Source organism: Leopardus geoffroyi, chromosome B4 (genome assembly GCF_018350155.1).
Source record: "Leopardus geoffroyi isolate Oge1 chromosome B4, O.geoffroyi_Oge1_pat1.0, whole genome shotgun sequence".
Lineage (NCBI taxonomy): Eukaryota > Metazoa > Chordata > Mammalia > Carnivora > Felidae > Leopardus > Leopardus geoffroyi.
Window position 1 is genome coordinate 33,533,100 of NC_059341.1, and position 72,089 is coordinate 33,605,188.

The following is a 72,089-nucleotide window of genomic DNA, read 5'->3' on the forward strand; positions in this document are numbered from 1 at the left end:
ATAACATTGGAGTCCATGAAAATTACTTATTTTAATCCCTAATACATGTAATCATTTTCAATACACCAGAAGCAGGGGGTGGGTGGGGGGGGAACCTTCATTCAATACACTTTTGAGTGAATTGTGAGGGAAGAAATGAGAAGGAAGATTAGAAAGAAAGTGTTTATATCCCCATCTATTTTATCTCTATATTATGTTTGACTCCTTGGTTAAAATATAATTAGTTTAAGTCATTACAAATTAAGTTATATTCTAAAGAAAGAAATGGTATTGATCTTTTTTTATCATAATATACATGTACATTTATTTTTTCTTTTAAACCAGATTTATTTGACACATTTATTTTTCAAGAAAAAATAATACCTTTTTATTAATTCATAGCCATGAAAACTCAATCTGGAATTTTTAATTTCCTTATTCTAACTTAATTTTTAAATCTCTGATATTGGTGAATCATAATAATTTAGTTAATACAAATGGAAATATTTTCTCATATTTTCTAATATTTTGATATTTTTAAAAATGAGTTTATCTTTTAAAAATATTTTATACTTTGTAAAAGTCTTAACTATTTTATTTTTGTATTTTATTTTATTTTACTTTATTTTATCTTATTATTTTATTTTATTATTTTATAGTTCAGGGATAGGTGATGGCCCAGTAGGCAACATAATAACTATTTACCTCTGACTAGCTATCCTCAAATACTATTGGTCACTACAGAAAGTGAGTGTAATGACCTTTTCTAGATATTATTTTATCACATCACACACTTGAAGTTCTGCCTTCTGCAATCAAGCTTGTTAGAATAAATGTTACCAAGTGTCAGAATCAAGGCTTATTTTAAAGGGCTACTGATTGCAACATCTAATGAATTACATTTAGAGGAAGGCAGGAACAACACTTTGTGAAGAGTAATTGAACATAAAACTGGACGAAACCCTACACACCTGAACAGGTGCCTCTGCCAGCTCATAAGAGAGAGCCAGAACCAGAGCTGTAATGTATATCTTGATCTTACTAGAAACTATTCACTAGAAACTATATATTTATAAAAATTATCAAATATCTATCTGTGCTGGGCAATGTTCTTGGCACTGGTAATGCAAACAAATGAAAACAAATAATCTCTAAGAAACACCAAGAAAATGAGATATATACAAAAGCCAAGAGAGAAGAAATTAACAAGGATAAGGGATTAGTCATTTCCATGAGCAAAGTGGAGACATTGAGTGAGATAAGCTTCAAGAAGTATATGTGGGATTTGAAAATAAGAAGGTGACCTCGACAAGCGGATTTAGTATAGTACGTAGAAGGGAACTTAGATTGTAGGTAGGTTGAAAAATGTATAATTAGCTCCTAAAAATAAAAGCATGAGGAAGAGGGACCAACATGGTAGGGAAGTAGGGGGACCCAAACTTCCCTCGTCTCTCAAACAAAGAAGTGTTGAAGCCAAAAAACTTTGAACCCCAAGAGTCCAGGAGGAAAAGAGACAGTCATTCTTCCAGGGACCCACCTGGACACCCTGAAGGGCCATAGGTGCCTGATTGCTAACTGGGAGAGATAAAACGAATGGATGGGGAGAGATCCTCTTATGCAGGCAAAGGGAAGAGAAAGAGCTAATGGGGAAGCATAGGACTGTATCTGCACAGAAGAAAAACCTCAGACCAGGACAGAGAAAGATCCAATCTGTAACTGAGGGGCGTTTTCTGGACTGGGGTTGGCTGCCTGAATTGCACAGCTGGGGAGGAAGGGAGCCCCAGGCTTGGTGGCTAGGTCAAGGGTGCAGTCCACAGTAAGAGAAACTGATCCCCTCCATGAAGTGCTGTGGGACATGACAAAGCCTGCCTGTGTTCACCAGCCAGAGATCACGTATCAGGTGGAAGGGAGTGGTGATTTCCCTATACTGGGGCACACAGAGTGAGAGTCTGTATCCCAGGCAAGTGCTAGGCATGGGAGTCAGTGGAGTGAGAAAAACCACCTCATTTGCTCCCAAGGCATAGTGAGGATGGCTTAAACAGAGTGGTTTGGGAGCCTGGGTCTGTAAAGGAGAAACTAGTGGGGGGGAGTCGCCATTTTTCTCCCTACCACCACCAAGCATTGGACAGCAGGGTCCACAGTGGAGGCAGGACCCACCTACACCAAACCACACCCCTCTGTGCCTGGTAATTGCATATCTACAGGAACCAGATTGATGCTGATGAACCAGACTCCAGACCAGCACTACTGCATTGCCTGATTTAATTCTCAGATAGTTCTTATTATATAGTTATAGTCTTCCTTCTTTTTTTCCTTCTTATCTCTTCCCTCCTCTATTCTGGTTACCCTGGTTGTTGGTTTGTTTAAGCAGACGCATTTAATCCATTCTCTTGATACATGTTCCACACCTCCTTTATTCTCCATTCTTTCTCTCTGGATTAAGCTGTATAGTTTCTCTGTATGGATAACTTTATTTTCTTTTTCCCCTGCCGCCTTCTTTATTTTCCTTTCTCTCTCTCTGGATTAGTTTCTCTGGTCAATTTTTATCCTTCTTTTTCCCCATGCCTGTCATTTCTCTCTTTGTATGTGATAAGGCCTCTTCCATCAGCACCACCTCCACCCTGTTGTTTACATGCAGCTGGTGGTCCTGGTTTTTTTGTTTTGGTTTTGGTTTGTGTGTGTGTGTTTGCATGTTTTTGTTTTTGCTTGTTTTTTTGTCCGTCGTCTGTTTGTTTTCCTTTCCGGGGTTATGTCAAGGAACATTCAAAACACACCTCGTGGAGGGTCCAAACCATCATTATGAGTAGGGAGATAAAGTAACCAAAGTCACAACAATGGAGAACAAGTAATACTCTCCAAAAAACACTTCCAGAAGGGCCAGGCCCCGGACAGTGTATGACCTCTCTTTAATAAAGTAGTGCTCGTAGCTGCAGGGCACATAACAAGCTTTAAAAACACATAAGGAACAGAAAACTAGCCAAAATGATTAAACGGAAGAATTCTCCTCAAAAAAAAATCTAGAAAGAAATGAAAGGTAAGGAATTGATCAAAACAGATATAAATAATATAGCTGAACAAGAATTTAGAATAATAGTCATAAGATTAATCTCTGAGCTTGAAAAAAGCGTGGAAGACAGCAGGGAATTTATTGTTGCAGAGATCAAGGATCTAACACATATTAATGATGAATTTAAAAATGCTATAAATGAGGTGCAAAATAAGCTAGATGTGGTCACAGCAGGGATTGAAGGAACAGAGGGAAAATAAGTGAAATAGAAGATAAAATTATGGAAAAAGAGGAAGCTGAGATCTTCTGCACAACATATCATAGTGAAACTGGCAAAATACAAAGAATTCTGAAAGCAGCTAAGGATAAAGGGGACTTAACATACAAGGGTAGACGCAGAAGGGTAGTAGCAGATCTATCTACTGAAACCTGGCAGGCCAGAAAGAAGTGACAGGAAATTTTCAATGTGATGAACAGGAAAAATATGCAGCCAAGAATCCTTTATTCAGCAAGCTTGCCATTAAGAATAGGAGAGATAAAGGTTTTCCCAAACAAACAGAAATTGAAGGAATTCATCACCAATAAACCAGCCCTACAAGAGATCCTATGGGGGATTCTGTGAGTGAAATGTTGCAAAGACCACAAAAGACAAGAGACATCACTGCAAGCATCAAACCTACAGATAACACAATGACTCTAAACCCATACCTTTCAATAATAACACTGAATGTAAATGGACTAAACGTTGTAATGAAACGACATAGGGTATCAGAAGGGATTAAAAAACAAGACCGATCTATTTGTTGTCTACAAGAGACCCATTTTAGACCTGAGGACACCTTCAGATTTTTTTAAATTTTTTTAACATTTATTTATTTTTGAGAGACAGAACACAGCATGAATGGGGAAGGGGCAGAGAGAGAGAAGGAGACAGAATCTGAAGCAGGCAGCAGGCTCTGAGCAAGCTGTCAGCACAAAGCCTGATGCGGGGTTTGAACCCACAAACTGTGAGATCATGACCTGAGCCGAAGTTGGAGCTCAACCGACTGAGCCACCCAGGTGCCCCAGGACACCTTCAGATTTAAAGTGAGGGGATGGAGAACTATCTGTAATGCTACTGGAAGTCAAAATAAAGCTGGAGTAGCCATACTTATTTTAGACAAACTAGATTTTAAACTAAAGGTTGTAACAAGAGATGAAGAAGAGATGAAGAATATAATAATTACAGGGTCTATCCATCAAGAAGAGGTAACAATTAGAAATATCTATGCACCAAATTCAGAATCAAACAAATACATAAAACAATTAATCACAAACATAAGCAACCTTATTCATAAGAATGTGGTAATTGCAGGGGACTTTGGTCCATATAGAGCAATGGACAGATCATCTAGACAGAAAAGCAATAAACAATGGCTTTGAATGATACACTTGACCAGATGGACTTGACAGACATATTTAGAACTTTTCATCCAAAAGCAACACAATATACATTCTTCTTTATGTATAAGTGCACACAGAACATTCTCCAAGATAGATCACATACTGAGTCACAAAACAACCCTCAATAAATATAAAAGAATTGAGATTATAGCATGCACACTTTCAGATCACAATGCTATGAAACTTGAAATCAACCACAGGAAAAAGTTTGGAAAACTTCCAAATGCATGGAGGTTAAAGAACATCTTACTAAAGAATGAATGGGTCAACCAGGCAATTAGAGACGAAATTGAAAAATATATGGAAACAAATGGAAATGAAAACACAAAAATCAAAAACTTTTGGGATGAAGCAAAGGCAGTCCTGAGAGGAAAATACATTGCAATCCAGGTCTATCTCAAGAAACAAGAAAAATCCCAAATATAAAATCTAACAGCACACCTAAAGGAACTAGAAGCAGAACAGCAAAGACACCCCAAACCCACCAGAAGAAGAGAAATAGTGATCAGAGCAGAATTAAACAATATAGAATCCAAAAAAAAAAAAAAAAAAAAAAACAGTAGAGGAGATAACTGAAACCAAGAGTTGTTTTTTTTTTTTTTAATTGATAGACCTCTAGCCAGGCTTCTCAAAAAGAAAAGGGAGAGGACCCAAATAGATAAAATCACGAATGAAATTGGACATATCACAAGTAACCCTCATAAATATAAGCAATTATCAGGGAATACTATGAAAAATTATATGCCAACAAACTGGACAACATGGAAGAAATAGACAAATTCCTAAACACCCACACACTACCATAACTCAAATGGTAAAAAATAGAAAATTTTAACTGAACCATAACTAGTAAAGAAATTGAATCAGTTATGAAAACTCTCCCAACAAATAAGGGCCCTGGATCAGATGGCTTCCCTGAGGAATTCTACCAGACATTTAAAGCAGAGTTAATACTTATCCTTCTGAAGCTGTTTCAAAAAATAGAAATGGAAGGAAAACTCTGGACTCAATCTATGAAGCCAGCATTACTTTGATTTCCAAACCAGAAAGACACCCAGAAAAGAGCAGAACTATAGGCCAATATACCTGGTGAACATGGATGGAAAAATTCTCAACAAGGCACTAGCAAATCGAATTCAACAACGTAAAAAAAAGAATTATTCACCATGATCACTGGGATTCATTCCTGGACTTCAGGGCTCGGTCAATATTTGCAGATAAACCAATGTGATACATCACATTAATAAAAGAAAGGATAAGAACTATATGATCCTGCCAATAGATGAAGAAAAAGCATTTGACAAAATACAGCATCCTTTCTTAATAAAAACCCTCCAGAAAGACGGGATAAAAGGAATATACTTAAACATCATAAAAGCCATTTATGAAAAGCCCACAGCTAATATCATCCTCAATGGGGAAAAACAGAGCTTTCCGCCTGAGATCAGGAACATGACAGGGATGTCCACTCTCACCACTGTTGTTTAACACAGTGTGGAATGTCCTAGCTTCAGCAATCAGACAACAAAATGAAATAAAAGGCATCAAAATTGGCAAAGAAGAAGTTTAACTTTCACTTTTCCAGACGGCATGATACTCTACAGAGAAAACCCAAATGACTCCACCAAAGACTGCTAGAACTGATAACATTAATTCAGCAAAGTCACAGGGTATAAAATCAGTGTACATAAATCAGTTGCATTTCTATACACCAATAAAGAAGCAGCAGAAAGAGAAATAAAGAAACTTATCCCATTTAAAATTGCATCAAAAACCATAAAATACCTAGGAATGAACCTAACCAAAGATGTAAAAGAACTGTATGCTGAAAACTATAGAAAGCTTATGAAGGAAATTGAAGAAGATACAAAGAAATGGAAAAACATTCTATGCTCATGGACTGGGAGAATAAATATTGTTAAAATGTCAAAACTACCCAAAGCTATCTACACATTCAATGCAATCCCAATCAAAATTGCACCAGCACTCTTCTCGAAGCTAGAACAAGCAATCCTAAAATTTGTATGGAACCACAAAAGACCCCGAATAGCCAAAGTAATATTGAAGAAGACCAAAGCGTGAGGCATCACAATCCCAGACTTCAGCCTCTACTACAAAACTATAATCATTAAGATAGCATGGTATTGGCACAAAAACAGACACATAGACCAATGGAATAGAATAGAGACTCCAGAATTGGACCAACAAAAGTATGGCCAACTGATCTTTGACAAAGCAGGAAAGAATATCCAATGGAAAAAAAGACAGTGTCTTTAACAAATGGTGCTGGCAGAATGGACAGCAACATGCAGAATGAAACTAGATTCTTACACCATACACAAAAATAAACTCAAAATGGATAAAGGACCTGAATGTGAGAGAGGAAACCATCAAAACCCTAGAGGAGAAAGCAGGAAAAAAACCTCTTTGACCTTGGCCTCAGCAATATCTTATTTGACACATCTCCAAAGGCAAGGGAATTAAAAGTAAAAATTAACTATTGGGACCTCATCAAGATAAAAATCTTCTGCACTGCAAAGAAACAATCAACAAAACTAAAAGGCAACTGATGGAATGGGAAAAGATATTTGCAAATGACATATCAGATAAAGGGCTAGTATCTAAAACCTATAAAGAACTCACCAAACTCCACACCTGAAAAACAAATAATCCAGTGAAGAATTGGGCAAAAGACATGAATAGACACTTCTCCAAAGAAGACATCCAGATGGCCAACAGACACATCAAAAGATGTGCAACGTCACTCATCATCAGGGAAATACAAATCAAAACCACAGTGATATATCACCTCACGCTGGGCAGAGTGGCTAAAATGAACAACTCAGGAGGCTATCGATGCTGGCAAGGATGTAGAGAAACGGGAACCCTCTCGCACTGTTGGTGGGAATGCAAACTGGTGCAGCTGCTCTGGAAAACAGTGTGGAGGTTCCTCAAAACATTAAAAATAGAACTACCCTATGACCCAGCAATAGCACTGGTAGGAATTTATCCAAGGGATACAGGAGTGCTGATGTATAGGGGCACATGTACCCCAATGTTTATAGCAGCACTTTCAACAATAGCCAAATTATGGAAAGAGCCTAAATGTCCATCAACTGACGATTGGATGAAGAAGAATGGAATACTGCATGGCAATGAGAAAGAATGAAATCCAGACATTTGCAGCAACATGGATGGAACTGGAGGTTATTATGCTAAGCGAAATAAGTCAGTCAGACAAAGTCAGATATCATATATTTTCACTCATATGTGGGTCTTGAGAAACTTAACAGAAGACCATGGGGGATGGGGAAGGGGAAAAAATTACAGAGAGGGAAAAAGGCAAACCGTAAGAGACTCTTAAACTGAGGGCTGATGGGGGGTGTGGGAGAGGGGAAAGTGTGTGATGGGTATGGAGGAGGACACTTGTTGGGATGAGCACTGGGCATTGTATGTAAGCCAATTTGACAATAAATTATATTTTTAAAAAGTTAAAAAATTAAAAACATGAAACAAACCAATAGAAAAATTAACAATACATATAACTAGGCAATTTTACAAATGAAGCCCAAAATACCTATTTAAAAATGAAACATGGTTCATCCTCAGTTATTAATGACACACAAATGAAAAGAATGAAATACCACATTATTTCCATTAGCTGTAGTAGTTGGGAGCAGGGAGGGCAGTATCTGACAACTGATATTGGGAGAACATGGAGAAATAAAAAATTCTCCTAAATGTAGTAGGAGGAGGGGCGCCTGGGTGGCTTGGTCGGTTAAGCATCCGACTTCGGCTCAGGTCATGATCTCACGGTCCGTGAGTTCGAGCCCCGTGTCGGGCTCTGTGCTGACAGCTCAGAGCCTGGAGCCTGTTTCAGATTGTGTCTCCCTCTCTCTCTGCCCCTCCCCTGTTCATGCTCTGTCTCTCTCTGTCTCAAAAATAAATAAACGTTAAAAAAATTTTTTTTAATTAAATAAAATAAATGCAGTAGGAGGAGCGTAAATTGCTACAATTTTAAAACCAATGTGACAATGCCTAGAAAAATGTGTCTTGTCCCCACAACCCAGCAATTTTTCTGCTAGCTATATTCTCTACAGAAATTCTTGCACAAATGCACCTGGATGCATGTATAAAGATGTTTGCTGAAGCACTGTAATAACACACATTAAACAACAATCTTTGGGATAACAGATATTTATAGTGTCACTGCCTGATTCTGGTCCAAAACTCAGGAAGGCAGACACTTCAGCGCTTTAACCAGTTTTTTGCTTTGGATTAATTTCTTTGCAATGGAGATATTTGTCTTTCATTGGAGTGTGCTTATATCCTTTCCATTCTCTATTTCTATATTGTATTCAATGTTGCTAGTTTTTATCTCTATTTTGAAGCACCAAAACTCTATTTTAAATATATATTTCCAGGGGCACCTGGGTGGCTCAATCGGTTAAGCATCCGACTTCAGCTCAGTTCATGATCTCATGGTTCATGGGTTCGAGCCCCAGGCTGGGGTCTGTGCTGACAGCTCAGAGCCTGGAGTCTGCTTCATATTCTGTCTCCCTCTCTCTCTGCCCCTCCTCTGCTCATGCTGTGTCTCTCTGTCTCTAAAAAATAAATAAACATTAAAACATTTTAATAAATATATAAATATATAAATAAATAAATAAATAAATAAATAGTTCCATTCGAAAACTGGGTAAGCATCTCTGTGGACTAGAAACGGAATTGAAAAACCCAGCAGAAAGGAGGTTGAAGATACAGATACTATACTGCAGGCCTAGAAATAGGAACACATGGCCTGGAACTCAGTTTTTGTGGGAATGTATGACTGTGTATACCTCACATATCCTGTATGTTTAAAACCTGGCTCGCTGTGTGAAATTGGAGTTTAAAGAAAAAGCACCCCAACAATAAATGGAGTTTAAAAATTTTGCTCAGGCTGGGACCAGCAAAGACCTTGTCCCTGGTAAAATAAAAAGAAACATAAACATGTACATACATGTACACATGAATGAATAGTTAGAATTTAGTCTAATGTGACAAGACTGTGTTCAGAGATTCAGAAGTGAAGAAAAGAATATCACTTTTCAGAAATTTCAAAGTCTTTGCTGGACGCAAATATAGAGTTTATAATGGGCATAAATTGATGGCTTTAAATTAAAATGGGTCTTAAATATAACTTATTTTTCTCTTAGTGACCTAGTTAGCTTGAGCTGCCATAACAGAATATCATAAGCTGAGTGGCTTAAACAACAGAAATTTATTTTTCATAGTGTGGAAGCTGGGAGGCTCTGGGGAAAACTCTTTGTGGCTTGTAAATCATGCCCTTCTCACTGTGTTCTCACACAGGGGAGAGAGAGTGTAGATTCTTTGGTGTCTTTTTATAAACACACCAATCACATCATATCAGGGACCTACTATTATAATTCATATAACCCTAATCACTTCCCAAAGGCCCTATCTCCAAATATCATCACAGTGGCGGTTAGAACATCAACATACAAATATTAGAGGGACACAAATATTCACTTCATAACACCGAGTTTGATTTTATTTTATATCTCAATTCTGTAAGATAGTGGGAGTTTAATTTCAATCAATTTTAGGTAATTTCTGCCTACTCATGGTACATACCCCTTGTTCTCTATGATGGGTCTAAATACCAAGGACTAACAGAACACCAGGGCATTAGAGAGGTGAGCAGATCTCTCTCTATATATATATTCCTCCTCCCTCCCTCTCACCCCTATTCTGCTCAGTAACATCTACTTCCTCTTTACTATACATCATCATCTGGCTACTTTCCATTCAATGTTAGATATAAAGAACAGTAACACCCTCCCAGGCCTTTCTGCCTGGACACTCCCTGCAGTCATCTCTGCACTACCACTCTCAATGTTTTGGGCTTCTTGTAATTTTCTGAAGTTTGCCTCCATCTGGAGACCATCTCAGGAATCAAGTTCCCTGACTCATATTTTTTAGAACCGGCTGCACAATTTGTAAAAGCCCAGCTCAAAATGAAAATGCAGTCTTGCTTTTTAAAAATTATTAGAAATTTCAAGACAGCAAAAACAATTCACTAAATTAACTGTGGAGTCCTGAAAGCATGGCCCTGTGCTACTGCATGCCTGTAAAGACAGGAAGATGCCAAAAAAATCAGAGAAACAAGAACAGAACAAACAGAAAACAAAAATTAAAATGTGAAATTTGAGCATTAAAATATCACTAATCACATAATTACATAAATGTAAATAAATGTAAATGGTCTAAATATAGCAATTAAAATATATAATTTGTCATAGTAGTTAAAAGTATGAGTGAACTAAAACAAAAGTGACTGAACTGTTTACTGCTTAAAAGAAACATTTTTTTCAAAAGTAATGGTAAAGGCAGATAGAAAATAAAAGAATAAAAAAAGACTTATGCAAAAATTAATAAAAAATTCAAGGTAGTTACATTCATATCATATAAGATATTAATAAACCTACTACGGTAAATAAACTTACTAGAGACAGAGGAGATTATATAAAGATAAAATGGTCAATATGCAAGGAAGACATAGCAATCTTAAACATGTATGCACCAAATAAAAATATATATGAAATATATGAAGAAAAAAACTGATAGACAAAAAGGAAAAATACCCTATTTCCAACAATTGCCAAAATAGCTACACAGAAAGTCATCAAGAATATAACAAAAGTCAACAACTCCATCAATAAACAGGATCTAATCAAAGTTTATTGAACACATCAACTAACAACAAAAACACTCATGAAATAGTAGTAAGATAAACCAGAATATTTACAAAGGTGTGCATTTATCACCATAATCAATGTTAGAATATTTTTATTACTACCCAAAAAACCTGCACCCCTCAACCATTAACCAACACTCCCAAATCCTCATCTCCTCTGTCTCTATGTATTTACTTTTAACATTTCATGTAAATGTAATCATACAATATATTGTCTTTTGTGACTATATATGAGTCACTTAGCATATTGTATTCAAGTCTCATCTATTTAGTAGTATAACTTAATATTTCATTTTTATGGCTTAATAATATTTAATTGTATAAATATATCACAACTTTTTCCAATTGTATTGAGAAAAAATTTACAAGCATGATTGTGTAAGTTTAAGGCATGCAGCATGGTGCATGCTTACATGCTTACACAAGCATGATTGTGTAAGTTTAAGGCATGCAGTATATTTCATATACTATGAAATGATACCACGATGGATTTACCCAGTATTCATCTTCTTTAGATACAATAAAAAAAAAAACGAAGCAAAGAAGAAAAAGAAATCTCCTTGTGATGAAAGCTCCTAGGATTTACTGTCTTAACAATTTTCCAGTATGTTACACAGCAGTGTCAGCTATAGTTATCATGTTGTACATAGCATCCCTACTACTTATTTACCTTGAAGTCTGTATGTTTTGAGTAGCTTCCTTTAATTCTTTCTACCATCCATCTCTGATAGTCACAGGTCTGATCTCTTTTTGTATGAGTTTGTGGGTTTCTTTGATTATATTTGTTTATTTTTAGATGCCACATATAAAGTGAGGTAAAATAGTATTTTTCTTTCTCTGTCTTATTTCACTTATAATGCATCTAGGATTCATCCATAGTCACAAATGGTAGGATTTCCTAAGTTTTTATTGCTAGATAAGATCCCATTCTTTATGCATACTACAACTTCTTTATCCATTCACCCATTAATAGACAAATAGGTTTTTCCATATTTTGGGCATTGTAAATAATGCTGCTATAAACATGGGTGTGCAGATATCGTCTCAAATTAGTGGTTCCTTTTCCTTTGGATATATTCCCAAAAGTCTAATTCCTGGATAGGTGTTACTTCTATTTTTTTTTTTGAGGGTCCTCCATTTTATTTTCCATAGTGGTTTTACCAATTAACAATCCCACCAACAATGCAGACAGGTTTCCTTTTCTTGACATCCAGCCAGCATTTGCTGTCTTAATTTTTTGGTGATGGCAATTCTAATGGTGTGAGATATATCTCATTGCAGTTTGAATTTTCATTTCCCTAATGGCTAGTAATATTGAACATTTATCATATACTTATTGGCCTTTTGTATATCTTCTTTGGAGAAATATCAGCCACTTTTAAATTGGGTTATTTGGAAAATTTTTGCTAATAAGTTGTATGAGCTCTTTGTACATTTTGGATATTAACCATTATCAGATATGGGGTTTGCAATATTTTTTCTAATTATTTAGGTTGTCTTTTCACTTTTTTGATTCTTCCATTTGCTATACAGAAGCTTTTTTATTTTTATTTATTAAAATGCTCATTTATTTTATGGAGGGGAGGGGCAGATAGAGGGAGAGAGAGAATCCCAAGCAGTCTCTGTGCTGTCAGCACAGAGCCCTATGTGGGGCTCGATCTAAGGAACCTGAGCTGAAATCAAGAGTTGGATGCTTAACTGACTGAGCCACGCAGGCACCCCTGGAAGCATTTTAATTTGATAGTTCCACCTGATTATTTTGTATTATGTTGTTTGTGCTTTAGGAGTCATCCAAAAAAAATCATGACCAAGGCACATGCTAAAGTTAGTTCTTATGTTTTCTTTCAGATGTTTCACATTTTCATTTCAAATGTCTTACATTTAAGTCTTTAAATCCACTTTGAATTAATTTTCATGAGTGGAGTAAGATACAGGCTCATTTCATTTATTTGCATGTAAATATCCAAAACTATACATTCAGAGATCATTTCTATAGTTCGTTACATGTACATATCCAATTATCCCAGCACCATTTATTAAAGAGACTATCTTTTCTCCATTGAATGTACAAGTACTTGTATGTGCACTCTCTCTCTCTCTCTCTCTAAAATAATAATAATAGTAATAAAGAATTAGAAATGAAGAAGATGAGGCAGAGGGAGAGAAAGAATCTTAAGCAGACCCCACACTCAGCATGAAGTCCAATGCAGGGCTCAGTCCCAGGACCCTGGGATCATGACCTGAGTCAAAATCAAGTCAGTCACTCAACCAACCGAGTTACCCAGGTGCCTCAACATAGTTGAAACCCCCTTCCTTTCCAATTCTGATATTTTTAAATTATTTTTCTTATGTAATTGCTCTAGCTAGGACTTCTAGTACTATGTGGGAATCCTTGTCTTGTTCCTGATCTTAGAGGAAATGCTTTCAATCTTTACCATTGAGAGTAATATTAGCTGTGGGTTTGTCTTACATGGCCTTTATTATGTTTTTGTCATGAATAGATGTAGAATACTGTCAAAAGTGTTTTTTTACATTTATTGAGAAAATAATGATTCTTCTCTTTCATTCTATTAATGTGATATGTCACATTGATTTGCATATGTTGAACCATCCCTGAATACTTGGGATAAATCCCACTTGATCATAGTGAATGATCCTGTTCTGCTTGCTTTGCTGCCAAATTTGTTTTGTCAGCATTTTTTTGAGAATTTTTGCATCTATATTCAACAGAGATATTGGCTGTAGTTTGTTTTTGTTTTGTTTGTTTGTTTTTCCTTTAGTAGTATCCTCTTTGAATATCAGGATAATGCTAGCCTGGTAAATTAAGACTGGGAGGGTTTCTTAGCCTTCAAAAATTTTTAGAAGAGTTTGAAAAAGATTATTGTTAATTCTTCCTTAAGTGTTTGGTTAAATCCACCAGTGAAGCCATCAAGTCTCATGCTTTGTGTCATTGGGATATTTTTGTTAACTGATTCAGACTCCTTACTAATAATCAGCCTATTCAGATTTTCTATTTCTTCCTGATTCAGTCTTGGTGACTTGTAGGTTTCCAAGATTTTTTCCATTTCTTCTCAGTTGTCTAATTTGTTGGTGTACATTTGTTCATAATAGCCTCTTATGATCCTTCAAATTTCTGTGGTATTTGTTGTAATGTGTCTTTTTCATTTATAGTTTTGTTGATTTGAGTCTTTTCTTGGTTGATCTCCATAAGGGTTTGCCAATTTTGTTTATCTTTTCATAGAATCAACTCCTACATTAGTTAAGATTTTTCTTTGTTTTTCTGTTCTTTATTTCACTTATTTCTGTTCTTTTATTATTTACTTTCTTCTTCTAACTTGGGGATTAGTTTGTTTCTCTTTTTGTAGGTCCTTAAGGCATAGAGTTAAGATTGCTAATTTGGGATCTGTTTTTGCTTTTTAATGTAGGCTTTTATTGCTATAAACATTCCTCTTAAAACTTTTTACTTCATCTCATAAGTTCTGGTAATATTGCGTTTCTACTTTTTTTAATAAAAAAATTTCCTTTAATTTTCCTTTGATTTATTGATTATTCAGGAAAGTATTGTTTAATTTCATGTACTTGTAATTTTTTTTAAGTTTGCTCTTAATTATTTCTAGTTTCATGTGATTGTGAGCAGAGAACATATTTGGTATGGTTTCAATCTTCTGAATTTACTGATTTGATTTGTGGTATAAACATATGATGTATCCTAGAAAATGTTCCATGTGAGCTTGAGAAAAACTGAATTCTACTCTCACTGGACAGAATGTTTTGCATATGTTGAGGCACCTGGGTGGCTCAGTCATTTGGGCATCTATCGATTTTGGCTCAGGTCATGATCTCACAGTTTGTGAGATTGAGCCCCATGTCGGAGTCTGTGTTGACAGTGTGGAGCCTGCTTGGGATCCTCTCTCTCCCTCTCTCAATTCTCCTACTCCATTCACTCTCTTTGTCTCTCTCTCTCAAAATAAATAAGTAAACATTAAAAAAAAAAAGGATGTTCTACATATGTCTACAGGTCCATTTTGTCTACAGTGCTGTCCAAATTTCTGTTTTCATATTGATTATCTGACTGAATGATCTATCCATTGCTGAGAGTTCTCCTTTCAGTTGTAATTTTTTGCTCTATATATTTAACTGCTCCAATGTTGGTTGCAAAAATATTTATAAATGCTATATTTTCTTGATATTTTGTCTCTTTTGTTATTACATCATGACTTTTTTTGTTCCTCTTTTTTTTTTCCATTTTTTGTTTACAGTCTATTTTGTCTGACATAGGTATAACTATCCCTGTTTTTTCGGTGTGTTTTTGTTTTTGTTGTTACCATTTGTTTGAAATATCCTTTTCAGTCCCTTTATTCTCAGTCTATGTGTGTTTTTAAGGCTAAGTAAATCTCTTGTAGATAGCATATTGTCAGATCTTTTTTTTTTAATCTGTTAAGCCATTCTTTGCCTTTCCATAGCAAAGTTAATCCATTTATGTTTAAAGCTATTATTGATAAAGACCTACTACTGTTATTTTGTTAATTGTTTCTTAGTTGTGTTGTAGATCATTAATCCTTGTTTCTTTTCCTGCTGAGTTATTATGTATGTTTTGATGTCTTTAGTATTAGTATGCTTTGATTCCTTTATCATTTTTTCTTTTTTTGTAATTAGTATAGGATTTTCCTTTTGTTGACCATGAAGCTTTCATAAAATATCTTAAAATTATCCTATTTTTTATTGATAAAAACTTTACTTCAATAGAATTTGTAAACTTTACACCTTACTCTCCACATTTTAGACTATTGCTTTTACAATTTATATGTTTTTTTGTATTGTGTAACTTAATAGATCATTGTAGTTATGACTCTTTTCATTATGTTTTTTTTCCTTTTTTTTTTTGTTTTTACTTTTGAACTAATTTTAAGTGAATTACACATCTTATTACAATGTTGTAGAATCTAACCATGCCTATATATTTACCATTACCAGTTTGATTGGTGCTACCTCTTTATGTTTTTATGTTAATTAGTGTTCTTTTACTTCCAAAGAACTCTGTTTAGCACTTATTATAAGGCAGACCTGGTGGCAATAAACTCCTTCAGTTTTTTTTTTTATGGGAAGATTTATCCCTTCTTTTGTTTCTCAAAGACAGCTTCAGCAGGTGTAGAACACTTGGGTGAGTTATTTTCTTTCAATGTTTTGATTATGTCATTCCATTCTTTCTTAATCTGAAAAGATTCTGTTGAGAAATCCACCAATAGTCTTATGACAGTTCTTTTGTATGTAATGTCTCTTTTTTCTCTTGTTGCTCTTCAAATTATTTTTAATTTTTATTTTTTTTACATTTACAGTCTTTAATTGAACACATAAAACTGTACTATTTAATATATTTTTCCAGAACTTTTTGTGAAATTCAGATCACAGTGTATCATTTACAAATACCTTGTCTTTTTTTTTTTTTTTATCATCTACAACTTGTGCACAGTTCTTGAAAATAACATCTTCATCCTACCTTATTTTACCTTTGAAGTTGGCCTGAGGCGATTAAGGAGAGGGTTTCCATTCAAAATGGTCTCCATATGTATTCTTCCTTCTTCAGGTTTCTGTTCTTGTTCCTCTGTAGACTGCTTTTCAGCTCTTTCTTCTATAACGTTTTCTAGTTTTGCAAGAAGTACTGCAGAATCATCATCATCACTCTCCCCTTCAAAATCTTCATCTTCATCTTTCTCATCAGTTAGAGAATCATCTGCATCAAGGTTGGCAGCAGGAATCTGGTCTAACCAAGGCTTCTTTGATACTGAGAAGGAGGTGGTATGTTCTCGTATTGGACAATCTCTATTTTTTTTTTTCTGTCTCGCAGCAGCTCACTCTCTTTTTCAGCTCTCTCCTGAAGTCATGGTTCCACACTTCTTCAGGGGCATCCTGAATAGTTTGTCTATATTTTCTCCTTGGATGAAAAAGTAGGTCTCTACTTGAATATTGTCTTGAGAGTTGGCTCAAATCACCTCTCCTTTTCATCTCTCACTTCTCACAAGTTAAAGAGTTGGCCTAGCAGTTGCTGCCATGTATTATGCTCCCAGAAACTTCTGTGCCTGTTTTTATTTTTTTTAATTTTTTTTCAACGTTTCTTTATTTTTGGGACAGAGAGAGACAGAACATGAATGGGGGAGGGGCAGAGAGAGAGGGAGACACAGAATCGGAAACAGGTTCCAGGCTCTGAGCCATCAGCCCAGAGCCTGACACAGGGCTCGAACTCACGGACCGTGAGATCGTGACCTGGCTGAAGTCGGACGCTTAACTGACTGCGCCACCCAGGCGCCCCTTGTGCCTGTTTTTAACTTTTGACAATTTAATTATAATGTGCCTTTGGGTATCCTTGTTCAAGTGCCACCTATTTGAGGTCTTTTGGGTCTCATCAATCTAGATGACCATGTCACTCCCCATGATTTGAGAAGTTTTCAACTCTTATTGCTTTAAATATATTTTCTTTTACTTTCTCTTTCTCTTCTCCTTCTGAAATTCCTATAATGTGAATATTGTTTCTTTACATTGTGTCTCATAATTCCCATAGGCTTTCTTCACTCTTTAATACTTTCTTCTTTTTTCTCTTCTGATTGGGTAATTTCCAATGTTCTATCCTCAATGGCACTGGCTCTTTATCTTCTGTATGGTCAAGTCTATTTTGAAACTCTGCTGAATTCTTCTGTTCAGCTATTGTATTTTTCAACTATGGGATTCTATGTTTGTTTGTTTAATGGTTGCTATTTCCTTTTTGAACTTCTCATTTTGTTCATGCATTATTTTCTTAGTTTTTTTTAGTTGTCTATGTTTTCTTATAGTTCACTAGACTTTTTAAAGATTATTATTCTGAATACTTTGTCTGACTTTTCATATATATCCACTTTTTATGGTCAGGTATTAGCACTTTTAAATTTTCCTTTGGTGGTGTAATATTCCCTTGATTTTTCATAATATTTAATTCCTTGAATTGGTATCTTCTCATTTGAATAATCAGACTCATCTTCTAGAGTTTACAGGTTTGTTTTGACAGAAAGGCTCTTTACCAGTCAGCTCAGTTTGGGTCTCTGGATGTGTCTGCTAGTTATGTCCTTGCACATTTGAGCCCAGCTCTCATTATATATATTTGAGTAAGGCATCTGTTTGGGCTCTGAGGATAATAAGGGGTGCTGTACCACTAAAAACAACTGGATAGGATTGCTGACCAGCTTTCCTATTAGTGAAGCTGCAGGATGGGCTCCATGTCTGTCTAGATTCTCTGATTAGGTTTACTAGATGGTTGGGATTAGGTATTACATTCAGAAATATATGGGGCTATGAGACAGCTTCCTTGCCCTGGCCAGGAAGTAGGATGTGTCCCAGGGTCTACGTGGTTCATTATTTGTGGATGCAAAGCAGGCCAGAGTGTGTAATCTGTTCCCTAGTCAACTGAAGTTACTGGTTTTGCTCTACAAATGAGGAAAGTCATGTGCTGTGCTCTCTCTCTCTCTCTCTCTCCCCCTCTCTCTCTCTCTCCCTCTCTCTCTCTCTCTCTGTTCAAGTGCCACTGTATATAGATTGGTTGAACAGCTTCCTATGTGCTCTAGGTAGTCTCTCTGAGTGGACATGCTGATCGCTGTATTCAGTGAAAAACCTGCCTACGGATTAGATTTCTTGCCTGTGTACAGTAAGATAAGCAACTCTAATGCTGACAAAGCTCTTTGCTGTCTCAATTCAAGCTGACCTACACTCCAAATATTCTGGTCAAACAGTACCATTGGCTTTGTTTTGTAAACTATCTGCTCCACCTGCCCTTCTCTAGGCTTGAGCACTGCTAGACCACACAACTTACAGCAGTTTTTACCAGCCTTCTGGTTACGAATTTGGAAGACTCTTTTCACAGAAGATGAGGCTAGGTTTCAGTTTCTTTGTCAGAGTTGGAGGGGAAGAAACCCCTCTAGGTCACTCTCAATTTCCAAAACAGATTCTCCACTTGGGAGGAGCCAGTAGCTACCATCATCACTGGTTATGAATTATTCTACCATGGTGGATTGCCTGCCTCTACGTAGTATAAGAACCCACTATGTCCTGTACTCGTTTTCTCTGGGTGAAATTAACTCTGCCTGACCACATCTTGGTGGAAATGTTACTGGGTTGTTCAGCTTCCAGGAGTTGTTGTCACCTCTTTTGGTTTGTGAGGTCAGAAGACACTGTCACAGCAAGTGAGTTCTGTGACTAATAAAAGGCATCCAAATTGGCAAGAAGGGAGTCAAACTTTCACTCTTCACAGACAACATGATACTCTATGTAGAAAACTCAAAAGACTCCCCCAAAAACTGCTAGAACTGATCCATGAATTCAGCAGGGTCACAGGATATAAAATCAATGTACAGAAATAAGTTACATTTCTATATACCAATAATGAAGCAGCAGAAGGAGTAATCAAGGAATCAATCCCATTTACAACTGCACCAAAACCATAAAATACTTAGGGATAAACCTAACCAAAGAGATGAAAAATCTATATACTGAAAACTATAGAAAGCTTATGAAAGAAATTTAAGAAGACATTTTAAAAAATGGAAAACATTCCATGTTCATGGATTGGAAGAACAAATTGTTAAAATGTCAACACTTCACAAAGCAATCAACATATTCAATGCAATCGCTATCAAAAAAACACCAGCAGTCTTCACAGAGCTAGAACAATCCTAAAATTTGTATGGAACCAGAAAAGACCCCGAATAGCCAAAGCAATCATGAAAAAGAAAACCAAAGCTGTAAACATCACAATTCTGGGCTTCAAGCTTCATTAAAAAGCTGTAAACATCAAGACATTATGGTACTGGCACAAAAACAGACACATAGATCTGTGGAACAGAATAGAGTACCTAGAAGTGGACGCACATACATATGACCAACTAATGTTTGAAAAAGCAATAAAGAATACCAAATGGAAAAAAAAGACATTCTCCTTATAAATGGTATTGGGAAAACTGAACAGCAACATGCAGAAGAATGAACCTGGACCACTTTTTTACACCATACACAAAAATAAACTCAAAATGGATGGAAGACGTAAATGTAAGATAGCAAGCCATCAAAATCCTAGAGGGGAAAACAGGCAACAACCTCTTTGATCTCAGGCATGGCAACTTCTTACTTGATGTGTCTCTGGAGGCAAGGGAAACAAAAGTAAAAATGAACTATTGAGACCTCATCAAGATAAAAAGCTTCTTCACAGTGAAGGATACAATCAGCAAAACTAAAAGGCAACTGATTGAAGGGAGGGGATATTTGCAAATGAAATATCAAATAAAAAGTTAGTATCCAAAATCTATTAAGAACTTACCAAACTCAACACCCCGAAAAACAAATAATCCAGTGAAGAAATGGGCAAAAGAATAGACATCTTTCCAAAGAAGATATCCAGATGGCTGATAGACACATGAAAAGATGCTCAATATCACTTATCATCAGGGAAATACAAATCAAAACCACAATGAGATACCACCTCACCCCTGTCCGAATGGCTAAAATTAACAACTCAGGCAACAACAGATGTTGGTAAGGATATGGAGAAAAAGGAACACTTTTGCCCTGCTGGTGGAAATGAAAACTGGTGCAGCCACTCTGGAAAATAGTATAGAGGTCTCTCAAAAAATTAAAAATAGAACTACCCTATGACCCAGCAATTGTACTACTAGGTAATTATCCAAAGGATACAGGAGTGTTGTTTCAAAGGGACACATGCACCCCAATGTTTATAACAGCACTATCAACAATAGCCAAAATGTAGACAGCCCAAATATCCATCTATTAATGAATGGATAAAGAAGATGTGGTATATATATACAATGGAATATTAGTTAAAAAAAAGAATGAATTTTGCCATTTGCAACAACATGGATGGAACTAGAATATATTATGCTAAGTGAAATAAGTCAGTCAGAGAAAAACAAATATCATATGGCTTCACTCATATGTGGAACTTAAAATAAAAAACAGATGAGCATAATGGAGGGCAAGAAAATAGAAACACAGGGAGGAAGACAAACCGTAAGAGACTGTTAAATACAAAGAAGAAACTGAGGGTTGCTGGAGGGATTTGGGTGAGGGATGGGTTACATGGACAAGGGGAATTAAGTAGGACACTTGTTGGGATGAGCACTGGATGTTATATGTAAGTAATGAATCACTGAATTCTATTCCTGAAACCATTATTACACTATGTGCTAACTAATTTGGATGTAATTTTTTTTAAAAATTAAAAAATTTAAAAAAAATCCACTCTGGCAGATCTGCACTCTGCCAAGTTTTCTGGTCAGAATGTGCCCCTGACTTAGTTCTCCAGATTAATAAAACCACTAGTTGGGATTACTATTTGGGCACTGCAGGTGTGAACTCAGGTTACCAAGATCCACATCCTAGTTGTTTCAATTCCACTCCCCCTTCTCTGTCACTGTCAAATTCTCAGTAGTTGTGAGGTTTCCCTACGATCACTTTAGAGCTAGAGCAGAATAGGGACCCCCACAAAGTGACCCCATTGCTGGAGCACCAGGGAAATTGTCTCCTCTTTATTCTCTTTCCCCACTGTAAAAACAAGATTCAGGGGATACTTCTTGATATAGTGGTTCACTGTCCTGGAGAGAGGCATTGTGGTCAATGTGTAGTTGCTTCTGTTAACATCTAAAGCAGTCTATATTGAGGGAGGGTGCCTCAGCCTCAACCCCATGATCCACAATTTTCTCAGTGTTGTTTTGTCTTGAATAGTTGTTAGTTGTTCTTCTTATGAGGGGGAGAACTTTCAGGAACAATCTTTTTCATTATATTGTTAATATCCATATAATACTCTTTGAATGACAAGTTTAGTATTTTTAAAACTATATTTGTACCTACTAATTATATTTAAAATGTCAAGGTTTCAAGAAAATAGTTTGGGAAACTTGAGACCAGGTAAGGTAAAAGGAAGCAAAGGGAAAAAATATACACCACTACAGAAATTCTTATGCAAGTCACAGTACTAATACCTGGGCTCAACAATACTATTTCATTTATTATAGAAAATTTATAATTACTTTATAATAATTATTGTTTATTATAATTAATTTGTTATAAAATTATTGAATAATCTTCCTCTCTCCACCTTGCCAGTATAACAACAAGGATCCAGTATAGCCATAGTGGATTATAGCTGGAAGAACAATAAAATGCAGACTGTTTCTGAGTAAGCATATTTAGGGTATCTTAAGGGCAAGAGGAGAGACAAAATGGACACAAGAATTTGAAGCCTCTGGTATCAACAGCCTCAGCAAATACTAAGTGCAACCCAACTCCCAGCCAAATTAATATTTATCTTTACGCTAAGTACCTATATACCTTTATGCTAAATACCTATGTATTACCAAATACAAAATGTCTGGATGTTGACAACAACAACAAAATTATAAGACATGCCCACAGTCAAGAAAAAACGCATTCTGAATAGATAAATTAATCATCAGAACCAGACTCCAAACTCAGATATGATACAGATGTTAGAATTATCAGACAGCAAATTTAAAATATAATAATAAAATGTCTTAAGTCTATAATGAAAAAAGAAAACGTGTGTGTGTGTGTGTGCGTGTGTATAATGAAAGCATAGAGATGGAAACTCTAAGAATAAATTAAAAATTTTAACAATTAAGGGCGCCTGGGTGGCTTAATTGGTTTAGTCAACTCTTGATTTCAGCTGAGGTCATCTCACGGTTCCCTGAGTTTGAGCCCCACATGGGCTCTGTGCTGACTGCATGGATCCTGGTTGAGATTCTCCCTCTTTCTCTGTCCCTTCCCTGTTTGTATTCTCTCTGCCTCTATCAAAATAAATGAATAAACTTTAAAACAATATATGAAAACTTATACACAAAAATTTTAAAAATAATATGTTGATGGGTTTGTCAGTAGGCTATACACAGCCAAAGCAATAATAAGTGTTCTTGAAGAAAGATCAATAGAAACTTCCCAAACTGAAATCCAAACAGAAAGTAGAATAAAAATAACAGCAGAGCAATAAGTATCATGGATTGTTAGTTTCTAAAGGTATTATATATGCATAATTGGAATATCAAGATATGAAAGACAGAATAGAGTAGAATAAATATTTGAAGTGACAATGACCGAGAACTTTATAAAATCAATGATAGCAGATTACAAACCTGGAAATCCAAAGAACACCAAAAAATGATTACACTCCCACACCCTCCCTCATGAAAGAAGAAAGAAAGAATGAAAGAAAGAAAGAGAAAGAAAGAAGAAAAAGAAGAAAGAAAGAAAGAAAGAAAGAAAGAAAGAAAGAAAGAAAAAGAAAGAAAGAAAGAAAATATAGGCATATTATAGTCCACTTGCAAAGAAAAGTTTGAAAGAAAGCAAAGCCAATAAAACAGGTACATATAGAGGAACACAGATAAAACTGATAGGTTTCTCATCAGAAGCAACCAAAAGGATAGTGTAGTGAAATATTTCAAGTGTTTTGAAAAAACCCACAAATTAAAAATTGTATATCCAGTGAAGTTTCCCTTAAAAAGTAAAGAAGAGGGGCGCCTGGGTAGCTCAGTTTGTTAAGCATTAGACTGGCTCAGGTCATGATCTCGTGAGTTCAAGCCCTGCGTTGGCTCTGTGCTGACATCTCAGAGCCTGGAACCTGCTTCAGATTCTGTGTCTCCCTCTCTCTCTGCCCTTCCCCCACTCATTCTCTGTCTCTCTCTCAAAAGTATTATTTTTTTAAAAAGGTGAAATAAAGATTGTCTCAGCAAAAGAAGGGCAGAGATTCAGTGCCAGCATCCCTGCTCTGCAAGAAATGTTAAAAGAAATTCTTCAAGTAGAAGAAAAATAAACTTGGATCTAACCTAAGGAAGGGAAGTGCATCAGACAAGTAATAAATGAAACTAAAACAAAATCACTAATACTTCTGATTTCTTAATTGATTTAAAATATAACTGATGCAATAATAGTAACAGTATATTGGGTGATGATAACATATGCATAAGTAAAATCAATAACAAGAATTTCACAAAGGACAAAAGGGGGAAATTGGAGATATTTAGTTATAAGGTAATTATACTACACATACAAATCCCACAATGTTATTTGAAGATAGACTTCAATTCGTTCAGTGTATGTTGTAACCTCTGGGGCAAGCAATAAAGAGTTTTTATCAATAATTGTAATTAATATTCTGAGGAAAATAAAATAGAATACTATAAGAAAGTTCAATTACCATATTATTTCACTCATGGAATTTGAGAAACGCAACAAATGAACAAAGTGAAAGAGAGAGACAGGCAAACCAAGAAACAGACTCTTAACTATAGAGAACTTACTATAAAGAACAAACTGATGGTTACCAGAGGGGAGGTCTATGGGGAGATGGTTTCAATAGGTGAAGGGGATTAAGAAGTGCCCTTGTGATGAGCACTGAGTGTTGTATGGAAGTGTTGAATTTGTACACCTGGAGCTAATATTACACTGTATGTTAGCTAACACAAATTTAAATAAAAACTTCTTAAAAATTCTATTAAAACCATAGAAATGCAGCAAAAAGAATAGTTATACACATGGTAAATATTAATCTAACTTCATAACCAACTAATTTTAAAGTGCATGGTCTAAATACACAAGTTAGAAAACAAACTGTCTGAATAAAAAGACTAAAGGAATTGAAAAAGATACCATACACTAACACTCATCAAAAGAAAGTTGGGGTACCCATACCAATTTCAGGAAAAGCAATCTTTAGAGAAGGACATTATTAGGGATAAAGAAAGGTATTATATAATAATAAAAGAGTCAATTCTTCAAGAAGATGTAGCAATCTTAATCATGTATGTATAAACAACCGAACATCAAAATACATAAAGCATAAATAAGTAAAAACTGAAAGAATTGGTAGAAGTAAAAAAATTGCACTCCTGTAGTTGGAGATTTCAGTAATTCCTTCAATGATTGATAGATCAAGCAACCAGAGAATCAATAGTGACATATTTGATATGAATAGAGATATTTGTCAATTTGATTTTATTGACGTTATACAATACTGTATCCAACAACCAGATAATACATATTCTTTCCAGATCCTATGGAATATTCATTTTTAGCCATAGAATACTCGTTAGAAAATTTAAAATAATAGAAATAATACAAGGTGTATTATTAGACCACATGAAATTAAACTACAAATCAGTAACAGAAAGATAGCTGATAATACCTGGAATAATTAGAATTTAATATTTGGAAACTAACACACTTCTAAATAATTCACCAGCCAGATACTTCTTAGGTTAAATTTTAAAAATTTGAACTAATTGAAAAACTAAAATATAACATTAAAATTTGTAAGATATATAATAGTTCAGTCAAAATCTACTCCTCCATGGGGAAGAGTGGTAATTTAAAAATGAAAAAAAAAATGGTAGCCCATATTAAATAACAAAATTGTGTTCAGGAACAAGTAAAGGATACAGGTCAATGTACTTAAGAAAGAGGTAGAAAGAAATTATAGACATTATTTCTCTTTAAAAGCTAGGGGAATTTTTTTTTTTATTCTTCTGTATTGTAATGTAGTAAATATATTTTCACCTCAAGAATTTTATGTTCATTTGAGTTTTCTGATAACTTTTTGTGTGGTAAAGCATTTTTTTCTTTTACTTTTCTGTTTTTATTTGTTACTCTTTTCCAGCTTTATTAAAGTATAATTGACAAATAAAATTGTAAGACATTTATTGTGTACACCATGATGATTTGATATATGTATATATTGTGAATGGTGAAGTGTTCTTGATGAAGATTAAATAGTGTAATCAGTTTTACTGAATCATCTTTAGTTTCATCCCTGTTTTCACTCTACCTTTTCATTCAGGTCTATTTTTAGTTGACTCAGGACTCTCATGACTCATGACTTTTCAGAATTCTCATGACTCTAAAATATTATCTACAAAAAGTTTCTAAATTCAAAACTTTTACAAAGCTATTGCATTTTGTTATTATGTATTTACTTTCAGCTTAATTTAATATAGCCATTTAAAAGTAATTATACCTTCTAATGAACTTACTGATTAATGAAGCTTCATATAATTCTCATAATATCATAAAGTTTGGGAATTAAATTGAATGTTGTACTGCTAGTGAAATAAACTCAATTTCAGGATATCCATTCTCTTTAAGGGATAAGAGATCCATACACCTTTGTGACTGCTAAATAATTTTAAGCTACATACTCAAAGGTAAACGTGGAATATTTTAGTCTACTGAGCATATTTATATTAATGAATAAAGAAAGAAAAAGAAGAATCATTTATACTTCTCTTTCAGGAAAAGAAGCAATGGGAATTAGGATACCAAGAATGTGCATAAATACCGATGGCGAACAAAAATTAAATCAATATATTTGCATTAAGTACCAGGGATTTAAAATCTAAAACAGGTAAGAAAGAGGGTATGCAAAAATAATTTATAGTGACTGTACAATTCATAGTTTTCAGTAAAGCACAATTTACTGTATGTTTTATATCAAAATGCATTTCCTCTGGAAAAAAGCACCCTCTGGCTTTCTATAGCACAATATATAAAAGAAACATTTTAATTTTGACTCCTCTTCAATGACAGTGACCCCTCTGCCCTCTCTATTTTATAAATTATTGACAAAGCATCAGGAAGATTCCAATTGTACAACAGCTAATTGGCCCCTTTGGTCATTTCTCAACAGCCCTGAAAAGTTCATTGGTTTTAGATAAAGTCTTTCTGGGAATTTCAGGCTCAAAGATTCTGAGAGTTTGAACAAGTTTGTGTTCTCTATTTTTTTTTTAAATACAGTATTTTGAGGTCAAGGCTTGATAAAGAATTAGGGGGTTGAGATATTTGTTTGCAAAGGAAAAAATGAGAATGAGAATTAGTATTTTATATGGAATTAAATTTGAAATGCATATTTTAAAGCAAAAGTAGACTTCAACTAATTTTAAAATTGGGGAAAGATAAATGTTGACATGAAATCATTGATATAAAATGAATATTGGCAAAACTATTATGAGAAAAGATGCAAAGATAAGAATATTTATATAAATATTGTCATCTTCAAGGTATTGTCATACCTTAAAATGATTTTTAGAAGGCTTAAACTAGTATCAAGACTTTGGCTCTCAAAATGTATTATTTTTGTCTATGCAATAAAAAATGACTTTTTACTGTGAAGTGGTTGGATATAAGATAAAAATGCTTATAGCTTATATTTGAAAGACTTGTGGAATATTTTCCAATCTCTTTTTGGAATTTTATTTTGTTGAGAATTGCTATGTCAGACAAACTCTTTGGACTTATGTCTACCTTTCTATTACACTGTGACCTCTAAAATATGCCAAGTGCATCTCTGTAGCTTTGATATTAGCTCGTCATACACAATAGCATTTAATCCAAGTAGGTAGGTATTTTAGTCCACATATTGGATTTATGTCATAATATCCATAATAGAAACACTTAAACACTTAAAGGAATATATATATATGTGTATATATATACATATATATATATATAATGGTCATCCATATCTATGACTAAAACAAATGCAATTATTTGCCAGGATCTTATTTTCACATACATCGTTTTTCTTTTGTAGTGAGATTACTAAATTATAGTCTTAGGGATGTCTGTGTATGTGTGAGTGTATGCATGCACACATGTAAATATGTGTGAAAAAAAATGAGTAGAGGTGATGGAAGCAATTTTTCCTTATTGCTTAACTGAAAATTTTATTTTTAAGGATATTATTTTAGTTGTTTATATCAATAAGGTCTCAGAAGCTATATCAAACACTTTATTTTAATAGGACATGTCCAAGAACCTTTTGCTTCTCTCAGTATAATGTATGTTCTGGGATGTAACTATTTTTTTTCTATTTATTATCTTTAAAACAACTAAAATCAACATTTTGTTTTGACTACCTCTTAAGTTTCTGTAACTGATGGAATTCATACAGATGGAAAGGAATACAAATGGGACATCTGGAGAAAAAATGAAAAATCGAAAAGAGGAAAAAAATGAATGAGAGGACAAATATTAAATTTTTAAATACTTTGGCTTCGCCATGATCTCATGATTGGTGAGTTTGAGCCCCTAATTGGCCTCTGTGCTGACAGCTCAGAGCCTGGAGCCTGCTTCCAATTCTTTGTCTCCATCTCTCTGCCATTCCACTCACAAGCTGTTTGTCTTTCTCTCTCAAAAATAAATATTTAAAATTTTTTTAATTAATAAAATTATATTTCCATTCAGATCCACAAATGTTTTAAAAGCTAGTGTTTCTCAAACATTCTTCCAGGCAGTCAATTTTCAAAGCAATCATTTTTCAGACAAGAGGAAAATAAAGGGGTATATTTTATACCAAATCAATCCCAATTCAAATAAAGATTTATTTCCTTTTAATTTTTTGAAATTCTAAATAAGAATGTAAACATATCAAATTGTGTTCAGAATGTATATCAAGAAAAATCAAACAGAGGCACTGCTCAGTCTAATTAAGAGTTAAAAATAGATGCATTTCAGAAACAAAGGTAATTATCCAGTGATAATCTAGATCTCAAACTGTCACTTGAGTAGCTTCCCCCATCTTCCTTTATGATCACATAACTTTTGAAGACAATAGATATCAAGCACATAGAATCATTACTTTTGACCTCTGGCTACCAGAACACATAGAACAAATCACCAACCACCAGATTTTATAGTGATTATATGAGTAATGTTTGGATATGTGGGTGAACTTGCTTGATATCTATTGTCCTCATAAGTTATGTGATCACAAAGGAAGATAGTCCATAAGAGAAATTGAATAGAGTACTACACATATATGTACACAACTGCATGGACCTGTAGAACCCTTCTTTCTAGTGGCAGTGAATGCACATCGGTCATGTGCAAAACAGGCTATTGTGTCAATGAGTACAGGGCCCACACCTTACACCAATCAAACATTGTTTTTCTTTGCACCTATTTATATAATTTTAATATTGAGAAATCACATCTATCATTCACAAAAAAAAACAAATCACCAGTTAATTTTGCTACCTAACTGTGCAAAAAATAGCAGTGAGGTTATTATTAGCCAGAAAATAGAAAGAAAGCATAAATTTAAAAAATCATTTAATTATATCTTAAATTGCACTGTAGCATTGATTACTATAAAGCAAAGTTATCATTATAGTAAAACAGCAATCAATGTATATCTGTACTCTGGAAACAGGAAGGGTATAAAAATACATAACAAAGTGGAAAAATACATGTGAACTCAAAAACATAGTATTTTTCCATCTCTGTCAGCAGCAGGAGGAGAATTTCTAACCAATGCCACTTTTATGTACAACACTGACACCAAGATATCGATTCTAATACTATACTCCATTAATAAAAAAATCAGACTCCTTGAAGCTAGTTAATTCCATGTTTTGGAGTAAAAAAAAAAAGATACCCTAAATCTAAGACATTTTGTTATAAAACGTCAAAGGAATTTTGAAAATTTTAGGGGAATTATAGAAAAGTGTCAATAAAGACTATCCTACTAGTCAATTTCCCCCTGCATGAGCAGGGGGAAGGGCAGAGAGAGAGAGAGAGAGAGGGAGACATAGAATCTGAAGTAGGCTCCAAGCTCTGAGCTGTCAGCATAGAGCCCGACACGGGGATTGAAACCATGAACGGTGAGATCATGATCCAAGCCAAAGTCAGACACTCAACCTACTGACTTCTACTAGTCAATTTTTTAACAGTCTGAAAACAAAATAATAAACAGCAATATTTCTATTTTGCTTTATTTGATAATGGCATAGTATTTTGTTTTTATATAATAATAATAACTATATAAAAAATATAATATATATAATATATATTATAATATATAATAATAACTACATTTTATTAGGAAGTTTGAATTTTTAAAAGAGCATGCATTCATAATAATCCCCAAGAAAAATGTTAGTAAAAATTGTTCACAAAAAGAGCTATAATGTAAAAGAAGAGTAGATAAAATAGAAACATAAATTGGGATATTCATTTGTTGGGGATTTTATTTCTTCTGTAAATTAAGTATATGTTTATAATGAAGCATATCAATATAATTACAAGAAAAATGGGCAATGATAAAAGTACATCATTTAGGGGTAAAGCATGGATTGCATACAACCAAAGTTAATGTGAAGGCTTGGATCTAAAATATTATTGATTTGGCACAATTTAAGTTTAATAATAAATTAGAAGTTTAGCACGATGATCAGTGATGTGTATTTAAATAATTTGATGTGCAGGGCACCTGGTTGGCTCCATCAGTTGGGCGTCTGTCTTTGGCTCAGGTCGTGATCTCACAGTTTGTAGGTTCAAGCCCCACATCAGTCCTGTGCTGTCTCCCTCTCTCTTTCTGCCCCTCCTCTGCTCACACTGTTTCCTCTCTGTCTCAAAAATAACTAAACATTAAAAAAATTTTTAAATAATTTGATGTACTCACCATGGCTTACCTTGTGCCTTGAAAATGAATCATTAATAACCCAGAGCTTTAGCTATTGACTTGTCTAAGACACCTTTTTTTTAAGTTATTAAGGTTATTAAGACTATATGATGATGATGAATTTGGAAAGGAATAAAAACAATGATGATGAAGATACAAATTTAAATAAGTGGTAGTTATAAATAACATTTATAAACAGTATTTTAATTTAACTTTTTAAATGTTTATGTATTTTTGAGAGGTGGGGAGCGAGGGGGCAGGGTCAGAGAGAGAGACACACACACAGAATCCAAAGTAGACTCCAGGCTCTCAGCTGTCAGCACAGAGCCCGATGCAGGGCTTGAACTCACAAGCCGTGAGATTATGACCTGAATAAGCTGAAGTCAAACGTTTAACCAACTGAACCACCCAGGTGCCCCTATAAATAGTATTTTTAACTATGTTATGGGAAATATTCCCATCAGTTTTATAATTTATAATTTTTATGACTTGTCTGCCTGTAAGATATTAAAGCATTTAAGAGAATATGTGTTCAAATCATAATTTTAATTAAAGTTAAAGTGATTATAGTCACAGTAAATGTGTAAATGTTAGGGAATGTTTAACCTTTTGAATCCATAAAGATTTATATGATATTTTTTACTAATGTGTAACTATTTTAGCGTTTGATCATGTAATCTTTAAAATATCCTAGTTGATTGACAAATCAACAATATTGGACACTATCCAAAGTTCAAATGAACTTTTTTTGGTATTGTTTTCACCAAAATCTTTTAGCAATTAAATATTCTATTAACAAACTGCAGTCCAAAAGGAAAAACACAAAAAGATACTAAATGCAAAATCCCTATCATAGGGATATCATAGAAGGATATCATAAAATCCTTCAGGAAAAAAAAAATCAAACTCTCAAATTGTATCATCAATGGGCTGCCTGGGTGCTCATTTAGTTGAGTGTCTGACTCTTGATTTTGGCTCAGGTGATGCAATCAGGGTCATGGGATGGAGCCCCATATTGGGCTCCTTACCTAAGATTCTCTTGCCTAAGATTCTCTCTCTCAATCTCTCTCTCTCCCCGGCCTGTCCCTCTCCCCTGCTAATGTGTGCTCTCTCTTTCTCTATAAATAAATAAATAAATAAATAAATAAACAAATAAATAAATAAAATTTGTATCATTAGCAATTAAAGAATTAAATATTTAAAACTGTCCTCCTTTCACTAATAAGTCCCCCATGTATAGTTTATTTATGAACACTGAAAATAGCTCAGTTTTGCTTTAGCATTTCCTGTTCTTTATATTTAAGCACTCAGAATATTAAATGGTATTTTAACCACCTGATTACAATTAAGTCAACAGGTAATGCCCAGATCTGTACATGGGGTTGGAGGGTAGCTAAGAAATAATTTTTTTTTGTTTTTCTTTTATAAAATTGATGATAGGTTTAAGGCAACAATGAAAAACTATTTCTCCCTTGAGATAGAAAAGCTGCTACTATGCTTATATTTGTTGTTGTTGAAAGTATTACCCAAAGAATAGAAATAAAATGTAATTTGATTAATTCTACATAGTGTACCTCTTATCATGAACTAAAATCACTATAGGGAAAACATTATAGGTTTCATAAAAACAATTTAGCTTTTAAGTTTATAAAATATATTTCTGCATATGTCAATCCAAAAATGTCTGGAGATACATACTTTTATATATACCCCTATATTCCCACAAAAGAAGTTTTAAAATACTGAATAAAACTAATAAAATAAATAAAAATTCTTGACCTTTGTCTAATTCTATACCAGTACATAACAGACACTTTTGTTTAACAACGTTTTAGATCCCATGTGCTAAAATGATTGGGACTTTGTTAATTGAAGATGTTCATGGTTAAGGTGATGTCATGATTTTTTGTGGTAGAGGTCAAATGCCTGAATAAGATAGGGGATTCAGGCAATTCTCTATTCTATTCTTGACAATCCTCAATGCCACAAAGAAACAAGCATTACCCCAGGATCCACAGATAAGGTGGTTATGGCTTTCTCCTAGCCCTGTTTGATTAGGGTTTTCATAAGAGGCATGGATTATTTAACTTAAAATAGTTAAGTACTAATTTTTAAATTGTGATAATAAACACAGGGATTTTTAGGCATTAAAGATAACCTCACTCATGTTTATTTCAATTTCAGATACTACTAATCTGTAGCGTTGAAATCATTTCAATAGCAGTAGCCTCAGCTGCTCTGTAGCTAGTCTTATTTTTATAAGCTCATGAAGGTCTTTGTTACAGTGTTTTCTTCAATGGCACATGATTTATGAAAAAATGGGTTCTGAAGATCATTATAGTAGGAAGCTACAGTTCCCATACTTAAGGCAAATATGGAAAAAAAAAGCCTAATAAGGTAACATGAGTTTTCTATTAAGATTTTTAAGAGACATAATGCATTTCAAAGAAATATGCAAATATGTCATGCTGTGTGCCATTTAGCACACCTTATTTTCTCACAGCTTAGTGCAATTTAGTGCTTTGAGCAGTGAAAACCTCTGCCAGAGTTATTAAAAGCATGAGGCATCTGTAGTCAGAATGCTAACATTAGCAGCCTACAAAAGAAAAAAAACTATAACCATAAGTTAGAGAAATTACTATGGAGGTTCTTTCAGAGCAAGGCAAAGATTTAATGAGACACAGATGTTCCTGATGTTTTCTCCTATGCATAATTTCATAGCTGTACATTCTTATATTTTGAAGATTTTTATTCCCATTCGTTTGGGGGCTAACACCTTTAATACTTTTCCAGTGAACAGGTAGAGATGACAATACCTGATATAAATTGTTCCAAATGTGATACTAAAAATGTGTGTTTGCTCACTTTAATCAACAGCTCCATGCTTACAAAATGTAAAATTGAAATGCAGTAGATAGTGGCATTAAAAAGAAATATAAATAGTTATGCTTTTGCAAGTATATGATATATCTTGTACCTTTTCAACGAATTACAATTAAAAAATAATGAGAGGACTGGACGGTAAATGAAATTAAGACTAAGTGAAATTAGTGAAATTAGAGAAAGACAAAAATCATATGACTTCACTCATATGAGGACTTTAAGAGACAAAACAGATGAACATAAGGGAAGGGAAACAAAAATAATATAAAAACAGGGAGGAGGACAAAACAGAAGAGACTCATAAATATGGAGAACAAACTGAGGGTTGCTGGAGGGGTTGTGGGAGGGGGGATGGGCTAAACGGGTAAGGGGCATTAAGGAATCTACTCCTGAAATCATTGTTTCACTATATGCTAACTAATTTGGATGTAAATTTTAAAAAATAAGAAATAAAATTTTAAAAAAAGAATGAAAGGAAGGAAAGTTAAAATAGATATATTTAGTTTGTTTATAAATTTTTCCCGAGTCTAGTGAATAGGGCCAGGGGCAAGGGATGCAACTTGTGCTGTTGCATAGGACCCCACATTTAGAAGTCCTCTGCACTAGGGGTGCCTGGGTGGCGCAGTCGGTTAAGCGTCCGACTTCAGCCAGGTCACGATCTCGCGGTCCGTGAGTTCGAGCCCCGCGTCGGGCTCTGGGCTGATGGCTCAGAGCCTGGAGCCTGTTTCCGATTCTGTGTCTCCCTCTCTCTCTGCCCCTCCCCCGTTCATGCTCTGTCTCTCTCTGTCCCAAAAATAAATAAACGTTGAAAAAAAAAATTAAAAAAAAAAAAAGAAGTCCTCTGCACTAAGTTAAGCTCCATTGGTGTTAATAATTTTTAAACAACAGGTTCCTTATGTTAAATTGTCAGTGGACTCCACGAATTTAAAATTGGTCCTACCAGTGAAGTTTAGATACTATGAACCCTGTGGAAGTCTTTTTCAGAAGCAATGAAGATTTGACAGCAGGAAAAAAGAGAACTGAAGAAAGATGAACTGATATTCAATATCTTTTTTCCTTAACATTTGCCAATTTTTTGTATAGGGCAAAAAGCTGAGAATTGTTATTGAAAACTGCTTCTAATAGGGCAAAACTTATCAGAGATTCATCAACCTGACCATTCTTAACAGAAAAAAGAGTTGGATAGCAGAACTGTCAAGGTAGACACATGTTGCTTTTTCTTTGGGTCTACTTATAGCTCTGGGCTCAGGTTCTGGGGTTAGTCCAAGCAGAGACTGATCCTGAGGAACTAGCAAAGCTGTTGGCAATCGTGATGGACTAGTAATAAAATTTTGGAGACTCAATGTCCTCAACATATGGCTAATTTTCTCCTCTCACAACTTCTGAAGTCTGAAACTTGAGGGGCTAAAGGATAAATAGTTAATTTAAAAAAAAACACTGCAAAACATAGTGTAATTTCTCAAAGCCTAAAGATGCAAATGAAATAGATTCACTAGGTAGAAGAATAACTAAAGAGGCACAGACAATAATTGAAAGTCCTAGAGGGAATTGTGATCTTACATCACTAAGTTAATTAATATAATAACTTTGAAAAACTCTTTGGCCATAATTACTAAAGCTGAACATTAGTATACCTTATGACACAGCATTCCCACTATTGGACATATGCCAGAAATACATACATATATTTCCAAAGGTCCTGTACAAGGATGTTCATAGCAGCAACTCTACCAAACTGTAAACCACCCAATATATATCAAGAGTAAAATACTGAAGTATATTCCTACATTAGAATTTTATACAACAATCATAGTTAACAACTATTGCCATAGAAGATGGCAGCGTAGGAGGATGCTGGGCTCACCGCGCGTCCTGCTGATCACTTAGATTCCAAATACACCTGCCTAAATAACCCAGAAAACCTCCAGAGGATTAGCAGAAAGGAGTCTCCGGAGCCAAGCGCAGATGAGCGGCCCACGGAAGAGGGTAGGAAGGGCGGGGAGGCGGTGCACACTCCACGGACTGGCGGGAGGGAGCCAGGGCAGAGGGGCAGCCTGCCAGCCAAGCAGAGCCCCCGAGTCTGGCTGGCAAAAGCAGAGGGGCCAGGCGGAGTGTGTTCCGACAGCAAGCGTGACTTAGCATCTGGGAGGTCATAAGTTAACAGCTCTGCTCAGAAAGCGGGAAGGCTGGAGGACAAAGGGAGGGAGAGTTGCTGAGCCCTCAGAGGACAGAGCTCTGTTTGGCGGGGAACAAAGGCGCTTGCCAGCGCCATCTCCCTCTCCCATCCCCCAGCCAAAATCCCAAAGGGAACCAGTTCCTGCCAGGGAACTTGCTTACTCCCTGCAAACACCCAACGCTGTGCTTCTGCAGAGCCAACCCTCTGGCAGCAGGTCTGACTCCCTCCCACTGCCACACGGCCCCTCCTGAAGTGGATCACCTAAGGAGAAGCGAGCTAAGCCTGCCCCTCCTGCCCCCCGTGCACCTTGCCTACCCATTCCAGCTAATATGCCAGATCCCCAGCACCACAAGCCTGGCAGTGTGCAAGTAGCCCAGATGGACCACGCCACCCCACAGTGAATCCCACCCCTAGGAGAGGGGAAGAGAAGGCACACACCAGTCTGACTGTGGCCCCAGAGGTGGGCTGGGGGCAGACATCAGGTCTGACTGTGGCTCCGCCCACCAACTCCAGTTATACACCACAGCACAGGGGAAGTGCCCCGCAGGTCCGCTGCACCACTCCAGGGACTATCCAAAATGACCAAACGGAAGAATTCCCCTCAGAAGAATCTCCAGGAAATAACAACAGCTAATGAACTGATTAAAAAGGATTTAAATAATATAACAGAAAGTGAATTTAGAATAATAGTCATAAAATTAATCACTGGGCTTGAAAACAGTATAGAGGACAGCAGAGAATCTCTTGCTACAGAGATCAAGGGACTAAGGAACAGTCAGGAGGAGCTGAAAAACGCTTTAAACAAAATACAAAACAAAATGGAAACGACAGCTCGGATTGAAGAGGCAAAGGAGAGAATAGGTGAACTAGAAGGTAAAGTTATGGAAAAAGAGGAAGCTGAGAAAAAGAGAGATAAAAAAAATCCAGGTGTATGAGGGGAAAATTAGAGAACTAAGTGATACACTAAAAAGAAATAATATACACATAATTGTATACCAGAGGAGCAAGAGAGAGGGAAAGGTGCTGAAGGGGTACTTGAAGAAATAATAGCTGAGAACTTCCCGGATCTGGGGAAGCAAAAAGGCATTGAAATCCAAGAGGCACAGAGAACTCCCTTCAGACGTAACTTGAATTGATCTTCTGCACGACATATCATCGTGAAACTGGCAAAATACAAGGATAAAGAGAAACTTCTAAAAGCAGCAAGGGGTAAACGTGCCCTAACATATAAAGGGAGACCTATAAGACTTGTGACTGATCTCTCTTTTGAAACTTGGCAGTCCAAAAAGGATTGGCACAAGATCTTTAATGTGCTGAACAGGAAAAATATGCAGCCGAGAATCCTTTATCCAGCAAGTCTGTCATTTAGAATAGAAGGAGAGATAAAGGTCTTCCCAAACAAACAAAAACTGAAGGAATTTGTCACCACTAAACCAGCCCTACAAGAGATCCTAAGGGGGATCCTGTGAGACAAAGTACCAGAGACATCACTACAAGCATAAATCATACAGACATCACAATGACTCTAAACCCGTATCTTTCTATAATAACACTGAATGTAAATGGATTAAATGCGCCAACCAAAAGACATAGGGTATCAGAATGGATAAAAAAACAAGACCCATCTATTTGCTGTCTACAAGAGACTCATTTTAGATCTGAGGACACCTTTAGATTGAGAGTAAGGGGATGGAGAACTATTTCTCATGCTACTGGAAACCAAAAGAAAGCTGTAGTAGCCATACTTATATCAGACAAACTAGACTTTAAATTAAAGGCTGTAACAAGAGATGAAGAAGGGCATTATATAACAATTACAGGGTCTATCCACCAGGAAGAGCTAACAATTATAAATGTCTATGCACCAAATACCGGAGCCCCCAAATATATAAAACAATTACTCATAAACATAAGCAACCTTATTGATAAGAATGTGGTAATTGCAGGGGACTTTAACACTCCACTTACAGAAATGGATAGATCATCTAGACACACGGTCAATAAAGAAACAAGGGCCCTGAATGACACATTGGATCAGATGGACTTGACAGATATATTTAGAACTCTGCATCCCAAAGCAACAGAATATACTTTCTTCTCGAGTGCACATGGAACATTCCCCAAGATAGATCATATACTGGGTCACAAAACAGCCCTTCATAAGTATACAAGAATTGAAATTATACCATGCATCATTTCAGACCACAATGCCATGAAGCTTGAAATCAACCACAGGAAAAAGTCTGGAAAACCTCCAAAAGCATGGAGGTTAAAGAACACCCTACTAACGAATGAGTGGGTCAACCAGGCAATTAGACAAGAAATTAAAAAATATATGGAAACAAAGGAAAATGAAAATACAACAATCCAAATGCTTTGGGATGCAGCGAAGGCAGTCCTGAGAGGAAAATACATTGCAATCCAGGCCTATCTCAAGAAACAAGAAAAATCCCAAATACAAAATCTAACAGCACACCTAAAGGAAATAGAGGCAGAACAGCAAAGGCAGCCTAAACCCAGCAGCAGAAGAGAAATAATAAAGATCACAGCATAAATAAACAATATAGAATCTAAAAAACTGTAGAGCAGATCAACGAAACCAAGAGTTGGTTTTTGAAAAAATTAACAAAATTGACAAACCTGTAGCCAGGTTTCTCAAAAAGAAAAGGGAGATGACCCAAATAGATAAAATCATGAATGAAAATGGAATTATTACAACCAATCCCTCAGAGATACAAACAATTATCAGGCAATACTATGAAAAATTATATGCCAACAAATTGGACAACCTGGAAGAAATGGACAAATTCCTGAACACCCACACTCTTCCAAAACTCAATCAGGAGGAAATAGAAAGCCTGAACAGACCCATAACCAGCGAAGAAATTGAATCGGTTATCAAAAATCTCCCAACAAATAAGAGTCCAGGACCAGATGGCTTCCCAGGGGAGTTCTACCAGACGTTTAAAGCAGAGATAATACCTATCCTTCTCAAGCTATTCCAAGAAATAGAAATGGAAGGAAAACTTCCAGACTCATTCTATGAAGCCAGTATTACTTTGATTCCTAAACCAGACAGAGACCCAGTAAAAAAAGAGAACTACAGGCCAATATCCCTGATGAATATGGATGCAAAAATTCTCAACAAGATACTAGCAAATCGAATTCAACAGCATATAAAAAGAATTATTCACCATGATCAAGTGGGATTCATTCCTGGGATGCAGGGCTGGTTCAACATTCACAAATCAATCAACGTGATACATCACATTAATAAAAGAAAAGATAAGAACCATATGATCCTGTCAATCGCAGAAAAGGCCTTTGACAAAATCCAGCACCTTTCTTAATAAAAACCCTCGAGAAAGTTGGGATAGAAGAAACATACTTAAACATCATAAAAGCCATTTATGAAAAGCCCACAGCTAACATCATCCTCAATGAGGAAAAACTGAGAGCTTTTTCCCTGAGATCAGGAACACGACAGGGATGCCTACTCTCACTGCTGTTGTTTAACATAGTGTTGGAAGTTCTAGCATCAGCAATCAGACAACAAAAGGAAATCAAAGGCATCCAAATTGGCAAAGATGAAGTCAAGCTTTCGCTTTTTGCAGATGACACAATATTATACATAGAAAATCCGATAGACTCCACCAAAAGTCTACTAGAACTGATACATGAATTCAGCAAAGTTGCAGGATACAAAATCAATGTACAGAAATCAGTTGCATTCTTATACACTAACAATGAAGCAACAGAAAGACAAATAAAGAAACTGATCCCATTCACAATTGCACCAAGAAGCATAAAATACCTAGGAATAAATCTAACCAAAGATGTAAAAAATCTGTATGCTGAAAACTATAGAAAGCTTATGAAGGTAATTGAAGAAGATATAGAGAAAGGGAAAGACATTCCCTGCTCATGGATTGGAAGAATAAATAGTGTCAAAATGTCAATACTACCCAAAGCCATCTACACATTCAATGCAGTCCCAACGAAAATTGCACCAGCATTCTTCTCGAAGCTTGAACAAGCAATTCTAAAATTCATGTGGAAACACAAAAGGCCCCGAATAGCCAAAGTAATTTTGAAGAAGGAGACCAAAGCAGGAGGCATCACAATCCCAGACTTTAGCCTCTACTACAAAGCTGTCATCATCAAGACAGCATGGTATTGGCACAAAAACAGACACATAGACCAATGGAATAGAATAGAAACCCCAGAACTAGACCCACAAACGTATGGCCAACTCATCTTTGACAAAGCAGGAAAGAACATCCAATGGAAAAAAGACAGCCTCTTTCTTTAACAAATGGTGCTGGGAGAACTGGACAGCAACATGCAGAAGGTTGAAACTAGACCACTTTCTCACACCATTCACAAAAATAAACTCAAAATGGATAAACGACCTGAATGTGAGACAGGAAACAATCAAAACCCTAGAGGAGAAAGCAGGAAACAACCTCTCTGACCTCAGCCATAGCAATCTCTTACTTGACACATCCCCAAAGGCAAGGGAATTAAAAGCAAAAATGAACTATTGGGACCTTATGAAGATACAAAGCTTCTGCACAGCAAAGGAAACAGCCAACAAAACTAAAAGGCAACCAACGGAATGGGAAAAGATATTTGCAAATGACATATCGGACAAAGGGCTAGTATCCAAAATCTATAAAGAGCTCACCAAACTCCACACCCGAAAAACAAATAACCCAGTGAAGAAATGGGCAGAAAACATGAATAGACACTTCTCTAAAGAAGACATCCGGATGGCCAACAGGCACATGAAAAGATGCTCAACGTCGCTCCTCATCAGGGAAATACAAATCAAAACCACACTCAGATATCACCTCATGCCAGTCCGAGTGGCCAAAATGAACAAATCAGGAGACTCTAGATGCTGGAGAGGATGTGGAAAATGGGAACCCTCTTGCACTGTTGGTGGGAATGCAAATTGGTGCAGCCACTCTGGAAAGCAGTGTGGAGGTTTCTCAGAAAATTAAAAATAGACCTACCCTATGACCCAGCAATAGCACTGCTAGGAATTTACCCAAGGGATACAGGAGTACTGATGCATAGGGGCACTTGTACCCCAATGTTTATAGCAGCACTCTCAACAGTAGCCAAATTATGGAAAGAGCCTAAATGTCCATCAACTGATGAATGGATAAAGACATTGTGGTTTATATACACAATGGAGTACTACATGGCAATGAGAAAGAATGAAATATGGCCCTTTGTAGCAACATGGATGGAACTGGAGAGTGTGATGCTAAGTGAAATAAGCCATACAGAGAAAGACAGATACCATATGGTTTCACTCTTATGTGGGTCCTGAGAAACTTAACAGAAACCCATGGGGGAGGGGAAGGAAAATAAAAGAGGTTAGAGTGGGAGAGAGCCAAAGCATAAGAGACTGTTAAAAACTGAGAACAAACTGAGGGTTGATGGGGGTTGAGAGGGAGGGGAGGGTGGGTGATGGGTATTGAGGAGGGCACCTTTTGGGATGAGCACTGGGTGTTGTATGGAAACCAATTTGACAATAAACTTCATATATTGAAAAAAAAAAAACCATTGCCATATACAACAGAAGGTATTTATCTCATAAGCAATTTTTATTGAAAGGTGCCAGACAGAAAGCAGTGTTTCCTGTTTGATTCCATTTATTGACCATTCAAATACAGATAAAACTAGTCAAAGCTAATGGAAGTCAGAACAATAGTTGCCTGAGAGGGAAGAATAAAGTAGTTGGATAGGCAATTTTTGGAGTCTGTTAATGTTCTATTCATTGATCTTAATGCTAATTACATGGGTGTGATTCACTTCTGATATCTGATCAAGATGTGCACTTATTCCTTTTACACACACATATTTCAGGAGAAAAAAGTTCTTATATAATGTCACAAACATTCACATATAATCTCTCTCACTCACCAGTTTTAAAAAACAAATTTGGTGGGATAAGAAAGGCCAGTGTACAGCAATAATCTCCACACACACAAAAAAGAAATACAGTGTATTTTTGGCATATTTTAAAAGTGAAAATAAAAGTTTATTTTAAAGAGAACAAAATTATTTTCCATATTTCCAAAGCCTTTCATAATTCAGTAGGTATCTTGTTTGGTAAGTGAGTGCTGAGTAAGTAGAAAAAATAACTATAAAGGATGTGATTAAGAAGTTTGACTGTGTCAAGGATAGGATGGAACCACAAGGAACTTTACAAGAAAAGGGCAAGCTCTGCTTTCCAGTTATAATAGGCCACTAGTTTTGTGGTGCATGGTCTCTTGGAGATCACAGCAGGAGTTGGTCACTGTCCCACCTTTTGAGTAGAGTGGGAGAAATTTGACTTAATGCTAAAATTACAACCTAACAAAAGTGATATTGCCATCCAAAGTGTTCAATTTTCTCTATTTCCAGGAGAATCAATGTTGTTTCTTTTGAAAAAGGGATACATAATGATTTGTGTAATCTAGATAGGCTGTCATTGTCTCCAGATCCAGGATAGTTACTATCCAGTATCCCTCAAAGGAACTGTCTCTGTTACACCTCATTTTCCTGCCTGCAAACTTTTCCTCAATTGCAAAACTTAGCCACTTCACCACTTTTTTAAATAATGAATTTATTTAAAATTCAAAGTATTTGGTGATTTTTGGAAATAACAGGTGATTTCTGAGTTAATGGAGAAAGGTCAATTTCTCTCACCAGGACTCTTTTTTCTCCTTGGTATATTTCACTTTGCCCATATTTAGTAATATTTTTCCCTTTAGCAATGAATTTTTTATTGAGATATTGTTGACATATAACACTGTGTAAATTTAAGGTAAACAACATATTTATTTGTTATATTTTTATATCCCAATATAATTGTCATTGTAACATTAGCTATTAATGTTAAACTGTTTAAATTTTTTTTTATTTGGGCATAGTTGACACACAATGTTACATTAGTTTCAGCTGTGCAGCATAGTGATTCAACTTCTCTGTACCTTATGTTATACTCACAAGTGTAGCTACCATCTGTCACCCTATAACATTGTTACAATATCACTGATTATATTCCCTATGCTGTCTTTTGGTGTTATGACTTACTAATTGATTCCATATGTGGAAGCCTTTATCTAATCACTGTCTGTTGTTTGTTCATCTCCAGAGCCTCTTCACTCTGGAAATCATCAGTTTATTATCTGCATTTGTAGGTCTGATTTGCCCATATTCAGGATTTTTTGCACATTTTACAACTATTCTCATTCTTCTGTTAGAGAACTTTCTCACTCTTTCTGCAGCCTACTATACCCAGAACCTAGAGGCTAGGTTTCTAAACCAAGCTGTCTCATCAAAGCTTGTTCTAAACAAAATAAAGTCTCAAAAAGAGTTATCTAGCAGCAGCTTATATAATAATATTTTCTCTTTTTTATAAAATATGCTTTGAACTTGAGTTAATTTCCAGGTTAAAATGTTTTACTTTAGAAGTGCCTACTATACCCAAATACAACATTCTGTTAAAGTAAGAGAAGATACCTTAAAAGAGATAAAAAACCAAACAACATTGAAAACTAAGGACAAATTTCAAAGCATCATTACAGGCTAGAAACATTTTTCAGATCTGAACTGACATGTACTTTTAGTATGACTATGAATGATTTTCCAACTTCTATTCCTAAAGTGGAAAGAGATACTTGAAGCTCAGTCCAACATTTTTGTTGTGAGACGCAGAATATAACAATGGAAATTGGGTAACTAATCCCCAGAGACATAGGTAAATTGCTTAGAGAGTCAAAGACTTGACTTTTCTCCTTTCTCTGTCACTTAGTAGTAATGTGTCTTTGGATACTTAAACTCTCTACGCTCAGTTTTGCCACTTATGATGCAAGAATATAATAATATCCACTAAGCAGAGTAACTTGGGCTTTAAAGTAGATAATGACAGTACCAAAGTAAATATCACTAAATGTCCCATTGTACTTCCACTTAACATTTAGTACTTCTATTCCATGTTGACTTGTATCATAACAAGAGGTCATAGAAGATGACTTGGTACCCTTGAAAGTGGAAGCTCATGGAATAAAGGCCTAAATAAAGAGCTGCAGAAAAGAAGATCCTGTAGAGCATTTTCCTATTGGTAACTATAATTTTTAAAATAAATCTGTCTCGGGGCACCTGGGTGGCTCAGTCGGTTAAGTGTCCGACTTCGGCTCAGGTCATGATCTCACGGTTCGTGAGTTCAAGCCCCGCGTCGGGCTCTGTGCTGACAGCTTGGAACCTGGAGCCTGTTTCGGATTCTGTGTCTCCCTCTCTCTCTCTGACCCTCCCCCGTTCATGCTCTGTCTCTCTCTGTCTCAAAAGTAAATAAACGTTAAAAAAAAATCTGTCTCATCAGGTATCAGGATCCAAAAGAATGAGTCTAGTAGAAAAACCTCAGATCCTCAGAAGTCTTCCTGAATGGGGAGAAGGGCTAGGAGCACAGAAATTATCCACACCATCTAGTTTTATAACTAAAAAAAAAGAGGGGGGAGTTGTTCAGGATCAACACTGAGTACACAGACAAGGTGTAATATCTGTGTGTGGCAAATACCAGAATTGGGAGGACCCTTAGCACTCAATGATCAGTAAAGGGTAAGTCTCATGTGTTTATGTTCTTTGTTTTGGCTGGAAAAGGAACTACTACACTAGAAATATTTCTCTTGACATACTGATACAGAGTAAAGGATGAAAATACTACTTTTTAATATAATTTATTATCAAGTTGGCTAACACACAGTGTATACAGTGTGCTCTTGGTTTTGGGGGTAGATTCCCATGATTCGTTGCTTACATACAATACCCAGCGCTCATCCTATCAAGTGCGCTCCTCAATGCCCATCACCCATTTTGCCCTCACCTCCCCCACATCAACCCTCAGTTTGGTCTCTATATTTAAGAGTTTCTTATTGTTTGCCTCCCTCTTGCTCTATTTGTAACTATTTTTTTTCCCTTGACTTTCCCCATGTCTTCTGATAAGCTTCTCAAGTTCCACATATGAGTGAAAACATATGATATTTATCTTTCTCTGACTGACTTATTTCACTTAGCGTAATACTCTCCAGTTCCATCCATGTTGCGGCAAATAGCTAGATTTCATTCTTTCTCAGTGCCAAGTAGTATTCCATTGTATATGTAAACCACATCTTCTTAATCCATTCGTCAGTTGATGGGCATTACGCTCTTTCCATAATTTGGCTGTTGTTGAAAACACTGCTATAAACATTGAGGTACATGGGCCTCTACGAATCAGCACTCCTGCATCCTTTGGATAAATTCCTGGTAGTGCTATTGCTGGGTTGTAGTGTAGTTCTATTTTTTAAATTTTTTGAAAAACCTCCACACTGGTTTCCAGAGTGGCTGTACCAGATTGCATTCCCACAAACAGTGTAATGTTTCTCCACATCCTCGCCACCATCTGTTGTTTCCTGAGTCTTTCATTTTAGCCACTCTGACTGGTGTGAGGTGATATCTCAGTGTAGTTTTGATTTGTATTTCCCTGATGAGGAGTGATGTTGAGCATCTTTTCATGCATCTGTGGCCATCTGGATGTTTTCTTTTGAAAAGTGTCTATTCATGTCTTCTGTCCATTTATTCACTGGATTATTTGTTTTTCAGGTGTTGAGTTTGGTAAGTTCTTATAGATTTTTTAGATACTAGCTCTTTATCCGATATGTCCTTTGCTAATATCTTTTCCCATTCCATCAGTTGCCTTTCAGTTTTGTTGATTGTTTCCTTTGCAGTGCAGTAGATTTTTATCTTGATGAGATCCCAATAGTGCATTTTTGCTTATAATTCCCTTGCCTTTGGAGACATGTTGACCAAGATATTGCTGCGGCTGAGGTCAAAGAAGTTGTTGCCTGCTTTCTCCTCTGGAATTTTGATGGTTTCCTGTCTCACATTTAGGTCTTCCATCCATTTTGAGTTCATTTTTGTGTATGGTGTAAGAAAGTGGTCTGGTTTAATACTTCTGCACGTTGCTGTCCAGTTCTCCTAGCACCATTTGGTAAAGAGACTATCTCTTTTCCATTGGATATTCTTTTCTGCTTTGTCAAAGATTAGTTGGCATTACATTTGTGGGTCCAATTTGGGGTCTTTATTTCATTGGTCTATGTGTCGGGTTTTGTGCCAATACCATACTGTCTAGATAATTACAGCTTTGTAGTAGAGGCTAAAGTCTGGGATTGTTGCCTTCTGCTTTGGTTTTCTTTTTCAGTATTACTTTGGCTACTGAGGGTCTTTTGTGGTTGCATACAAATTTTAGGACTGTTTGTTCGAGCTTTGAGAAGGATTCTGATGCAATTCTGATTGGGATTGCATTGAATGTGTAGATTGGTTTCGGTAGTTTTGACATTTTAACAACATTTAGTCTTCCAATCCATGAGCATGGAATGTTTTTTCATTTCTTTGTGTCTTCTTCAATTTTCTTCATAACTTTTCTATAGTTTTCAGCCTACATGTCTTTTACATCTTTGGTTAGGTTTATTCCTAGGTATTTTATAGTTCTTGGTGCAATTGTAAATGGGATCAGTTTCTTTATTTGTCTTTCTGTTGCCTCATTATTGGTGTATAGAAATGAAACCTATTTCTGTACATTGATTTTGCGTCCTGCAACTTTATGAATTCATGTATCAGTTCTGGCAGCTTTTTGGTGGAGTCTTTCGAGTTTTACATGTAGAGTATCATGTCATCTGTGAAAAGTGAATTGATGTCTTCTTTGACAATTTTGATGCTTTTATTTCATTTTCTTGTCTGATTCTGATACTAGAACTTCCCACACTGTGTTAAACAACAGTGGTGAGAGTGGACATCCCTGTTGTGTTCCTGATCTCAGGGGGAAAGCTCTCAGTTTTTCCCCATTGAAGATGATATTCATTGTGGGCTTTTCATATATGGCTTTTATGTTAAAGCATGTTCCTTCTATCCCAACCTTCTTGAGGGTTTTTATTAAGAAAGGATGCTATGTCTTATCAAATATTTTTCTGAATTTATTGATAGGATCATATGGTTCTTTTCTTTTATTAGTGTGATGTATCACATTGATTGATTTGCAAATATTGAACAAGCTCTGCAGCCCAGGAGTGAATCCCACTTGATCATGGTGAGTAATTCTTTTTATATGCTGTTTAATTTTAATTGTTAGCATCTTATTGAGAATTTTTGCATCCATATTCATCAGGGATATTGGTGTGTGTTATCCTTTTTTGTGGGATCTCTGTCTGTTTGGGGAATCAAGGTAATGCTGGCTTCATAGAATGAGTCCAGAAGCTTTCCTTCCATTTCTATTTTTTGGAGCAGCTTGAGAAGGATAGGTATTAACTCTGCTTTGAATGTCTGGCAGCATTCCCCTTGAAAGCCATCTGGCCCAGATCTCTTGTTTGTTGGGAGATTTTTGATAACTGATTCAATTTCTTCACTAGTTTTGTGTTGGTTCAAATTTTCTATTTCTTCCGGTTTGAGTTTTGTTAGTGTGGGTGTGCTAGGAATTTGTCCATTTCTTCCAGGTTGCCAGTTGGTTCACGTATAATTTTTCATAGTATTCTCTGGTACTTGTTTGTATTTTTGAGGGGTTGGTTGTGATATGTACAATTTCATTTGTGATTTTATCTATTTGGGTCTTCTTTCTTGTCTTTTTGAGAAGTCTGGCTAGAGGTTTATCTTTTTTTTTTTTTTTTTTTCAAAAAACCAACTCTTAGTTTTATTGATCTGTTTTCTGTTTTTTTGTATTATATTGTTTATTTCTCTCTAATCTTTATCATTTCTCTTCTTCTCCTGGTCTTGGGTTTTCTTTGCTGTTCTGCTTCTATTTCCTTTAGGTGTGCAGTTAGATTTTGTATTTGGGATTTTTCTTGTTTCTTGAGATAGGCCTGGATTGCAATCTATTTTCCTCTTAGGACTGCCTTTGTTACATTCCCAAAGATTTGGACCGTTGTGTTTTCATTATCATTTGCTTCCATATATTTTTAAATTTCTTCTTTAATTGCCTACCTGACTCATTTATTCTTTAGTAGGATGTTCTTTAACCTCCATGCATTTGGAGGTTTTCCAAACTTTTTCCTCTAGTTGATTTCAAGTTTCATAGCATTGTGATCTGAAAATGTGCATGATATGGGGGCGCCTGGGTGGCGCAGTCGGTTAAGCGTCCGACTTCAGCCAGGTCACGATCTCGCAGTCCGTGAGTTCGAGCCCCGCATCGGGCTCTGGGCTGATGGCTCAGAGCCTGGAGCCTGTTTCCGATTCTGTGTCTCCCTCTCTCTCTGCCCCTCCCCCATTCATGCTCTGTCTCTCTCTGTCCCAAAAATAAATAAACGTTGAAAATGTGCATGGTATGATCTCAATTCTTTTATATTTATTGAGGGCTGTTTTGTGACTCAGTATTTGATCTATCTTGGAGAAAGTTCTATGTGCACTCAAAAAGAATGTGTATTCTGCTTCTTTTGGATGAAAACTTCTGAATATATCTGTCAATCCATCTGGTCCAGCTTATCATTCATGACCATTGGCTTGCTCTTTCTTTCTTCCTTCCTTCCTTCCTTCCTTCCTTCCTTCCTTTCTTTCTTCCTTCCTTCCTTCCTTTCTTTCTTATTTTCTTTCTTTCTTTTTTCTTTCTTTCTTTCTTTCAGGTTTTAAATGTTCTATTAAAAGTCATTGTAATTAAATATTTGAAATAAAAAATATATATTCCTTCCAACTTGAAATTATTTCATAAATATTAGATTAACAGTAAAATTTTATAAAAATACTCTCAAAAAGTAGCATTCTGGAGAAAATAAACAAATTTTAAAGACAATTTTGTATTCAATATTCAAATTTGTTGATATTTTGAAGTTTCTATAAGCCTAACCATATCATTTATAAACGAAGGGTTTTTTTTTTCAATCTTAAGACTTGCTAGGACATTTTCTGCCTTATTAGACTGCCAAAGATATCCAATACACTCCTGATTCAAAGCACTGATAAAAAAATATCCTTGTACCCAATATTAGAGGGAAAGATATCAATATTTCTATGTTTTTATTTCTTTTTATTTGGATTTATTTCATTTTATTTTTTTTAATTTACATCCAAGTTAGCATATAGTGCAACAATGATTTCAAGAGTAGATTCCTTAATGCCCCTTACCCATTTAGCCCATCCCTCTTCCCACAATGCCACCAGTAACCCTCTGTTTGTTATCAATATTTATGAGTCTCTTAAGTTTTGTCACCTTCTCTGTTTTTATGTTATTTTTGCTTCCCTTCCCTCATGTTCATCTCTTTATGTCTTAAAGCCCTCATATGAGTGAAATCATATGATATTAGTCTTTTTCTGACTAATTTCGCTTAGCATAATACCCTCTAGTTCCATCTGCATTGTTGCAAATAACAAGATTTCATTCTTTTTGATTGCAGAGTAATACTCCATTGTGTGTGTCTATATATATTATATATATACATATATATATTATATATATACATATATATTATATATATACATATATATTATATATATATAATACACATATATATATATCACATACATATACATATATACATATACATATATATATATATATATATATATATATATATACATATCACATCTTCTTTATCTATTCATCCATTGATGGACATTTGGGCTCTTTCCATACTTTGGCTATTATTGATAGTGCTGCTATAAATATTGGGGTGTATGTGTCCTTTCAAAACAGCATACATGTATCCCTTGGGTAATTGTTGGGTTGTAGAGTAGTTCTGTTTTTAGTTTTTTGAGGAACCTCCATATTGTTTTCAGAGTGGCTACACTATGTTACATTCCCACCAGCAGTGCAAAAGAGATCCTCTTTCTCTGCATCCTCACCAACATCTGTTGTTGCCTGAGTTGTTAATGTTAGCCATTCTGACAGGTGTAAGGTAGTATCTCATTGTGGTTTTGATTTGTATTTCCCTGATGATAAGTGATGTTGAGCATTTTTTCATGTGTTTGTTGGCCATCTGGATGTCTTCTTTGGAGAAGTGTCTATTCATGTCTTTTGCCCATTTATTCACTGGATTATTTGTTTTTTGGGTGTTGAGATTAATACATTCCTTATAGATTTTGGATACTAACCCTTTATCTGATATGTCATTTGCAAATATCTTCTCCCCTTCTGTCGGTTGCCTTTTAGTTTTGTTGATTGTTTCCTTCACTGTGCAGAGCTTTTTATTTTAATGGGGTCCCACTAGTTCATTTTTGCTTTTGTTTCCCTTGAGTCCAGAGATGTGTTGAGTAAGAAATTGCTGCGACCAAAGTCATAGAGGTTTTTCCCTGCTTTCTCCTCAAGGATTTTGATGGCTTCCAGTCTTACATTTAGGCCTTTCATCCATTTTGAGTTTATTTTTGTGTATGGTGTAAGAAAGTGGTCCAGGTTCATTTTTCATCATGTCACTGTCCAGTTTTCCCAGCACCAATTGCTGAAAATACTGTCTTTATTCTATTGCATATTCTTTCTGCTTTGTCAAAGTTAAGTTGGCCATATGTTTGTGGGTCCATTTCTGGGTTCTCTATTCTGTTCCATTGATCTGAGTGTCTGTTTTTATGCCAGTACCATACTGTCTTGATGATTACAGCATTGTAATACAGCTTGAAGACCAGGATTATGATGTCTCCAGGGTTGGTTTTCTTTTTCAAGATTGCTTTGGCTATTTGGGGTCTTTTCTGGTTCCATACAAGGTTTAGGATTGTTTGTCCTAGCTCCGTGAATAATGCTGGTTTTATTTTATATGTATTGTATTAAATATGTAGATTGCTTTGGGTAGTATTGACATATTAACAATATTTGTTCTCTCTATGCAGGAACATGTAATATTTTTACATTTTTTGTGTCCTTTTCAATTTCTTTCATAAGCTTTCTATACTTTTCAGTGTATAGAGTTTTCACCTCTTTGGTTAGATTTATTCCTAGGTATTTTAGGTTTTTGGTGCCATTGTAAATGGGATTGATTCCTTGATTTCTCTGTCTGTTGCTTCATTGTTGGTGTATAGAAATGCAATCAATTTTTTTGCATGGATTTTATAACCTGCCACTTTGCTGAGTTCATGAATGTTTTAGCTGTTTTTTGGTGGAAACTTTTGGGTTTCCCATATATCATGTCATCTACAAAGAGTGAAAGTTTGACATCCTTCTGGCTGATTTTGATGCGTTTTATTCCTTTGTGTTGTCTGATTGCTGAGGCTAAGACTTCCAATATTATGTAAATAACAGTGGCAAAAGTGGACATCCCGGTCTTGTTCCTGACCTTAAGGGGAAAGCTCTCAGTTTTTACCCATTGAGGATGATATTAGCATTGGGTCTTTCATATATGGCTTTTATGATCTTGAGGTATGATCCTTCTACCCCTACTTTTTTGAGGGTTTTTATCAAGAAAGTATGCCGTATTTTGTCAAATGCTTTCTCTGCATCTATTGAAGGATAAGGTTATTGTCATTTCTTTTATTGATGTGATGTATCACAATTCTTGTTTTGCAGATATTAAACCAGCCCTGCATTCCAGTTATAAATCCCACTTGGTCACTGTGAATAATTTTTTTAATATATTGTTGGATCCAGTTGGCTAATATCTTATTGAGGATTTTTGCATCCATGTTCATCAGGGAAATTGGTCTCTAGTTCTCGTTTTTAGTGAGGTCTTTGTCTGGTTTTGGAATAAAGATAATGCTGGCTTCTAGAAAGAGTTTGAAAGTTTTCCTTCCATTTCTATTTTTTGGAACAATCTCAAGAGAATAGGTGTTAACTCTTCCTTAAATGTTCGGTAGAATTCTCCTAGATAGCCATCTGGCCTTGGACTCCTTTTTTGGGAATTTTCTGATTACTAATTTGAGTTCTTTACTGATTACAGGCCTGTTCAAATTTTATATTTCTTCCTGCTTCAATTATGGTTGTGTATATGTTTCTAGAAATTTGTCCATTTTCTCCAGACTTCTCATTTTATTGGCATGTAAGTGCTCATAATATTCTTTTATTATTGGTTTTATTTCTTCTGTGTTGATTGTGATCTCTCCTCTTTCATTCTTGATTTTACTTTTCTGGGTCCTTTCCTTTTTCTTTTTGATCAAACTGGCTAGTGGTGTATCAATTTTGTTAATCTTTCGAAGAACCAGTTTCTGGTTTCATTGATCTCTTCTGGGGGTTTTTGTTGTTGTTGTTGTTGTTAGTTTGTTTGTTTCAATAGCATTAATTTCTGCTCTAATATTTATTATTTCCTGTCTTCTGTTGGCTTTGGGATTTATTTGCTGTTCTTTTTCCAGCTCTTTAACGTGTAAGGTTAGGTTAGGTATCTGAGACCTTTCTCCCTTCTTTAGGAAGGCTTGGATTGCTATATACTTTCTTCTTATGACCTCCTTTGCTGCGTCCAGAGGTTTTGGGCTGTGGTGTTATCATTTTCATTGGTTTCCATATACTTTTTAATTTCCTCTTTAACTTCTTGGTTAGCCCATTCATTCTTTAGTAGGATGTTCTTTAGTCTCCAACTATTTGTTACATTTCCAATTTTTTTTCTTGTGGTTGATTTTGAGTTTCATAGTGTTGTGGCCTTAAAATATGCACAGTATGATCTCAATCTCTTTGTACTTGTTGAGAGCTGATTTGTATCCCAGTATGTGGTCTATTCTGAAGAACATTCCATGTGCACTGGAGAAGAATGTATATTCTGCTGCTTTAGGATACGAAATGTTCTGAATATATCTGTTAAATCCATCTGGTCCAGTGTGTCATTGAAAGCCATTATTTCCTTGTTGATTTTCTGACTAGATGATCTGTCCATTGTTATAAGTGGGGTGTTGAAGTCCACTACTATTATGGTGTTATTATCAATGAGTTTCTTTATGTTTGTGATTAATTGACTTATATATTTGGGAGCTCTCACATTTGGAGCATAAATGTTTACAATTATTAGGTCTTCTTGGTGGACAGACCCCTTAATTATGATATAATGCCCTCTTCATGTGTTGTTACAGTTTTTATTTTAAAGTCTAGATTATCTGATATAAGTATGAGTATTCTGGCTTTCTTTTGTCAACAATTAGCATGATAGATGGTCCTCCATCACCTTATTTTCAATCTGAAGGTGCCTTTAGGTCTAAAGTGGGTCTCTTGTAAACAGCATACAGATGGACCTTGTTTTCTTATCCATTCTGTTACCCCATATCTTTTGATTGGATCATTTAGTCTATTGACATTTAGAGTGAGTACTGAAAGATATTAATTTATTGCCATTATGTTGCTTATAGAGTTGGAGTTTCAGGTGGTTTTCTCTGGTCCTTTCTAGTCTTTGTTGCTTTTGGTATTTATTTATTTATTTATTCATTTTTTGGTTTTTTTTTTTTCATCTTTTCTACCCTTAGAGAGTCCCCCTTAAAATTTCTAGCAGGGTTGGTTTTGTGTCACAAACTCCTTTAATTTTTGTTTTCTGGGAAACTATCTCTCCTTCTATTTTGAATGACAGCCTTGCTGGATAAAGAATCCTTGGCTGCATATTTTTCTGATTTAGCACATTGAATATATCCTGCCACTGTTTTCTGGCCTGCCAAGTTTCTGTGGATAGGTCTGCTGTGAACCTGATCTCTCTTCCCTTGTAAGTTAAGGACTTTTTCCCTTTGCTGCTTTCATGATTCTTTCTTTTCCTGAGTATTTTGTGAATTTGACTATTATATGCCTTGTTGATGGTCTATTTTTGTTGAATCTAATGGGAGTCCTCTGTGCTTCCTGGATTTTTATGTCTGGTCTTTCCCCAGGTGAGGAAAGTTTTCTGCTATGATTTGCTCAGATAACCCTTCTACCTTTTTTTCTCTCTCTTCCTCTCTGTGACCCCTATGATTCTGATGTTGTTCCTTTTTAATGAGTCACTGATTTCTCTAATTGTTAAATCGTGCTCTTTTGCCTTAATCTGTTTCTTCTTTTTTTTTTCTGCTTCATTACCCTCCATAAGTTTGTCCTCTGTATCACTGATTCTCTGCTCTGCCTCATCCATCCTTGGATGTGGCATCCATTCGAGATTACAGCTCAGTTATAGCATTTTTTTTTATTTCATCCTGATTAGCTTTTACTTCTTTTATCTCTGCAGAAAAGGATTCTAATCTATTTTTGACTCCAGCTAGTATTCTTATTATTATGATTCTAAATTCTGCTTTAGATAACTTTCTTATATCTGTGTTGGTTAAGTCCATGGCTGTTGTTTCTTCCTGTTCTTTCTTTTGGGATGAATTTCTTCGTTTTGTCATTTAGAAAGGAGAAAAGGAATTAATGAGGTAAAAAAAATAAATTAAAAAAAATTAATAAAATTATTAAAATTTAAAAATTTAAAACAACACACACACAAAAATCAAGTAAATGATGCTAGAACCTAGGTGTGTTTTGGTCTGGGTATTGAAAGGGGCTTGATAGATTACAGAAAAAAAGGGGAAAGAAAAAAAGTAAATCATTTGAAAATTTGAAAAAATTAATACACTGAAATAGAATAAAATGAAATGATTGAAGTAAAATAGAACTTGAAAAAATTACACAAAAGTAAAAAGAAAATAGTAGAAAAATTACAGAAAAACATTTTTAATAAAAATTATAAATAAAAATAAATTTTTCTATTTCTGTATTCAAGAAAAAAAGAAGAAAAAAAAGAAAATTGAATAGATGGATAGTGAACAGACTGAAATATGACTGAAATTACTTCATTTTCCCCTAGGAGTCAAACTGTAATGTGCTTTATAGTCCATAAACTAAGCAGAAGGAGAGATTCGTGTTCTTGAAGAACGATGTGGGCCCAATTGGGCAGGGCTTAGTGTAATGGCTCCATTCTCCACTAGATGGTGCTGCTTAGCTTACTGGGGTGGATTGCTGTGCACTTGTAAGTGTGTATGCACATGCACAGGAGGGCTAAAAATGGCATCAACCAGCTACCCAGTCTCTAGTATGGGAACTCTGTTCTCCCCCATCAGTAATAGCATACCTGTCCTTTGTCTTCGACTTCTGTCCACTCCCCGCTTTTACACTGTCTGTGACCAAGCCCCAGGAAGCACCTTCCTCCTGAGTTTTATCTCAGATGCAGCTGTGTTTTCCGACCTCTTATTTCTGAGGGACTGTAGCTTTGACCCTTTCTGCCCCCCTGCAGGAGGGTCTCACCAAGCAATGGCCTGGTGTCAGTCGCACCCAGGAACATTCACAGGATTGTGCTGCCAATGCCCAGAGACTGCGGTTGGGTGCCAGCCTACTCCAGAAAAAGTTCACACGCTGGTGTAGCAGCAGTGTTTCAGAGATTATGGAAAATCCCAACACACATCTGGCATCAGGCTCACCCCCAATGACCTTTTTCCAGCACTAATGAATGTGGTTGTTACCTGGGTCCACTGGGGCCTTTGCCTGTGGGGATGCCACACAGCCTCTACCAGATGTCCTCTCCCTGTGTGGCTGGCAAACCCCCAGACTTCACTCTGCTCCTGGGAATTTGCCATTCCCACCAGCTATCGAGCTGCAGAGTTTCAGACTCTGCACTCCTCTTCTTTATAGAGTCTTAATGGAATTGAAACCCTCTAATTTCTCCATTCTCCCTTTTTAGTTCAGTCCCTGTGGCTGTTTCCACCTTTCCAGTTCTCTCCAGCTGCTTTTGCGGGGGGTTGCTTTTCCCGTATCCCCCCCACATACACACACACACCCTCTCTGTCCTCTCTCTGAAAGCAAAAACAGCTTCCTGCCCTCCACAGTTTCTCTCCCCCACTTCACCCCTCTGGGCCATGTACCTGCTAAGTTCCATGGTTCAAGTTGTGTAGATTGTTGTGTTAATCCTCCCATCAGTTTTCTAGGTGTGCAGGATGGTTTAGTGTTGATCTGGCTGTATTTCATGGACACAACACACAAAGAAAATTTCCATGCTGTTCTGCTATCTTGACTCCTCCCTCATGACCATTTATTCTTGATTGATTTTCTTCCCAGATGACCTGTGTATTGTTGTAAATGGAGTATTAAAGTAACTTGCAATTACTGTATTCTTTCCAATAAGATAGTTTATGTTTCTGATTAATTGATTTATATGTTTGGGTGTCATCAAATTAGGTGCATAAACATTATTAAGTGTTAGGTTTTCTTGATGGATAGACCCATAATTATGATATAATGCCCTTCTTTACCTTTTGTTACAGCCTTTAGTCTAAAATCTAGTTTGTCTGATATAAGTATGACTACTCCAGCTTTCTTTTGATTTCCAGTAGCATGACAGATGGTTCTTCATTTTCTCACTTTCAATCTGAAGATGTCCTCAGGTAAAATGGGTCTCTTGTAGACAGCATGTATATGGACCTTATTTTTTTTAATCCATTCTGATATATTATGTCTTTTGACTGGAGCATTTAGTCCATTTACATTCAGAGTTATTATTGATAGATATGGATTTAGTTTCATTGTGTTATTTGTAGGTTTCCTGCTTCTGGCGTTGTCTCTGGTCCTTTGGAGACTTTACAACCTTCTACTTACAGAGTCCCCCTTAGGATATCTTGCAGGGATGGTTAGTGGTTATGAACTTTCAATTTTTCTTTGTCTGGGAAAACCCTTATCTCTCTTTCTATTCTGAATGACAGCCTTGCTGGGTAAACGATTCTTGGCTGCATATTTTTCCTATTCAGCACATTGAATATTTCCTGCCACTCCATTCTTGCCTGACAAGTTTCAGTGGACAGGTCTGCTACTACCCTTGTGTGTCTACCCTTGTAGATTAAGGCCCATTTATCCCTAGCTACTTTTTCTTTCTTTTTGTGTTTGCCAGTTTCACTATGATATGTACTGGAGAAGATCAATTCTTGTTATGTCTGAAGGGAGTTCTCTGTGCCTCCTGGATTTGAATGTCTGCCTCTCCATATTGGGGAAGTTCTCAGCTATGATTTGTTCAAGTAAACCTTCTTCACCTTCTCTATCTTCTTCTTCTGGAACTCCTATGATCCAGATATTATTAGGTTTCATTGAGTCACTTCGTTCTCTAATTCTCCCCTCATGGTTTAGAATTTTTTTTATCTCTGTTTTTTCTCTTTATCTCTGTGTTTTCATCTTTTTCATAATTTTATCTTCTATTTTACTTATCTCCCCTCTGCCTCTTCAATCCTCACTGTGACCACATGTAGCTTATTTTGCACCTCATTTACAACATTTCTTATTCATCATGAATATATTTTAGTTCCTTGATCTCTGCAGCAAAAGATCCTCTACTGTATTCTATGCTTTTTTTCAAGCCCAGCGATTAATCTTATTACTATTATTCTAAATTCTTGATCAGGTATACTGTTTATATCTGTTTTGATAAATTTTTTAGCTGTCATTTCTTCCTGGAATTTCTTTTGAGGAAAATTCTTTAATTTCATCATTTTGGCTAGTTTTCTGTCTCTTATGTGTTTTAAAATCTTGTTATGTGCCCTGCACCTGAGAGCACCACTATATTAAAGAGGGATCATACACTGTCCAGGGCTGCCCATCAGGAGGTATTTCTGGATTTGTGTTATGTGTTCTCTATTGTGAGCCTGGTTGTTTTATCCTCCTACTTGTTGTGATGGTTCAGACCCTTCACCAAGTGTGCTTTGATTTGTTAGCTGAAGTAAACCTATGGCCTCCAGGTTGTCCCCGTGGGCCCCTGGCAATGTGTCTGTCACTCTGCGGCCTGGACTCTTGGAATTCCAAGTCCTCTAGCCTCAATACTGCTGTGTTTGGAGGACAAGGGAACTTCAAGTCCCCCTACTTCTCTGCCATTTCTGATTCTCTTGGTAAAAATATATATATTTTTTAAATTGTCCCATGCTCAGAATAATCTTACATACCACATAAAGGTATCAAAACAAAACAAAACATGAGTTAATGGGGAAATTTGAGGTTGGTATGCAAATCCAGAAACCTAAATGCTGATTGGGATAAAAATGGATCTTTTTGATATAAGGAAACATAGCAGATAAATTGAAAAGTAATATCCAAATGAAAATCCATAATAGTGACACTGAAAATATAATTGAAAAAATTCAAATTGGGTAACTTTGAATTGATGTCATAAGTTGTGAGGATAAAGGACAAGTGAAAAAGATGGATTTATGGATTTTGAAAAATATAATTTAAAATTTAAAAAGGTATGTCAGGGAGGAGTTAAGATGGCAGAGTAATATGGGGACCCTGAAATTATATCATCCCCGAAACCCAGCTAGATCAGCATCAAACCATTTTTAATACCTAGGAAATTGATCTGAGGATTAACACAATAATCTGCATAATTTGAGCCAGAGAACTAAGCAGGTACATGGTGCAGAAAGGTGAATTGGAGTAAAGAACAGCTGTGGAAAAATGGAGGGTAGGGAGCCATTTTTGTGGGGGACAGAGAGAAAACCAGAGTGGGAGGGAGAGAAGCATATCAGGAACACACAAGAAAAGCACTCCCCCTGAAAGTAGCTGGAGAGAAAGAGTGAAAACACTCACAGGGGAATGGACAAGAAATCTGTTCACAAAAACCATTGATGGGAAAAAGGAAAGGATTTCAATACTGCCAATTTTCTATAAACAGTGGAACACAGAGTCTGAGTTTCAGAGCCCAGTGTCTGGCAGTATTCTGGTGAGGAAGCAGGGTGAGACCCCAGAAGCAAGCAGCACAATCTGAGGGGTCGCATGTGCAACATGTGGAGAAATTCTCTTGGTTGGAGTGCATTCGTAGAGGCAATATGGGCCTCCCTGTAGGCAACAGTCTCAGTGGACCCCAGAGAGCTGCAATGTTTACCGATATTGAGACAAAGACACTCGCTGAGCGCAACAAAACCCGGCACCAGCTGTGTATTGAGATTGACTATAAACTCTGAGCCTCTTATGCTGCAGGATCATGTTAACGTTTTCTGGGACAAGTCAGTACCTGTCCATTGCATGATAAGTCCCTCCTCCAGAGAATCAGTGTGGTTCCAAGCTGCAGGGGACTCTGAAGTGTGGGGTTTTGAAACCTGGCACCATTTGGGATAAAACTCTGGAGGGAGGCATAGCCTGGCAGGCAGACAGCTTGGAAACAGACAGGGTAAAGGCAGAGAGTGAACAGAAGACTGAGACAAAGGAGGGATGATTGATTGCACATCTGTGATGGCATGAAATTCTCACACCAGAAACTAGAGAGCAGGCTGAAGTCATTTTTACGTACAATGCATGTGTGTGTGGATTGACTCCAGTGAGCTAAGCAGCACCACCAAGTAGAGAACAGAGCTGTTATACCAAGCCCCACCCACCTTTCCCCTCCAGGCACATCCCCCGGAAGGCCAGCACAAATCCCTTCCACCTGTTTAGTCTACAGACCATAGTGTACTGCAATGTTTCAGTTCTAGGGGAAACTGGATCTAACTTCTAACGGGATGAATTCATCATTTTGTTCATTTTCTTTGCTTGTTTTTGCTTCTGTCTTCTGTAATTTTCCTTTTTATTTTTTTTTTCTTTATTTCTTTTCCTTTCTTGGATACAGAAAGAGCAAAATTTTTTCATTGTTTTATTTTCTTCATTTTATTTTATTATTTAAAAAAATGTTTAAACTTTTTTTCTTTCTCTTTTCTCTTTTCTATCAAGTTTCTCTCAACAAACAGACTAAAATATACCTAGGATCCAGCTTCCTTCACTTTTGTTCTGATTTTTTTTTTACTTTTAAGTTTTTATTTATTTTTTCTTCATACAAAATGACAAGATGGAGAAATTCACCCCAAAAGAATGAACAGAAAGATATGATGGCTAGGGACTTAATCAACTCAGATATAAGTAAGATATCTGAATTAGAATTTAAAACCATGAATATAAGAATACTAGCTGGGGTTGAAAAAAGCATAGAAGACACCAGAAAATTCCTTTCTGCAGAGATAAAAGAACTAAAATCTAGTCAGGCTGAAATAAAAAAGCTTATAACCAAAATGCAGTCTCAAATGGATGTTGTGATGGCAAGGATGAATAAAACAGAACAGTGAATCAGCAATATAGGAGATAAAACTGTGGAAAATAATGAAACAGGAAAAGGCGGGCAAAAGATCACACTACAAGATTTAGAGAACTCAACGACTTATTAGGAGAAAAACATTTGTATCAAAAGAGCCCCAAAGATGAAGAGAGAGAAAAAGGGGCAGAGGGTTTTTGGGAGCACATTGTAGGTGAAAAGCTCCCTAATCTTGAGAAGGACACAGACATCAAAATCAAAGAAGCACAGAGAACTACCATTAGATTCAACAAAAACCAACCATCACCAAGACATGTCATAGTCAAATTCACAAAATATGCAGACAAGTAAAGAATAAAGAAAGCCAAAAGGGAAAAAAAGTCCTTAACCTATAAAGGAAGACAGATCAGGTTCACAGCAGATCTGTCACAAAATCATGGTAGGCCAGAAAGGAGTGATAGGACGTATTCAAGTGCTGAATGGGAAGTATGTGCAGCCATGAATTTTTTATCCACAAAGCTATCATTGACAACAGAGGGAGATATAAAGACCTTCCCAGACAAACAAAAACTAAAGGAATTTGTTATCACTAAAACAGCCCTGCAAGAAATTCTTAAGAGGAGTCTTTGAGTGGCAAAAAAAAGACCAAAAGAAACAAAGACTAGAAAGGATTAGAAAACATCATCAGAAACACCAACTCTACAAGAAACACAATGGCAGGAAATTCATGTCTGTCCACTTCTCTAAAGAAGACATCCGGATGGCCAACAGGCACATGAAAAGATGCTCAACGTCGCTCCTCATCAGGGAAATACAAATCAAAACCACACTCAGATATCACCTCACGCCAGTCAGAGTGGCCAAAATGAACAAATCAGGAGACTATAGATGCTGGAGAGGATGTGGAGAAACGGGAACCCTCTTGCACTGTTGGTGGGAATGTAAACTGGTGCAGCCACTCTGGGAAACAGTGTGGAGGTTCCTCAAAAAATAAAAATAGACCTACCTTATGACCCAGCAGTAGCACTGCTAAGAATTTACCCAAGGGATACAGGAGTACTGATGTATAGGGGCACTTGTACCCCAATGTTTATAGCAGCACTCTCAACAGTAGCCAAATTATGGAAAGAGCCTAAATGTCCATCAACTGATGAATGGATACAGACATTGTGGTTTATATACACAATGGAGTACTACATGGCAATGAGAAAGAATGAAATATGGCCTTTTGTAGCAACGTGGATGGAACTGGAGAGTGTGATGCTAAGTGAAATAAGCCATACAGAGAAAGACAGATACCATATGGTTTCACTCTTAAGTGGATCCTGAGAAACTTAACAGAAACCCATGGGGGAGGGGAAGGAAAATAAAAGAGGTTAGAGTGGGAGAGATCCAAAGCATAAGAGACTGTTAAAAACTGAGAACAAACTGAGGGTTGATGGGGGTTGGGAGGGAGGGAAGGGTGGGTGATGGGTATTGAAGAGGGCATCTTTTGGGATGAGCACTGGGTATTGTATGGAAACCAATTTGACAATAAATTTCATATATTAAAAAAAATCATGTCTGTCAATAATCACTCTGAATGTAAATGGACTAAATGCTCCAATAAAAAAAAAGACTGCCTGCAAGAGACTCATTTCAGACATATAGACACATGCAGATTGAAAGTGAGAGTATGGAGAACCACCTATCATGCTAATGAACATCAAAAGAGAGCCAAAATTGTCATACTTATATCAGAGATATTATTTTTTTCTTTTTTTAGCTTTTAAAAATATTATTTATTTTTTAGAGAGAGAGAGACTAAGTAAAAGTGTTGAAGGGGCAGAGAGAGAGGTAGACATAGAATCTGAAGCAGGCTCCAGGCTCTGTGCTGTCAGTACAGAGCCGGACATGGGGCTTGAAGCCATGGACCATGAGATCATGACCTGAACTGAAGTCGGACACTTAACCAACTGAACCACCCGGATACCCCAGAGAAATTATTTTAAAACAAAAACTGTAAAAAGAAATTAAGAAGGGCATTATATCATAATTAAAGGGTCTATCCACCAAGAAGATCTAACAATTGTAAATATTTATGCCCCTACTTGGGACACCCATATATAAAAATCAGTTAATCACAAACATAAAGAAACTCATTGATATTAATACAAAAATATTAATTATTAATTACAGCAGTAACAACAATGGACAGATCGTCTAAGTGAAAATCAACAAGGAACAATGGCTTTGAATGACACCCTGGACCACATGGACTTAACATATATATTCAGAACATTTCATCTACATTCATCTTAAGTGCACATGGAACATGCTTCAGAATAGATCACATACAGGGTCACAAATAAGTCATCAACAAGTACCAAAAGATCGAGATCATACCTTGCATATTTACAGATCACAATGTTCTGAAATTTGATACCAAGCACAAGAAAAAATTTGGAAAGACCATAAATACTTGGAGGCTAAAGAATAAATGGGTTAACCAAGAAATTAAAGAGGAAATTAAAAACTATATGGAAACCACTGAGAATAAAAACATGGAACTCCAAAACCTTTGAGATGCAGCAAAGGTAGACATAACAGGGAAGTATGTAGCAATCCAGACCTTCCTAAAGATGGAAGAAAAGTCTCAAATACACAACTAATCTTACTCCTAAGGGAGTTGGAAAAAGAATAATAAACCCCCAACCAGCAGAAGAGAAAACAAAGATTAGAACAGAAATCAATGATATTGAAGTAATAAAAAAACAATAGAACAGATTAAAAAACTAGGGAATGATCATTGAAAGAATTAACAAAATTTATAACCCCCATCTAGTCTTATCAAAAAGACAAAGGAAAGGACCCATATAAATAAAATCACAAACAAAAGAGGAGAAATCACAACCAATACCACAGAAAGAGAATTATAAGGGACTATTATTAGCAATTGTATGCCAAAAATTGAATAATCCAGAGCATATTGATAAATTTCTAGTCACATATAAACTACCAAAACTGAAACTGAAAGATACAAAAAAGTTGAACAGACACATAACCAGTAAAAGAATTGAATCAGTAATCAAAGATCTCCCAACAAATAAGAGTCCAGGACCGGATGGTTTTCCAGGGGAATTCTAACAAATATTTAAAGAATAGTTAATACCTGTTCTGTTGAAGCTGTTCCAAAGAATAGAAATGGAAGGAAAACTTCCAAACTCATTCTATCAGGACAACATTACCTAGATTTCAAGCCAGACAAAGACCCCACTAAAAAGGAAAACTACAGACCAATTTCTCTGATGAACAGGGATGCAAAAATTCTCAATAAAATACTAGCAAATTAAATTCAACAGTACATCAAAAGAATTATTCACCATGATCAAGTAGGACTTATTCCTGGGCTGCAGGGCTAGTCAGTATTTGCAAATCAATCAACATGATATACCACATTAAGAAAAGAAAGGATGGGAAACATATGGTCCTCTCAATAGATGCAGCAAAAAAAATTTTCAAAGTAGAGCATCCTTACTTGATAAAAACCCTCAAGAAAGTAGGGAGACACAGAACATATCTCAAGATCATAAAGGCCATATATGAAAGACCTGCAGCGAATATCATCCTAAATGGGGAAAAACTGAGAGCTTTGCCCCCTAAGGTCAGGAATATGACAGGGATGTCCACTCTCACCACTGTTGTTCAGCATATTACTGGAGGTACTAGCCTCAGAAATCAGACAACAAAAATAATTAAAAGGCATACAAATTGGCAAGGAAAAATTCAAATTTTTATTCTTTGCAGATGACATGACACCCTATGGGAAAATCTGAAAGACTCCACCAGAAAACTGCTAGATGTGATACATGAAATCAGCAAAGTCGCTGCATATAAAAACAATGTACAGAAATCGGTTACATTTCAACACATCAATAAAGAAGCAACAAAAAGAGATATCAAGAAATGAGTCCATTTAACATTGTACCAAAAACCATAGGATACCTAGGAATAAACCTAACCAAAGAGGAAAAATATGTATGCTGAAAATTATAAAAAGTTTATGAAAGAAATTGAAGAAGACACCAAGAAATGGAAAAACATTCCATGTTCATGGATTGTAGGAAAAAATACCGTTAAAAAGTCGATACTACCCAAAGCAATCTACACATTCAATGCAATTCTTACCAAAATTATACCAGAATTCCTCACAGAGATAGAACAAACAGTCCTAAAATTTGTATGGAACCAGATAAGGTGTTGAAAAAGTAAACCAAAGTTGGAGGCATCACAATTTTGGACTTCAAGTTGTATTATAAAGCTGTAATCATCAAGACAGTATGGTATTGGCAAAAAACAAAAACAAAAACAAACAAAAAAACCAGACACATAGCTCAATGGAACAAAATAGAAAACCCAGAAATGGACCCACAACTATAAGCAGGAAAGAATATTCAATGGAAAAAAAGACAGTCTCTTTAGCAAATGGCATTGAGAAAACAGGTTAGCAACATGCAGAAGAATGAACCTGGACCACTTTCTTATACCATACACAGAAATAAACTCAAAATGGATGAAAGACCTAAATGTGAGACAGGAAACCGTCAAAATCATGGAGAACACTGCCAGTAACCAGGACAAATGACTGAATTGGGAAGTGGAATAAATGGAGAAGAGTGGAGTGGGGTGGGAGAACAGAGTCACTAATACTTTCCTCTTGCAAAGCAGAAAGCAGTGTATACTTGGAAAAAATATGGTTAAATATATGTTACTTAAAATTACAGAGTGACCAATGGAAAAAAACATTGATTTGGGAGGTGGTTTAGTGAGGTGATCTATACTCTATCATATTAGGAAGAAATAAATAAAATTGCTAAATTAAGAAATAAGTTTATAGTATATTATCGACAGACAACTGTTAGTAGATGTCAGTGGTCATTTCAAGGAGCCGCACTGGGAATCTTCCTGTAAGAAAAGACTGCTATTTTCAAAAAGAAATTAACCACCGATAAAATTATACTAAAGATACCTTTATATAGCTGCAAATATGCTTGTATTGTTGTGAATCTTTTCATGTATTAGCTCATTAAATCATCACAGCGCCTCTGTGAAATAGGTACTATTATCTCTATTCTAGAGAAAACATGCTCCCAGAGGTTTCCAAGGCCATGCATTTTCTAAGCCAAGTGAGGTCTTCCTTTGACTAAGAAACTTAAGATTTCTTTTTGAAGGATTGTTCTTGCTCTGCTTCTCACATTGTCATTTAATTAACGTATATTTTAAACACAAATACTTGATGACTTCTGTATTTTCAGGGACCCTCTTCAAATTATCTCCAAGTTTTTCAAATAACCCAGTGAAGAAATGGGCAGAAAACATGAATAGACACTTCTCTAAAGAAGACATCTGGATGGCCAACAGGCACATGAAAAGATGCTCAACGTCGCTCCTCATCAGGGAAATACAAATCAAAACCACACTCAGATATCACCTCACGCCAGTCAGAGTGGCCAAAATGAACAAATCAGGAGACTATAGATGCTGGAGAGGATGTGGAGAAACGGGAACCCTCTTGCACTGTTGGTGGGAATGTAAACTGGTGCAGCCACTCTGGAAAGCAGTGTGGAGGTTCCTCAAAAAATAAAAATAGACCTACCCTATGACCCAGCAGTAGCACTGCTAAGAATTTACCCAAGGGATACAGGAGTACTGATGCATAGGGGCACTTGTACCCCAATGTTTATAGCAGCACTCTCAACAGTAGCCAAATTATGGAAAGAGCCTAAATGTCCATCAACTGATGAATGGATACAGACATTGTGGTTTATATACACAATGGAGTACTACATGGCAATGAGAAAGAACAAAATATGGCCCTTTGTAGCAACGTGGATGGAACTGGAGAGTGTGATGCTAAGTGAAATAAGCCATACAGAGAAAGACAGATACCATATGGTTTCACTCTTATGTGGGTCCTGAGAAACTTAACAGAAACCCATGGGGGAGGGGAAGGAAAATAAAAGAGGTTAGAGTGGGAGAGAGCCAAAGCATAAGAGACTCTTAAAAACTGAGAACAAACTGAGGGTTGATGGGGGTTGGGAGGGAGGGGAGGGTGGGTGATGGGTATTGAGGAGGGCACCTTTTGGGATGAGCACTGGGTGTTGTATGGAAACCAATTTGACAATAAACTTCATATATTGAAAAAAAAATTAAAAAAATAAATTATCTCGAAATTTTTATCTCAGTAGACATGCAGTCAGACGATGACCAGCTGCATTTATATCAATTTAAGTAAGTACATGTTTAGACACTGTTGGGCCAGGAGAATAAATATAAAGCCAACATATTGTGTGTGAAAAGAAATAACAATCTGTTTATAACCATTGCGGTTTGATAAAATAAATCCAAATCAATATGCTATTGGAAATATAGGGGTGGAAACAGAAAGGAAATTGTTCACTTTCCTTTGAGTGCAGCTTTAGGTCTCTTCTCCCTTTTCCCTCTCCTCTAGAACTCGCTCAATTGGTATAATTAGAGCCCACAAGATTGCCTTTTAGTGACACCTGCTGCGACAGACCTGTTTGTAAATTTGCTTCTGCACAGTGGCTGCCTCTGTCACACCCTGAGTCAGCAGTCCAATCTATTTCACAATGATGCTTGGACAGCTTGGGCTGGAAGCAACTTTCCCTTGGGACAACTGCTTTCCAGCCTCTTCATCATTCCTAAAGGAGAATGGCCTACATACTGGCATGACAAAGATCTGGACATTTATAGAAGCTTCATTGTAAGCCTAAATCTTTAAAAGGGACTGAAACTGCCAACACCAAATAAAGATGAGGGTGATGTAGTAAAGCAGGAAGTCATTAAAATAATGAATCATTCAGCTGGGTTTTGAGCTCTTTTCCCACTAATTTAATGGAAAGATTTATTATCTTCACAATTTAGACTTTTGAAAAAGCATTTAATGTTGACATAAATAAGTATCTGTGTTTTATTATGAAGTTAATTATAGGTAACAAACTGATAGTTCATTTTCTCCAACTTGAACCTTACATCTAAGAATATCCAAAGTCCTGTTTAAAATTAAGGAAACATTAAGCAAAGAAATGGCATTTTCCTCCTTTCTGTAATGACAACACTTGCTTTCTCTCAGTATATTTGTCTTTTAATATTGATAGGCTGTTTTTGTTTTTAAGCATTTTAATGGGAATTAAAACTTTGCCATGTTTTTGTTTTGTTTTGTTTTGTTTTGTTTTGTTTTTTAACAGTGTGATTTGACTAAGAATTGACTTGAAATACATGGCTTCCAAGTTTGGGAATTCTTTGGAGTTTAATTTACCTTTATCAGAAGGGAGTGGAGTATATGCCTCTGTTCTTATATTGTTTTTGTTTGTTTACTGATCCTACATTATACTTAACAGAGTGCCAAATTTATTTCTTCTGTCCTCTTTTGGCAATAATGGATTTTTCTGATTTGCAGATTGATATTTTTTATTAGTTGTTTTAATATTTATTTACTTTTGAGAGACAGAGAGAGGCAGAGCATGAGCAGGGGAGGGGGAGAGAGAGAAAGATTCAGAATCTGAAGCAGGCTCCAGGCTCTGAGCTGTCAGCACAGAGCCCGATGCAGGGCTCCAACTCGAACTGCGAGACCATGACCCGAGCTGAAGTCAGACGCCCAACCGACTGAGCCACCCAGGTGCCCCTGCAGATTGATATTTTTAATAGAAATCCTGTCGTAAGAGTATTTAGAAATGTACTCCAAAAAGTTTTAAAAAGCAGAGAATATTTATTTTTTTTTAATTTTTTTGATGATTATTTATTATTGAGAGACAGAGACGGAGCATGAGTGGGGGAGGGGCAGAGAAAGAGGGAGACAGAGAATCTGAAACAGGCTCCAGGCTCTGAGCTGTCTGCAGAGAGCCCGTCGCAGGCTCAAACTCACAAACTGCAAGATCATGATCTGAGATGAAGTCAGATGCTTAACCGATGGAGCCACCCAGGCACCCCAAAAGCAGAGGACATTTAAATTTTTTTAAATGTTTATTTATTTTTGAGACACAGAGAGACAGAGCATGAACAGGGGAGGGTCAGAGAGAGAGGGAGTCACAGAATCTGAGGCTCTGAGGTGTCAGCACAAAGCGGACGTGGGGCTCGAACTCACAGACCGTGAGATCATGACCTGAGCCGAAGTTGGACGCTCAATTGAGCCACCACTGTGCCCCAAAAACAGAGAACATTTAAAAGTTTAACAATAATTCCATCCAAAATAAGCACCAATAATATTTTGCCATATTTTCTTTTAAAATGCATTTTAGGACGGCTTAGTTATATTTCTATGCTATTTTATATCTGTTTCAATATACCATTTCCCTAAAATGTAAGTTTAATGAATACTATTAAATTGTATACACTTGCCATAGTTGACAAGCTACCTTGTAGTACTCTTGCTTCAATTCTCCCATTCCCCTTTATAGCTGGCCCTCAGTTTGGGGTAGACAGAGGAGGACTTTTCCTGGCTAATCATATAGAACTCTGAAAACATTGTTTTCTTCTTTATGTATGTGTTTTATGAGACCAGAAGATGAAGTTGTGACAGGTAAAGTAAAAGATGTGTAAAAGCAGTCTAAAACATTTTATTTATAATCAAATATGCTACTGCTAACTCTGCTAGTCTGAAATTTTTTTCCTGAAAATTTTGAGAACAAAACAAAAACTCAAAAATAAAATGAGCTATTTGGTGTATGCCTCCAATAATTACTAGCTAGAAGAAAAGATAATTTATTTTAGTATTAAAAAGCGTATACATTTTTCCATGACACTGGGTATAAGGAATAGCACATTACTTTTCTATTTCTAATCATAGCCAATTTAAACACATCATCTGCCAAAATCAAAGAAAAATTCAGTTAGTTCATTTCAAGCTTGTAACTGAATTCGGGAAGTTTAAGCATCACTTTTCCCCAACATTGGGAAATCTCCCTTGTCTGAATTAATCTTGATCTCTGACATTTTTGTTCCTAATATTCATGATCTCACTGTGGAGCACTTGCCTTTACAAAATTGTACATTGTTTATGCTTGTCCAGGACCCCTCAATTCTTTTTGGAATTTGAGCTAGCAATTTTCTTATTTTAAACAGTCTATGACTTGCCATTTGGTTCCTAGTCTTTTCTTCAATAGGCACTTCATAACTGGTGTCCACTGATATCATGGCCAACATTCATGACTACATGCCATGAGCTGGCAGAATCTCATCTCCAAATAAATATTTTCACTTCTAATCTCATTTCCAAAAAAATATTTTCACTTTATTTAACTTGGTCAAATAACTAATTCTATATTTCTCTCACTTGTCCAAATATTTTCTGCCTAAAACCCAATTCTTTGTAGCGTTATGAAAGAAAACGACCAACTTAAACTTCACAATTCTCAGTTCAAAAAGTAGAGGCATTCTATGACTGTGTTAAATTATTTTTTTCTTTTGTGCACTTGCCAAGAGCCAAACCAAAACATAGATTCTGTTGATTGTAGAAATATCAATTTAGTTAAGGCCTCCCAAAATCATTATGTGAGAGTTTTGGCACAATTCAACAAATATTAACATGTAAAGTTCAGAGGAGGGAGGTATAAGAGAGGATTTAGATAACTCGGGGTAGTCCTAAGCCTTTGAACCTCATGAGTCTGTCTTATCAGCTTCAGCAAATAACCACCCTTGCTTGAGAGCTCTGTAGTAATCTTACATTAAGCAGTTATTTCATAGGGGGAAGCCAGTATCTTACATCACTCCCAAACTTCTTCTTACCTTAAGGAATTATTTTACAAGGGGAAGCCCGTATCCTGCACCACTCCCCAAACTTCTGTAACTCCTGCCAACTCTGTGAAAACCTTAGAGTAAAAAGTTAATGCCCCCAAAGAATTGTAAGATACTGGCAGTTTATATTGACAAATATCTAAAGTTGTGTAAGAATGGATCCTATGGATGGTAGACCAAGTAAAGAAGGGCATAATTTTGGCTGAATTCATTGATGATGCAGCTACAAAAAGTTCAATAGAATTAGTTATTTTATGTGTATCTCTAAGTCCAATAACTTAACAACTAGAAGAAAAGATAAATTCCTTTATATAAAAACTATTGTGGATTTTTCCATGATACTGGGGTAAAGAATAATTTATCTTTTTATTTCTCTATTTAGGCAAATGTGAATGATTGTAAGTATTTACATGCTTGGTTAAATAAAATTTGAGCACATTAGTGGCTTACTGTAAATGGAATTGAGATACACTTTCTTAGTATAATGAGGAGAAGTGTACCCAAAATCTTGGAGAATTAGAAATATTGAAATAAATTTATCATGTATAATCTCATCTACACATTGCCCATGTTGACAATGTGGCTCTGGAATACAATTTCTTAATATAATTAAGGCATTAAGAAATAAATTTGTAAACGGCCTCCAAGTATCTTTCAAAACTGTACTGGCCATTTTCTGAAGGCATTGAAGAAGAAATTTGTCCACTTAATTTGGGTAGCTATGGATGAGTGGTGGCAGGGACCAATAGAAACATTCTGGTTGTCGTTAACATAATGGTTTAAGGGCCAGCATCACAATAAAAATTGCCTCAGCTACAAAATGATTTGGTAAGGTTTAATCAGTTATTTGGTCCTGAATTAGTCATGATTGAAGCAGTAAAACAGAAATCCATGGGAACATTTATAATATAAAGATTTTACTGCAGGTTGTTTGTTATAAAAGTGATAGAATCTCTGAAAATCCAAACAGCTGAGGCAACCCAGAGATAGATATCTTGGACATATTTATGGCAAAAATGAGGGTTTCCACTTCAGTATAGTCTAAGAATTCAATAATGTGGGGTATTTATTTGGGCATCCTACCTTTAAATGAAAGGGAAATGCATTAAGAGGAACACTGCTAATGGGTTCCTTTGAATGCTAGAGGCAACATATAAGGCATTTAGATTTGTGTTCTAATTCACAAAGAGATGCTAAGAAGGACGTTAGCTATGAGTGGGACACAGAGAAACAATAGTTTTGGGCTACAGATGATTGCAATTAACTAGATCTGTCATTATTATTATTATTTTATCATTTTATTTTTTTAATTTAAATTCAAGTTAGTTAGCATATGTGTAGTATTGGTTTCTGGAGAAGTTAGTGATTCATTGCTTCCATTTAACACCCAGTGCTCATCCCAACAAGTGCCCTCCTTAATGCTCATCACCCATTTAGCCCATCCAATCCACCTAACTCACCTCTAGCAACCCTCAGTTTGTTTTATGTATTTAAGAGTCTCTTATGGTTTGCCTCCCTCTATGTTTTTATGACATTTTTCCTTCCCTTCCAATATGTTCTGTTTTGTTTCTTAAATTCCACATATGGGTAAAATCATATTATATTCATCTTGCTCTGACTCTTATTTTGCTTAGCTTAATATACTCTAGTTCCAACTACGTTGTTGCAAATGGCAAGATTTAATTCATTTTCCTCTTTTTAGTTTATTTATTTATTTTCAGAGAGACAGGGAGAGAGAGAGAGAGAGAGCAGGGCAAGGGCAGAGAGAGGGGGAGAGATAGAACCCCAAGTAGGGTCTGCACTGACAGAGAGGAGCTCAATGCAAGCTCAAACTCATGAACCATGATATCATGACCTGAACCAAGATCAAGAATTAGAAGCTTAACTGACTGAGCCACCCAAGCACACCTAGATTTCATTATTTTTGATCACCAAGTAATATTCATTCATTGTGTATATATACCACATCTTCTTCATCCATTCATCATTCAATGGACATTTGGGCTCTTTCCATAATTTGGCTACTGTTGAAAGTGCTGTCATAAACAATGGGGTGCATGTATCTCTTTGAATCAGCATTTTTGTATTCTTTGGATAAATACTGACTAGTAATAGTGCTAGGTCATAGAGTAGTTCTATTTTTAATTTTCTGAGGAACAGGCATACTGTTTTCCAGAGTGGCTGCACCAATTTTCATTCCAATCAACAGTGCATGAAGGTTCCCTGTTCTCTGCATCTTCACCAACATCTATTTTTTCATATAGTCTTAATTTTAGTCATTCTGACAGTGTGAGGTGGTATCTCATTGTGGTTTTGCTTTGTATTTCTCTGATGATGAGTGATGTTGAGCATTTTTATGTGTCTGTTAGCCATTTGTATGTCTTCTTTGGAGAAATGTCTGTTCGTGTCTTCTGCCCATATATATATATATATATATATATATATATATATATATATAATTGTAAAATATATATATATAATTGTAAAATATATATATATAATTGTCAAATATATATATATAAAATTGTCAAATATATATATATGTATATATATATATATATAATTGTCAAATTGGTTTCCACACAACACCCAGTGTTCATCCCAACATGTGCCCT

General features: G+C 35.9%; 1 pseudogene; it reads right to left on the minus strand.

The window, feature by feature from the left end:
• Positions 1-2,776: 2,776 nt before the first annotated feature.
• Positions 2,777-17,189, minus strand: LOC123591764 (annotated as a pseudogene).
• Between the last annotated feature and the right edge of the window lie 54,900 nt (positions 17,190-72,089).